The sequence below is a fragment of the Pleurodeles waltl genome, chromosome 5 (genome assembly GCF_031143425.1).
Source record: "Pleurodeles waltl isolate 20211129_DDA chromosome 5, aPleWal1.hap1.20221129, whole genome shotgun sequence".
NCBI classification, from domain to species: domain Eukaryota; kingdom Metazoa; phylum Chordata; class Amphibia; order Caudata; family Salamandridae; genus Pleurodeles; species Pleurodeles waltl.
The window spans coordinates 1321638759-1321710847 of NC_090444.1; positions in this window are offsets into that span (position 1 = coordinate 1321638759).

The window sequence follows — 72089 nt, forward strand, 5'->3', positions numbered from 1 at the left end:
TCTACAAATTTCAGAGCTAGCAGCTCATCATTCTGCAAGGCACAGCACTGTCCCTTCTCAAGTTTTTTACAGACAAGCTCTGTTGGATAGCCTTTCCAATTAGAGCGGATTGTGCAACAAGCAACAGTATCCTCTCTGAACGACTCCTTGAACATCTGAACTCCAGTGCAGAAGTTATCTTCATATAAATGGTGACCTTTGATACACAGTCGTCTACCAAGTTCCCACACAATGTTCTCACTAACTCCAAAAGTGGGTGGACAACCAGGGGAGTCAATATTGGAATCCCTACCAGTGTAGACCTGGAAATTGTAAACATATCCTGTACTACTTTCAGACAGCATAGACATCTTAATTCCATACTGTGCCCTCTTGCTAGGAATGTACTGTCTAAAAACGAAATGACCCTTGAACAGGACCAAAGGCTCATCTACAGATATTTATTTGCCTGGAACATAGATCTCTGAAAACCGATCTACCAAATGATCAAGGACAGGTCTAATCTTAAAAAGGCAGTCAGAATCAGGGTGATCTCGTGGCAAGGCTAAAGCATTACCTACAAAACGCAACATCCGAAGAAGAAGCACATACCGGTTACGACTCATGATTGCAGGAAATATAGCAATTGTCATCAAGGGACTAGTAGACTAATATGAAGACAGTGATGGCTTTCTTATCAGCCCCATCAAAAAAGTTAAACACAAGCACTTTTTCAACTCTTCCAGATTTGTGGGAATCCACTGGTTAGCTCTAGAGTGTGGCCTAAGTCTGGCAGCGTTGTCCCTCAAATACTGCTCTGCATACAAATTAGTCTGCTCAACAATCTGTTCCCCAAAAATATTTTCCATAAACAACTCAAAAAAGTTGACAGGCAAAATGTTTTCCATATTAACTCAACACCCTGGGAAACCAGTAAACACAGGCAACTGTGGCTGCTGCATGCTTGGTGCAACCCACGTGTCAGGTCTTCCAATGGGAAGCCTTTCAGCCGTTGGCAGCTGCACCATTGGCACATCAGTATCCTCCTCTAAAATTGGCCCTCCATCAGCACTGAGAGTGGCTTCATCATCAGACGATTTCTCTCTGACACAAAATTCAATTCCAGAATCTTGTACTTCCTCCTCTGCCTCAAATGCAGAGTCAGACTCATAATCATGGTCAGACGACTACTCTAAAAGCACACCAACAACCTGCTGAGGGGTCATCCTACGGCTAGTCATGATCATTCCTACAAAAATTAACTGGACAAATGCACCACCAACAACCAGCACTGTGTAAGATAAGTAACAAACAAAGTGTAGCTTTATCACTAAGTTATAAACTCAAAAACGATACCGCTCACTTGACTGAAAAAGCTTGACTCACCAGCAACTACATTGCACAGCCACAGCAATCACCAATGATATCCCATTAAAAAGACAAAAAAAGCAAATTAGAAATAAGACAACACAATAATCATTGTGCATAAATCTAAGGACAATTTCACACACAATCCTAAATTCTGTACACCGCCTACAAACATCTCATTCATGCATGGCAACAATACTCCTTTCGAGTAAATTTATTTACTTATCTAAAACATGCAACTACGCAAACCGCAGGACAACCACTGCCAAAACTGCACAAGCCACAGCAAAGAAAGCAAAAGCTTTGTACTAGAACAAAAAGGAGAAATAATCTGTTATTATCAGAAATGCAAATACTTTGCCAGTTGACAAACACCCCGCCACCAACCATTTTAAAATTTTCCCTTGTGTCTAGTGTTCTCTGCTTGGGGGCAGATGTGGCTGAAAAAATTAGGCCAATCTGCCCCCAAGGGATGCAGAAATGCCATAGAATCTATTGCCCCCGTTGGGGAGCGAAACCCTTGCCCAAGGGGCCACCACCCCACACAAAGCACACACATGATCCCTGGCCCTAAGTGTATTCTGCCCCCCTTGGGAGCAGAGAGGCCTAAAAAAACTGCCCATCAGTGCTTTTTGGCCCATGGGGGCGACCCTTGACCAAGGGGGTGCCCCCCAAAACAAAACAAAAACAAAAGAAAGAAAAAGGAAAAAATCCCTAGCGTCAGAAGGGCCTAAAAAAATATCAGAAATGGCATAGATTATACTGCCCCCTTTGGGGGGCGATCCTTGCCCAAGGGGACGCCCCCACTACACAAAGCACACACACACAGACATGATCCCTGGCACTAAGTGGATTCTGCCCAATTTGGGGGCAGATGGGCCTAAAAAAAAAATAGGCTGTTTTGCCCCCAAGGGGGGCAGAACTGCCCAATAGTGCTTTTTGGCCCTTGGGGGCGACCCGTGCCCAAGGAGGCACCCCGCCAAACACAGAAAAAAACAAAAGAAAGAAAACAAACAAAAAAAATCCCTAACATCTTTATGATTTCTGTCACCCCGGGGGCAGAAGGGCCTAAAAAAATATAGGCCAATCTGCCCTCAAAGTGGGCAAAATTCCATAGAATATATTGCCCCCTTTGGGGGGTGACCCTTGCCCAAGGGGCCACCCCCCACACAAAGCAAGGGGGGCAGAACTGCCAAATAGTGCTTTTTGCCCCTTGGGGGTGACCCTTTCCCAAGGGGGAGCCCCCAACACAAAAGAAAATGAGAGAAAAAAATCCCTGGCGTCTTCATGGTTGGGGGAAGGAAGGCCTAACAAAATAGCCCAAGTTGCCCCCACGGGGGCAGAAATGGCCTAGATTACATTGCCCCCTTTGGGGGACGACCCTTCACACAAAGCACACACACATAATCCCTGGGGCTAAGTGGATTCTGCCTCCCTTGGGGGCAGATGGGTGTAAAAGAAATTTGCCGATCGAACAGCCCAATAGTGCTTTTTGCCCCTTGGGTGCGACCCTTGCCCAAGGGGCCGCCCCCAACACAAAAAAATGAGCAAAAAAAATCAATCCCTGGGCAAATCTGCCCCCAAGGGGGTAGAAATGGCAAAAAATACATTGCTCCCAAAAGGAGAGCGACCCTTGCCCAAGTGGTCGCTCTTCCACGCAATAATAACACACATGCACACACACACACACACTAATTCCCTGGTGTCTAGTAGGCATTCCTGCGGCCCGATCGCATCACGATCGGCTGCAGGAATGCTCAAAGAGACATTGAGGGAAAGGAAAACCCTTTCCTTTACCTCGATGCCTCTTTCAGAGGGATCCCCCCCCCTGCCTGGAGGTAAAACTCACCTCCTTCCTGGTCGACGTGCTGGAAGTAAATGGTTTCCAGCGCGTCTTTCCAACCTTTCATGATGTCAGCGCACGATTGCGTGCTGACATCATGGGGGTGGACCAACCCTGACCTGGGGGGGCGGCCCTCGAGGGGAGCACTAGCGCTTCCCCCGACGGCCTATACATGGATGTAATGGTTACGTCCGTGGCACCTGAGAGGCGCCGCCACAGACGCAACCATTACGTCTGTGGCATAGAAGGGGTTAAACGGCACCTACATTGTGAGAAAACCATCCTTAAAATGTCCCAATCAAGACTCCTTGATTAAATCATAAATAATGTATATCAGAAAAAATAGAAACATGTATCTCTGCACATCCAAATAACACCCCTTCAGTCATGATTTTAGAATCTTTAACTTATAAGGTAGTTGCAATTGCACGTTTGTAGTATCAGTTCTATGACTGACAGTGCACCCTTTTGTCACTATGGATGAACGTCACAATTCTCAATTATAGGAAGCCAGAATATTAAACTGTGGCTGAGAGATGAATCACGTATATGTGAGGTGGGGTGAGCTCCAAATGTTCAAAACAATCTAGCGTCCAAAAGCCAAAGCAGGTCTTTGTGAGGAACCCTGTTGGGCATGGCCCTTTCTGCAGTGTCATCCCCAGACTTTTTGCCTTCTTTCTCTTGTTGTTGCTAATTTGTTTTCATTGGCTTTAGGAGTAGAGTGCTTGTGCTCCCTCTTTAAAACATGCTAGATTGGCTTATACCTGATTGGCATATTTAATTTACTTGTAAGCCCCCAGTAAAGTGGCACTACCTGTACCTAGGGCCTGTATATTAAATGCAACTAGTGGACTTGCAACACTGATTGTGCCACCCACTTAAGTAGCCCATTAAGCTTGTTTCATACTTGCCATTGCTGATCCTGTGTGTACAGTTTTAAAGTGCCATGTCGGCTTGGCAAAATAAACCTCTTGCCAGGCCAAAACCTTCCTTTTTAATACATATGAGTCACTCCTAGGGTAGGCCCTGGACAGCCCAGAGGGTAGGGTGCAATGTTTTTAAAAAGTAGAACATGTACTTTTAATTTTTAGATGTCCTGGTAGTGAAATACTCTTACATTTGTTTTCACTACCACAAGATCTATCTCTCCCATAGGAAACCATTGGAATTACCTTATTATATTTTATAAATGGGACAAGCAAACCCTTTCATGGTTGGTTTCTCTGGAATCACTATTTACAAACCTAACTTATGGTGAACTCAGATTTTAAATTGCAGTTCTGAAAATGCCACATTTAGAAAGGTGGCATTTTTTTGCCTTAGCCATTTGGTGCCTACAGCCTGTCTCTGAGTCACATAACTGGGTGTAATTGGCACTTGGGTTTTGTGTATTTTTACTAGAGAGCCACACACAATTGCGAGCTTAGGTATGACTGGATGGGCCGTCACTGGCAGGATGGAAGGGAGGAGCTGGGCACAGTCCACTTACACTTGAATAGTCTGTGCCCTGTCTCCGCACAAAGGGCTGCATACCTCCAGTAGTTAGCCTGGAGCCATGGCCAGGAAGGCAGAGCATATGGGCACTTCAAAGGCATGTCTTTAGACGCTTGTCCCCAATTCAAAGGCATAACTGTATATAAAAGAAGGATCTCAGACACCAACTCATCAGTAAACTTCTAGGCCTGTGGATACTATACCAGGAAGAAGGACTGCTGTGCTGCTGAAAAGACTGCCACTCTGCTAGAATGCTACTCTGAAGGAAATGCTGCCCTGCTGTGATGACCTGCTGCCTGAGGCGGAAGAATTGGACTTGCATCTTTGTCTTGAACCCAGGACCCTGGAGTGACTCCGAGGGCTAGTCAGCTGGCCTCCTGATCCGAGCCTCAGGGACATAAAAGGCTCCCCAACATCTTGCACCATCCCCTGGACCCAGCTGCAGCAAGTTCCTGACCCCCGAGTGGTGCTTCTCAGGTCTTGCACCATTGGTGTGGCTCAAGGATGCTGAACTCAAGCATTTAGACTTTTTGTGACTGCGAATAGGCCTGTACACACCAAGACCTCGCTGCTGAACTGAAAATCAGCGCAAAGCTCTGTTAGCTTGACCCTTCACACTGCAGCATCAACTGCTTGTGGGGACCACCACCACAAAGCTCCGGCAACACCTGCCAGCGATGCCAGCTGGTTCCCCGAGTTTTGCTGACAGCCTCCCGCAACTCTGTCCCTGATCCTCACTGTCCTTTTCAATGCGACAGGATCTTGTCACAAATTTGAGAGGTTAAACTGCAGCAGGCCTAACCTGGTGACAGTATCCAACCTGCACTCCATCGTGGCCAGCCTAAAAGTGTGACTTCGACCCAGCCCGGCATGACCAGATAACCCCAGTTGGTGATTTTTGCTTTTTAGTGTTATTTTTAAATTTAATCTTTACAAATTCAGAACTCCGGGTTGATTGATTGGATTTTTGTCATTTTTATCTTGTTTCATTTATTAAATGTTGCTCTTTTCCTAACTTGATGTGGGATCTTTTTTGTATGGTGTTTTCACCATTTTGCTGTTTGAAGTTTTGTACAAATTCTTTACACATAGCTTCTAAGTTAAGCCTGACTGATCTGGTCCAATATGCCAGAGGGTTGAGCACAGGCTAATTTGGGATTTGGTTCTACCTCACTCTAACATGGATTGTGGTTCCTGCTTGATCAGGATTCATACCCTAATCAACCAGTAACCCAATTTCTTACAAATTCCAAGCTTGTCCTTGATAGATTGAAATAAGCAGCAGGGCCTTCCTCCAAAAACATTATATGCATTGATAGAGAATCGACCCCATTATATCATTGCAACTACAAAATAAAATACAAATCCTAATTCAATGCTGTTAAAATACAATATTTCAATTAAGAGAATGACACAAAATAAGGTAAATTTGATGTTGAGATCACAAGGTATTGTAACATGAATTTGGATACGTTTTGTATCAAAAGGCAATTATATGGAAGTATCCTTTGAAACACACAAATGAGCTACATCTACATGTCAGAAAGGTAAACTATGTGTCAGTCCTTAGCTATGTTTTCCAAGAAATATTTTTTGAAAGAGAATAGGTCTTGGGAAAAAAAATTACTTTAAAAGCACAGTTTTACTTACTTGCATCAAAAGTATATTCAGAAAGCAGTCAATGGAAGTACATGTTACGACCTTCAGAACTTGTAGCAAAATTCTGTAGTGGTTCTAGTGTTTCCAACATTCCCATTCATTCATGTACCTTCAATGCCATGCCACAGATTCAAATTCGAAACTTGCTTTGATCTACTCCTATTAAGGATCACAGTCAAAAGTCTTGTTACTATTACACATGCTGGTTTTCTTCTGGAGAGATGTTGCTGTCTCTGTTTCTTGGATCTTTCACGCTTTTCTTTCCAAAATTGTATGGCTTTGCCGTAAGAGATTTTGGGCCAGATGTATCAAAGCTTTTTGCATTCGCAAACGGTGCAAATGCCCGTTTGCGAATGCAAAAAGCTATTTCAGAATGTATCAAAGGCATTCTGAATGCAATTTTAAGGAATCGCTAAAATGGCGATTCCTTAAAATTGCGGCCCTGTTTAGAGAGTCGCAAATTGCGACTCTCTAAATAAGAAATCGCAAATAAGGAATCCTTATTTGCGATTTCTAAAGCACATGTATGAAGCAATTCCTTAATGAGAATTGGGCATTGGAGAATCGCTATTACCACCAAGTTGAACTTGGTGGTAACCATGTGCAAATTTAAAAAATGCATTTATGATTCATTTTTGGGGTGCAGCAGAGGGGGCCTTAAGCCCCCAGCACCCTGGACTTTGCATTTCCCAAAATTGCGAATTCCAGTTAGGAATTCGCAATTTGGGACATGCAAAACATTCGCAAATATGGGCCGACAGGCCCATAGATGCGAATGGGGGCTGTATCGCAATTTGCGATTCGGTAATTGCATTTGCGATTTTTAAGAAATCGCTATTACCGAATCTCAAATATGATACATTGCATTTTGCGAATCAGAAATAGTAATTTCTTAAAAATCGCTATTTCCGATTCGCAAAATATTATTATTGTGTGTCTTCAAGATATCACCTCTCCTGCTCTCACTAACACTTATCAGAGTCAGAAATTCAGACTGAAACAGAAGTTACGCTACTTAGCTGTTCAGCAGACCGACAGTAATTCTTTCAAGACAATCTTCTAATGTTTTCTCAGTTTCAAGCAGCTTTTTCTGCCTTCTGCATCATGGGAGCAGTCTTTGAAAATGTTAACTCATCAGGATTGGCGGAAGCCCCTAATTGAATCATATCACGATTCCTGCACATTCTCCTTCTTACTTTTTCAGCACTATGTTCCAGGTCCTTGTTCCCAAGGTTGACCTATGGCCAAATTCAGCTAAGCCTTGCACACTATTTTCTCAAGATGAAAAAGAAAGCCTTATCAAACCAGTTAGCTGAGTTGTATAAAGCAGATGTGTCTTGAGTTCCTTCTTAAAGGAAAGGAGATAACCTTGTTCCTAAATCATAGTGGATGGACACTCCAGGCAAACAAAGCAAGGTGGGAAAAGAAACAATCCCTGGGTGTGGACTTTCAGAAGAGAAATTGAAGTAGGTTGAGCGTGTGTGACTATAAAGTTGTTCTAGCAGTTTAAGAATGAATACCGTAGGCTAGGAAATTGGGAGCACTTCCAAAAGCCATATAAGATTTTTGAATGTGTTCATAGCCTGAATGGGAACTTGATGATGCTCAGGAAAGAGAGCGGAGGGTCTGCAAAATTAAAACTGGAGGATATTGATTTGGAAGCCACCAAAGACAGTGAAATTCAATTGTTTTGATACTGAGGCATGCTTCCTTCCAGTGGTAAAGATGAATGTTAATAAGGACTGAAACAGCAGAGTAGTGTCCTTTGAAAGTCAGAGCAGGGAGCATTCTGCAAAGTTAGCACATCTAAAAAGTGCAGAACCTGAGCTGACTATTTAACTCCTGATAACTGGCACAGGATTGGGTTGTCAGAACAACAATAGTCCATAGGTCTACACTACCACCAAATACTGGAATTTCTGCTTTATCAATATGTAATTTGAGCCGGTTGTTTCCCACCCTCTTCCTAATATCTGGCATACCACATTGTAAGGAATAGTCTTTCACAGTCTGACAACAAAGGGGAAACATTAGCAGGGTGTCATCAGTGTGGGTGTAAAATTGAAAGCCATGTGATAAAGTAAATGAGGAATGAGATTTCTCTTAGATATTAAAATGATTGTCAATGGTGCAGACCCCTAAGGAGTCTTATGTGATTAAAGGTGTGATGGAGATAAAGGGGCTTAGACTCACCTTCCGAATATGGTCCTCTAAGAGTGATGGAAATACAGGTGAGAACCCACAGTCTTATCTACTTGAGTCTTTCAAGTACAAGGCAGTGGTGGACATTGTCCAAGTCCACTGAACCATTTACTAGGACCAGTGCACTGACCCTAAAGCAGTCAGTAGACAGACAGAAATGACAATGGTCATCAGCACTATGGCTTGGGCGAAAGCCAGTAGGAACATCAAAAGGAATAATACTAGCTTCACAAAATGAGCACAGCTGAATGGCCATGCGATGTCCAAGAATCTTTGCTACCCGAAGGAGGGAGAAGGGTCTATAGCTGTGGCCAGGTCCTGTGGCCAATCCCTACAACCACCAACCTTGTGCTACTTACAATGAGAAATGTACTGACAATTAGAAAAACAAGTATTTGACAAGTTTAAAGAGTGAGATAAACTTTCTGTATGTACCTTAAACATTTGAAGTTGAAAAGAATTTAAAGCTGAAATGACAACGGACACCTAAACTGGAACCCATAACCTTCTATTGGAGAGTCTCAGACCTTAACCCCTAGGTCACAGATGATTCCTTAGTGTGCAGTGTTCAGACATTTCTATGACATTTAACCCAAATGCGGTGATGGGGAAAAAGACAGAAATGTTCCATCACTAGGAATGTTTAACATTCTAAACAAGAGTAAATAAACAGACACACTGCCATGAGATACCAGGATTTGAACCTTCATCCTACTGTCCAAGAGTTTTACCAGTAGGCCAGATGTGACTCTGTTCTGCTCTGCATCAAAATGTAACTATCACATTCATACGAAACATCTTGCTTGTGTGCCACTTTGAAGTCATTCTATGGAGCGACTATTGTTATTGTTATTGCAATGGTCTCTCCATAGAATGACTTCAAAGCGGCACACAAGCAGGATGCCTGCTCACAGCACAGGACCACGGGGGTCCGAAGGCACCCACGGTCCTGGCCGCTCCTCGCAACCTGTGGGAGCCGGCATTACTCCCGCAAGCAGGAAGCTGCTTGAAATAGCAGCTCCCTGCATGAGGGATTACTTTTTTCAATCTCTTTCGCTGCACGCATGTTTGAGTGCAGGGAAAGAGATGAAAACTCTGTTTTCAGCAAGTGTGAGCTATTTGACATCTGCCGCTTGCTGAAGGTGGAGTTATGTTTGCTTTTGCACGGTGCGAGCTGTCAGCTCCCGCCAAGCAAATGCAAGCAGCTAACTCTAAGGGAGGGTACCTCGGGAGGTAGCAAGAGCCAGCTCTGGGGTTCCCCAGGGCCATGCATGGCTCCATGAGGGTGGGGCGTGCAGCCTCCCATCTTGTTTTAAATTGTGCCCTGGCGAGGTGGTGGTCCCTGGGGCTGGGGCTCTGCAACAGACCCCCTTCTTATATCTTTTTGTAGCCCCATGGAGGTGGCAGTCTCCAGGGCTCTGGGGGTTCTGTAGTACCCCCCCTGTTACTTAATCTGTATGTTGCCCCGGGGAGGTGGTGGACCCCATGGTGCTGGGACCTGTGCACCCCTTTGCATATTTATAAATTGTAGCCCCAAGTAGGTAGCAGGGCCCGGGGCCAGGAAGGGTCCTTAGAATCCCCCTATTAAATATAGATGTGGTTGTAGGGAGGTGGTGGTCACTGAGGTGCGGGGGCACATGCCCCCCCACTCACTATATTAACAATGCCCTAGGGAGGTGGTGGTCCCTGGGGCCAGGAGAGGTTGGCAGGACCCCCCCCCCATTATATATACATGTGGTTCTGATGTAAACAAAGTCTTTCTTCAGTGGTTACTGTATTTCACATAGTTAATGAAACCGGTATTAGTTTAAAAGGAAAGATGCATAGAATCTTGTTAGAATATTGCTCACACCTCGCAGTGATCTGAGTGTGCGCCGCTCCATATTCACAATACTTAAAGAACATTTCCAGTGTAAACTTTAAATAATAAATGAAAATAACGGTGGCAGTCTCTCCCCCCCCCCCATCTGTACTGGGACTATCTCGCTAGGAGTTGAGGTAACTCCTGCAGGACTTCCGCATCTGCCTTGAGTCCCTTTGATTGAAGGTAAGGCACTAATCTTTCCCAAATAAGGGCACAGATGTAGTGACAAACAGCCTAGTAAGTGGAGTTTGGGGCATCTTGCTGCATGCTGCAGTTCCAGATTGTGGTAATGATGTCAGGGAGGTCCAGGAAGTATAGGGGGTGCAGGTGAAAGATGCAGGCCGCAGACTGTGAAGTAAACCCGGACTCCCCCATGGCAGACCTGTATCTGGGCCCAGGGTTTGAAATGGGGAGTTACTTCTGCTCTGATGGGGCACAATGATTAGATAAGGAGGCCTAGGCAGTGGAGTGGGTGCCAGGGGAGAGCTTCTAGCTGCAGATTGTGAGATAAAACTGGGATCTCGGGTTCTCCCGGCATCACTCACCAGGGGCCATGGACAGACCTTAGTCAGTGACCAGGAGGGGGGTAGCAGGCCACTGGACAGAGGAAATCTACAGAGAGAGGGCAGCAAGAGACGATTCTCACCATGAGTGTTCCTCCACCTTATAGGAATGAACGGCCCTCGGGGTTGCCATCCGTTCTTGAGATGTTCACTTTTCCCATCTTGGATAATGTACATCTCACACAGCATCTCTTTTCAATGTTGTACCACTGTGTTTTACTCTGAGCCGCTACTAGGGAAGACACCATACAGCAATGTTTCAGAAATGTGGTGGATGTTTGTGATACATTTTACATGGCAATATATAAAATTGCATAAGATTATATAATTTTATATGTGGCCCCTGCATATTTTTATCATATTGCCCTTGGTAGGTGGTGGTCCCCAGGGCTTCTCCAAGCCCTTGAAGGGGAACCCCATGCTCCCTTCTCTTATTTTGCCCCTTCCTGGTTGAAGTGTTGGCAGCTGCTCAGAACTCTGCCCGGTATGCAAAGCCTTCGCATCTCTAGATATAGAAATTTGTTTTTCCTCTAATTTCTGAATGGATTTACACCAAATTACAAAAAGTGCTATCTGTGTATTGAAAGCTACCTTTCTGCCAAATTTAGTGTAATTCCGTACAGTGGTTCGGCTGTAGTCGTGTTCAAAACTCCTATGGGAATTATCATGGGAAATGCTGAATTTCTATGGTTTTGTGTGAGTAAATTCAGAACCTAACTATAACATCATTGTTACCTTTGTTTTTTTAAGTGCATGGCGGGGGCTGGCCGCTGGGCTAACCACTCAACCCCACACTGCGCACAGCATTTGGCCATGTTGCAGCGGGAATTGACCACAGTGCCTGTCTCTCTGGGTGTGTGAATAGATGTGAAAGGTGTCTCTGGGTGTTATAATGGCTGTGAGGGTGTCTGTCTGGGTGTAAGAGTGGGTGTGAGAGGGTCTATGTGGGTGTGACAGTGGGTGTAAGAGGGGGCACTTTCTACTATTTAGTTAGTAACTGCTACCTCAATGGGTGAATGGCAAGTGTGGGGGAGGTGGACCCAGGTGGGCCCAGGTGGCCCTCTTCCCCAGGCTGATCTCAGCCCCAGGGACCCCATCCCCTGTGGCCTGGCCTTTATTAAATAGAGGAGGGGGGCTGCACGGTCTCCCCCGGGCTGATTTTGCCCCTGGGACACCATCACCCAGAGCCTGGCCATCTGTCCTGGGTGCTTTCCAGGGCACCTAGTGTGCAATGGGACCGTGGGGGCAGCCTAAAGGCCCAGCGGTCCCAGTCCAGTCTCCCCACCCACTGCAGGATCCAGCAGTGCTGTCATAGAGAGGGAGCTGCTAAATATGCAGCTCCCTCTCTGTGAGAGTAATTGTTTCCTCTGTTTCCTTGCCTGCATGTCTGCAGGCAGGAAACAGAGGAAACCTCTGCACCCAGCAAGTAAGAGCATAAAATTCAACCTTAGGGCAAGGGAGGTGGCGGTCCCCAGGCTTGCAGGGGGACTGTGTGGCACTCCCGCATTAAATGAAGTATTTGCCCTGGGGAGGTGGCGGTCCCTAGGGCTGCAGGCGTCCGCAGGACCTCCCCCTATTTCAATTCAAACATTAAGCCCTGGGGAGCTGGTAGACCCTGTGACAATGGGGTTGCAGGCCCCCCCCCCCACATCATAATAATATGCCCCAGGGAGGTGGTTTTCCTCAGGGCATGAAAATGCCCTTGAAAGGGGGCCCTGTGCACCCACTCCTTTATTTTATCATGCTGGGACCTGGCCCACCCGGGGGCTTTATTAAAACAAGCATGGAAGCCCGTACTTCCATTTTTTTAAACTTTTGCAGGCCTGAATTTGTGACAACATTTGTTTTTTTTAATGCTTTTTTACCCTGGGGAGTCACCAGTACCAGAGCTAAGGGATCAGGGTTTCCCTATTCTGGCACCTTTTCTCATTTTTTACCCTTTTTCAGGGACTCGCTGAAGCTGAATCCCAAGAAGGCTGCCAACACTTCCTTGTTGAAGTGCTGACAGTTAATCACATCTCAGCACCAGATCGGAAGGGTTTGCAGACCCTCCTCTTACCTGTATATACAAAATTGTTTTTTCTTTAATGTTTCGAAAATTACTGAACAGATTTACACCAAATTACGAAAAAAAAGGGCGCTTTCTGGCCCAAGAGATAGCTTTCTGTCAATTTTGGTGTAAATCCGTCCAGTGGTTCGGGCACTATTCCTCTTCAAAATCACTATGGAAATTAACATGAAGAAAACACATTTTGGGACACCTGTTTTTCTCGGCCCTTGCTTGACGGATCACGCTGAAACTTTCCAAACAGGCACAGATGTGAGCGTCAATTTAAAAAAAAAACAAATTGTGAAGCTCTGTCATCTGGCACCATAGGTATAGTAAAAAAACACTTTTTCTACGGAAACTAGGTCCTAGCTATAACTACCTAGTTGCAACCACCACCACTATATATATATATATATATACATACACATATATATATATAGAGAGAGAGAGAGATGTATATATATATATATAGATAGATATAGATATATATATATATTCACTGGAAAAAAACAAGGTTACAGTGACGTTTTAGTTAAGCTCACATTTTAAATGTACAAAGCCATAGAAATTCACTGCTATAGTTAAAGTTATCTCAAGTATTTATAACTTGTCTCCTAACGTAACTATAACTCACGCCCCTGCCATGTACAGTTTTTCGTAATTTTTATTACTGGAAATATTACATTGATGTTATCAAAGATGTCATTAGTGCTGTAATTTGTGGGGTAATTAGCAGTGAATAGCGAGGGTGCTAGTTATAGTTACCTTGGGGCACTATTTATAGTTACTTTCTATAATTCTATGAATTTCTATAATTTTGTACGTTTAAAATGTGAGCCTAACTATAACGCCCCTGTAACTTTTGTTTTTTTCAGTGAATTTCCATGTTTTTTAATATCTACTTCCTAACCATAAAGTCCCTGTAACCTTTGTTTTTTTCAGTCCATTTCTATGTTTTCATTACTATACATGAATTCATCCACCGCCGCACATTGCCTTTGGCCATGGGTGGCAGCGGTTGGCCCCAGGCCAGGCACAGAGGCCAACCCTCTATAAGCACCAAAGCTTGTGCCGTGCATGGCCTTCATCCATGCGCTGCAAGAGTTGCCTACAAGGCCTGGCCTGCAGCCATATCCTGCAGCCAACCCCCTTAACCACCCAACCCCACGCTGCACATGGCCCTCTGGCTGTGTGCGCAGCAGGAGTTGGCCACAGCCTGTCTCTCTGGCTTTAAGAATAGGTGTGACAAGGTTGTATCTGGATTGAGAGTGGCTGTGAGAGTCTCTGTCTGGGTGTGAGAGTGTGTGCATCAATGCCTTAGTAGATGTATCAGTGTTTGAACAGGTCTGTGAGTGGGTGCAAGAGGGTTCCAGTAGGTTTGTGAGTGGGTGTCTGAGAGTCTAAGTGGGTCTGTGCATAGGTGCATGAGTGTCTGAGTGGGTTTGTGAGTGGGTACGTGAGTGTCTGAGTGTGGCTGTGAGTGGGTGCGTAAGGGTCTGAGTGGGTGTGTGAGTGGGAGAAAAAGATTGAAAAAGTGAGAGATGGAAAGAGAGGGAGAGGAAGAGAAATAGATTTTTTGAGGCTTTGGTGGATGATATACTTAGATATTTCAGGACAAATTGAAAAGAACAATGCATTTTTCAATTAAAAAGAGTGAGATCACCATTTAGTTTGAACCTTAAACTTTTGAATTTTAAAATAAATTAAAGAAGGAAAATGACCACCGGCACACCTGCAGCAGAATCCTCAACATTCAGTGCAAGGGTCTGTAACTGGTACCTTTAGACGATAGGTGATTCCTTACTGTAATGCTTCCAGACATACCTATGACAGTCAAACCCATGCATGTGATTGGAAAGAAATGTGAATGCTCCATCACTAGCAAGGTTTGACAGTCAAAACACCAGCAAATAAACAAATACACTGCCAAGCTATTCTAGATTTGAACCTTCAGTCTACTGAGTGATAGCACAAGATCTTGACCATTAGCCCATAAGTGATTAAATTATGCTCTGCATCCAAACTTAACTACAGTATAACATTCCCACACATCTTGCTAGTCTTACTCTTTAAAGTCATTGTATGGAGAGACTATGGCCCTCATTACAACATTGGCGGTAAAAGCCGCTTACTGCCGTGCAGAAGACCGCCAACACACCGCCGCGGCAGCGGAATTCCTCCACGGTCATTATGACCCACAGCTCAGAATCCGCCAAAATTGAGACACCCACACAAGTCAGCCACACCAAAGATCAGTGATAAACTGGCGATAACAAAACCTCCACCATCACGCCAACAGAAATACGCCCACACTATCACAACCCACGAATCCACGCGGCGGTCTTCCAACCGCGGAATTCCATTGGCGGTACACACCACTGCACGCAAAATACACACACATATACAAAACACTACCACATTGGACAATTCCAAATACACACACCTGATACACATACACACACCACAGCCACACACCAAATACAATATAAAACACACACCCACATCACCCTCAAACCCCTACGACCACAATTGCGACAGAAGGCCAGAAAGAGACACTACAATCTACAACCAAGCATCCACAGGCACACAATACCATCACCCATATAACATCCACGCACCTCACACAACACACCACTAAATATCACCCCACATATCACAACACACACCACCCCACACCACCCCATGGCACGGCAAAGACACCCCAGGTTCTCTGAGGAGGAGCTTAGGGTCATGGTGGAGGAAATCATCTGGGTAGAGCCACAGCTATTCGGATCACAGGTGCAGCACACCTCCATAGCTAGGAAGATGGAGCTATGGCGAAGAATAGTGGACAGGGTTAACGCAGTGGGAAAGCACCCAAGAAATAGGGATGACATCAGGAAGAGGTGGAACGACCTACGGGGGAAGGTGCGTTCCGTGGTCTCAAGACACCACATTGCGGTTCAGAGGACTGGCGGCGGACCTCCACCTCCTCCCCCACAACTAACAACATGGGAGGAGAAAGTCTTGGCTATTCTGCATCCTGAGGGCCTCGAAGGAGTAGCTGGAGGAATGGACTCTGGTAAGTCAAACCTTAACTACTATATCCCCCATCCTACCTGTGTGCCATCACATACCCCCACCCTCGCCCTGACCCCCATCACTCCTACTCCTCACAAATGTCCCAACATCACAAACCACACATCCCAACATCAAGCCCTGCATGCAACAACAAAGCATGGACACCCTTCACCAATGCATGGCCACTGCACATACCCATAGACCCCCCTAAACCATCATCACACAAGGTCCCACACAGGAATGCAAGTACTGGACTACAGGGTCACCCACCCATTGCACACCATGGTACACCCAGATGCAATAATCATGCTTTTACACCCCTGCAGGCCCCCTACCCAACGTCACCGCACAGGAGGGTCCACACATGTCCACACCACCAACAGAAGAGGCCCACAGTGATGACAGCAGCTCTGTCCAACTGGATCTAGACGACCAGCCCGGCCCATCTGGAACCTCTGGACAGTCGGTTCCCCTCACAATGGCACAGGCCACTACAGAGCTTGCCCCCTCTGGAAACACCAGCACAGCACCCACCCAGTGGGCCCATACCTCTGTCCCAGGGACACGTCAATCAGCAGTGTGTCCACCACTACAGGTAACCCAGGCTAACCCACCACCCCAACAACAACAGGGACCTGGGGGCAGTGGCAGTGGGCACACTGTTCAGGGGACAGAGGCCCAGGGAAACAGGGGAACTGGGAGGGCTGCTGTGCGACAAGGGGAGGACAGGCCAAGGGAACCCACTCTCCACGAGGCCCTCTCCAACATCATGGGAGCGTACCATCATTCCCAGGAGACAATGGCAACAGTACTGGCCAAGTTTCAGGAGACCCAGCAGCTGCAGGAGGAACAGTATTTGAGCTTCAGGGAGGAACTCAGATCCATCAATTCCACCCAGGGCACCATCGTAGGGGTGCTGAAGGAAGTCCTCAACACCAGAGGGACACTGTGGCACAACAAGGGCCAGGACAAAGACAGAGAACTATGCCAAGACCCCCGCCAAGAAATGAGACCGCCCTGAATGTCATCCTTTTGTCCCACCTTGTCACGCTGTCCATCCTCAAACTGCCCCAGCTCCACTTCCTATTCCCCTTTGGACAATGCACCTATGAGACTAATACCATGGACATTCCTCCACCATCACCCCTCACCATTTTACAACCCTCTCCAATATTGAGCACTTAAATAACCACCCTTATAGCACAAAACAATCTGGAGTCTGTCTGTGATTTCGAAATAGTGTATTAGCAATTACAGTGACAAAATGCTCTTTCAATTGTAATGTCAACATACCTATGTCACACAGCTCTAGTCCATGAGGAAACAAAGCAGATGTCACACAGTGGGACCCACATCTGTGAAATCGTAAGGGAAAGTGACAACTCAGTGACCATACACTGGGTGAAAAGGACAGACAGTAGAGAGGTAGTAGTGTTAAAGTACATGTAGTAGGCAGGTTTGTCTTCTTACCTGTGTCTCACTGGAAGTATTGCAGGATCACACAGCTCCTGTGGTCGATGTCCTCTTCTTCTACTTCCTTGTCTTCGCTGTCCACAGGCTCCACAGCTGCCACAACACCTCCATCTGGAAAATCCTCCTGCAGAAAGGGCACCTGTCGTCGCAAAGCTAAGTTGTGAAGCATGCAGCAGGCCACAATGATCTGGCACACCTTCTTTGGTGAGTAGAATAGGGAACCACCTGTCATATGGAGGCACCGGAACCTGGCCTTCAGGAGGCCGAAGGTCCGCTCTATAATCCTCCTAGTTTGCCCATGGGCTTCATTGTAGCGTTCCTCTGCCCTTGTCCTAGGATTCCTCACTGGGGTCAGTAGCCATGAGAGGTTGCGATAGCCAGAGTCACCTGCAAATGGCGAGGGACAAGTGTTAGACACAAGCAAATCTGTAGGGATATCCCCAGACAACTATTCCCACTGATTTGGTTCCAGGTGCTCACCTAATAGCCACACGCAGTGCCTCTGGAGTTGCCCCATCACATAAGGGATGCTGCTATTCCGCAGGATGTAAGCGGCATGCACTGAGCCAGGGAATTTGGCATTAACATGGGAAATGTACTGGTCTACCAAACACACCATCTGCACATTCATCGAATGGTAACTCTTTCGGTTTCTGTACACCTGTTCACTCCTGCGGGGGGGACCAAGGCCACATGTGTCCCATCAATGGCACCTATGATGTTGGGGATCTGTCCCAGGGCAGCTTAGAAGTCACCTTTCACTGTAGGCAAATCCTCCACCTGAGGGAAAACAATGTAGCTCCGCATGTGTTTCAGCAAGGCAGACAACACTCTGGACAACACGTTGGAAAACATAGGCTGGGACATCCCTGATGCTATGGCCACTGTAGTTTGAAAAGACCCACTTGCAAGGAAATGGAGTACAAACAGCACCTGCACTTGAGGGGGGATTCCTGTGGGATGGCAGATAGCTGACATCAGGTCTGGCTCCAACTGGGCACACAGTTCCAGGATTGTGGCACGATCAACCCTGTAGTTGATGATTACATGTCTTTCCTCCATTGTCGACAGGTCCACCAGCGGTCAGTACACCGGAGGATGCCGCCATCTCCTCACATGTCCCAGCAGATGGTGCCTATGAAGGACAACAACGAGCACAGAGTCAACCAACTCAGAGGTACGTAAACACAGCTTACTCAGAAAACTATTCATAACCCAATTTTGCCTGGATGAGTGTTGAGGCAAGGCCTAGGTATGTGTGACGCAGTTACAAATAAAGCCATGTGGGCCCCTGAAATGGCGGCTGCCTGACCTGTAAAGTGGGACAATGGGATGTGAGGTAACTGCTCTGGCGTTGTACACCGTTGCGGTAGGCGGTCGAAGACCGCAGCGCAATTCTGCATTGGTTAACACTGGACCCTATGGGTCCCAGGAGCCAATGACGATGTACGCCGGCAGTGACGGTACGCACTGCCACGGACGTGACCACCATTTTCTATCTGTTCAATCACTCGATACCTGATCTTCGACAGGAGAGGACCTACACTGCAAGTGCTGCTGTGATCTCTGGAAGAGACAATGGCTTGTGCGTCTGGGGAAAGGGACCCTGCCTTCAGCACGGAAGAGTTGGAGAAACTCGTGGATGGGGTCCTCCCCCAGTACACGCTACTCTACAGTCCTCCAGGCAAACAGTTAAGTACACTGTGAGCATGCTGTATGGGCAATGCCCGTGTGGAGTGGTGTGGGTGAAAGATAGGGGGGGGAGAATGATGCGTGCATCAAACGACGGTGAGTGCATGTGCCACATGGCAAGGATAGGGATGCGGGCCAATGACTGTGACGGTGCAGTTGGTAATAACTTCCCTTTTTCCCCTGTACAATTCATGTAGGTCAGCGCCCACCAGAAGAAGGATATTTGGCATGCCATCGCCAAGGACGTCTGGACCCTGGGGGTCTATCACAGACGGAGCACCCACTGCCGGAAAAGATGGGAGGACATTCGCCGCTGGTGCAAGAAGGCGGCGGAGGCCCAGCTGGGTTGGCCTCCCAACGTGGGAGGGGTGCCCGTCACACCATGACCCCCCCTGATGTTCAGGATCCTGGCGTGGCGTACCCGGAGCTGGATGGGCGCTTGAGGGCATCACAGCAGCAACAAGGGTGGGAGTACACTCTCATTCTGCTGATTCAGCGCGCAGTGGAGGTGTCTGGGTGGGGGAGGTGGGCTATGGGTTTCCCTAGGCCAGGGCGAGTGTGCTAGTTAAGTCCCCTTTTTCAGGCAGACCCTGTGGCACCCCACCCCACCTGGGTACAGTGCCAACTACACCTAGTCAGGCTCCTGTGACATCCATGTGTGCAGATATCGGCCATAGCCTTGTAGGCCATGTCCCAGGGATTGAATAGTGGACCCCAAGTGCGCAGCGTAGTGCAGGGGGCTTCTGTGTCTGTCGTGTCCACCAAGGGTAGCGGTAATGCATGCACTCAACATGTCTTTCTTCTGTCTTCCCCACCCCCTTTTTGTGGTCTCCCTGTACATGTGTGCATTAGCATCATCAGGCGGAGGAGCAGTGGCACCGGAGCAGGAGGGAGCTGCATCCCACATGGCCCTGGAGGGCGACACTACGGAGTCTGATTTTCACCAGTGGGACGGAGGGCGAGGGGAGCTCCACGGCGGGGACAGGAGCTGACATCAGTGATATGGACTCGTCCTCTGATGGGAGCTCCCTTGTGGTTGCGGCCCCATCTGTGCCCCCCGCATCTACAGGTACAGCCGCCACCCCCCTCCAGCACCGCCCTCTCAGCAGCCCCTCAGCCTTTGCCCCGTGCCCGCTCACCCAGGAGGGTGGGCATCTCCTTTGCCCCAGGCACCTCAGCCCCTGCCCCAGTCACCCCTACTGCCCTCAGTGAGGAGGCCATTGACCTCCTCAGGTCCCTCACTGTTGGGCAGTCTACCATTTTGAATGCCATCCAGGGTGTAGAGAGGCAGTTGCAACAAACCAATGCATTCCTGGAGGGCATTCATTCTGGTCAGGCAGCCCTTCAGCTAGCTTTTCAGACTCTGGCCTCCGCACTGATGGCAGCCATTGTCCCTGTCTCTAGCCTCCCCCTCCAACTTCCTCCACCCATACCTAATCCCCTGTACCTCAGCCTACCCCAAGCACACCATCAGACCATCATGCACACACCTCAAAACACAAAGGAAGCTCAGGCAAACATAAGCACCACACATCCCACAGGCACTCACGCAAGCATCACACACATACAGACATAGCAACATCCACTGACTCCACTGTGTCCCTCTCCTCCTCGTCTCCCTCCTCCCTCCCAGGCTCGTCTCCACTCACACCTGCATGCACTACATCTACAGCCACTACTTCCATCACCAGCACACCCACCACCATACCTCGCTCACGTGCAGTCACCACCCCCACTACCATTCACACATCCCCTGTGTCCTCTCCCAGTGGGTCTGTGACGCCACCTCCCAAGGTACACAAACGCAGGCACACACCCATCCAACAGCCATCCACCTCACTACAGCCTCCAGCGCATGCACCTTCACCCAAAGTCACTAAAAGTACACCTCCTACAACCACAACCTCTTCCTCCACCCCCAAACCCCCTCCAGCTACCCGTCCCAGTGTTCCTACAAACTTTTCCTGTCCACCCTTGATCTCTTTCCCTCACCTCCCCGTCAGTCTCCTAGGGCCCGACTCTCCGGGTCCCAACCTAGCACCTCAGCCACACCATCGGCGGGACCAGTGGTGCCAGTAGTCACCGGATTCTGGAGTGCACAAGGCAGCTCGGCAGCCAGTGTGGCAAGGAGCCACAGCACGGACAGTCCCCCACCTGTCAAGCATCAAAATTTGGCCAGGGGCCGGCGGGATAGGGGGAAGACAACAGCCACCAAAGCCGCTCCCAGGGGTACAGGTGGGAGTGTGGAGTCAGCTGCGACACCTTCCAAGGTGGGGAAGGGGCACAAGAAACCCGGCAAGTCTGGGAAGATCAGCACGGCGGAGAAGACCGCCATCAGCCCCACTGCCCAGGAGGCGACCGCCAGCAGCAGCCCCATTGGCCCAGACAGGACCGCCAGCATCAACCCCGCTGCCTAGGATGCGACCACCAGCAGCAGCCCTGCTGCCCCAGACAGGACCGCCAGCAGCAGCCCCGCTGGCCCAGACAGGACCGCCAGCATCAGCCCCGCTGCCCAGGAGGCGACCGCCAGCAGCCCCGCTGCCCCAGACAGGACTGCCAGCAGCAGCCCCGCTGCCCAGGAAGCGACGGCCAGCAGCCCCACTGCCCCAGACTGGACCGCCAGCAGCAGCCCCACTGGCCCAGACAGGACCACCAGCATCAGCCCCGCTGCCCAGGAGGCGACCGCCAGCAGCAGCCCCGCTGGCCCAGACAGGACTGCCAGCATCAGCCCCGCTGCCCCAGACAGGACCGCCAGCATCAGCCCCGCTGCCCAGGAGGCGACCGCCAGCAGCAGCCCCACTGGCCCAGACAGGACCACCAGCATCAGCCCCGCTACCCCAGACAGGACCGCCAGCATCAGCCCCGCTGCCCAGGAGGTGACCGCCAGCAGCCCCGCTGCCCCAGACAGGACCACCAGCAGCTGAAGCGCTGCCAAGGACACCGCCGCCACAATCACAGCTGCCAAGGACACCGCCGCCACAAGCACCGCTGCCAAGGACACCGCCGCCACAAGCACCGCTGCCAAGGACACTGCCGCCACAAGCACCGCTGCCAAAGACACTGCCGCCACAAGCACCGCTGCCAAAGACACCGCCGCCACAAGCACCGCTGGCAAAGACACCGCCGCCACAAGCACCACAGGCCCATGAGCGCCAAAAGCACTGACGCTACTGAGGCTGCCACGAGCAGGATGAAGCACTATGGGCACCAAGCCCCCTCCAGAACCAGTGGAGATTTACATCCATTACCTCTGTCCTTGGCAGGATGAAGCACTCTGGGCACAAAGCCCCCTCCAGAACCAGTGGAGAAAGGCATCCACTACCTCTGTCCTTGGCAGGATGAAGCACTTGGGGCATAAAGCCCCCTCCAGAACCAGTGGAGATTTACATCCACTACCTCGGTCCTTGGCAGGATGAAGCACTCTGGGCACCAAGCCCCCTCCAGAACCAGTGGAGAAAGGCATCCACTACCTCTGTCCTTGGCAGGATGAAGCACTATAGGCACAAAGCCCCCTCCAGAACCAGTGGAGATTTACATCCACTACCTCTGTCCTTGGCAGGATGAAGCACTCTGGGCACCAAGCCCCCTCCAGAACCAGTGGAGATTTACATCCACTACCTCTGTCCTTGGCAGGATGAAGCAATCTGGGCGCAAAGCCCCCTCCAGAACCAGTGGAGAAAGGCATCCACTACCTCTGTCCTTGGCAGGATGAAGCACTCTGGGCACAAAGCCCCCTCCAGAACCAGTGGAGACTGTTATCCACTTCAGAGACTGTGGCTTTGCACTCCCCCGGATTGAACAGTGGGCAACCCACCCACTGTAGAGACTTGAGAGACTGTGGCTTTGCACTTCCCAGGATATAGCAGTGGGCAACCCACCCACTGTAGAGACTTGTGAGACTCTGGCTTTGCACTCCCCAGGATTGAACAGTGGGCAAACCACCCACTGTAGAGACTTGTGAGACTGTGGCTTTGCACTCCCCAGGATTGAACAGTGGGCAACCCACCCACCGTAGAGACTTGAGAGACTGTGGCTTTGCGCTCCCCAGGATATAGCAGTGTGCAACCCACCCACTATAGAGACTTGTGAGACTGTGGCTTTGCACTCCCCAGGACTGAACAGTGGCCATGGGGCCCCCTCATGGATTTGGCGTTGTGCACTCAACCGGCTGAGGTGCCCACCCTTTCCCTTCTCCCTGAGGTGCCTGTTTTATTTCTATCTGATGCCCCTGCAGTGTTCTCTCCGTCATGTTCGGGTATCTTGTGTGGGCCTCGTCCATGCAGTGTGGGCCCAGTGGTCCACGGACTTTGAGGGTGGAATACCTTGGACTAATATTCTTGGTGTATATGTTTGTAAATAGTGTATGTATATTATTTGACTACTGAATTTTAATATATTACAATCGTTCACCTCATTTCCTTTTGTCTTTGCATTCTTCCGGGGGGGTTGAGGGGTGTAACTGTAATGTATCATGCTGTATTAGTGTGTGTGTTGTCGTGGGTAAGGGTGGGGATGGGGGTGTTGCGTGTTGCGTGTGTGTGTCACTGTTTTTTTCCTCCCCCTCCCCTGTGTCGTAGGTGCAGTACTCACTGTGGTCTTCGCCGCCGGCGTTCGTGCTCCTGGTAGAGGAGCAAGAAGATAAAGGCTGGTAAAATGTGGAGCTCTGGTCCCATGGCGTCCTGGTTCCTCGTGGGGGTGTGCAGAGGTGAGCGTTTTCCCTTCGAAGTCCTGTTTCCCTGTTTCCGCCGTGTTTTTGTTTGCGGTGAATCCGCTCCAGAAAAGTTGGTGGATTGGTGGCTTGTAATAATGTGAGCGGTACATTGTCCTCCGCCTGTCTGTTGGCAGTTACCACCGCGGTGTTTGTTTGTACCACCGCGGCGGTCGTAGTGTTAAAGTGGCTGTCTTTGTTGGCGGTTTCCACCACGGTCGTAATTCCATTTTTTTTTTTCACCGGCCTGTTGGCGGTCTTACCGCCGCTTTAACACCGACCGCCAGGGTTGTAATGACCACCTATATAATGAAAATCTCTCTCTCTCTCTCTTCTATCCAATTATGGGATGGAAGAGAGAGAGGGAGAGTGACAGAAGTGCAGGGGGAGCCTGAAGAACCGTGAGGTTCTAGCCAGGTACCTGCATCCTGCGGGAGCCAGCATTGCTCCTCCAAGCAAGGAAAAACTTTTAATAGCAACTTCCTGTTTGTGTCTTCCCCGCATGCATATTTAGTATGCAGAGAAGACAGACGAAAACTATGCTTTTTTGTAAGTGAGATCTGTTTGTCCAACGTGTATTGCCCTGGGGAGGTGGTGGTCCCCAGAGTTGCGGGGGTCCAAAACAGACCCCCTTTCTTTTTTCATGTTTCCCCAAGGAGGTGGTGATCCCTGGAGCTGCAGTGGGGCCATGCACCCCCGCATTCATATAAAACAAGCCCCGGGGAGGTGGTGGTCCCTGGGGCTGTGTGGGCATCCGTGTGGCACTCTGCATTAGATTTAACTAGAGCCTGGAAACGTGGCGGTCCCCAGGGCTGCAAAGCAAGACTCTGGGAGGTGGTGGTCCCTGGAGCTGTGGGGGGCAGTGTATTCCCCATGCATTTGATTAAACTAGAGCCCCACGGAAGTGGAGGATCCTGGGTTTGCAGGGGGGGCGCACAGCCCCCGCATTAAATATAAAAAATAAGCCACGGGTAGGTGGCAGTTCCCAGGGCACTGAAAAGTACAGGAAGGGGCCGCATGTGCCCCCTCTTTACTCTTTATTTTTTACTTTGCCCCTGGGTGCTGGCCCACCTGGGGGCTTTAGAAAAAGCAAGTGCAGTGCTTTTGTGCTCTGGCGGGGTCACTATGGGACCCCAACACCAGAGCTAAGGGATCAGGGTGTCTGTGCCCGGACCCCTTTTCCTTTTTTTTTTGCATGTTTTGTTAGAAGGCTGCTTACACTTCCTGGTTGAAGTGTTGGCAGCCCTTCAGAGCTCTGCATTTCCCTGCACGAGCTCATTATTCGGTGTGAGTGGGTGCATGAGTGTCTGAGTGGGTAAGTGAGTGGGTGCATGAGTCTCTGAGTGCATGTATGAGTGAATGAATTAGTGTATAAATGTGGTTTTGCCTTAAGATCTTTCCATATTTGCGAATAATTTGAGAAAATTCACGATTTTTTGTGAATATCACGCATGGTGATGTCTAATTATTTTAAACCCATAAGTTGCCCCTAAAACGCACCTGTATCACACCCCTGGGGTCAGAGTATCTTCACCCTGACCCCTTATCCACCTTTCAATTCGGATTTTCACCCCCAGGGACGGTGTCCCGTGAAATAAAATGTCAGCTACAACTTTCTAGTCAGGTTGCGGTCAGCCAATTGTAATGTTTCTTTTTGTATACATATTTGTGAAAAAATTGGGAATTTTGTGAATTATTTGCAAAATATTCTCAAAATCATCGCAGCCAGAGAAATTCTAATTTGTTTTCCCCTAATATCTCAAAAACTTCTGAATGGATTTACACCAAATAAGTGAAAGTGTAATCTGAAAAGCAAAAGATAGCTTTATGCCAAATTTGTTGTAATTCCATCCAGCGGTCCAGGCTGTAGACATGTCTAAAGGTCTTAAGGGAATCCACATGGGAAACACAACTTTTTTCACCCCCCCCCCCTTCTTCTCTGCCCCCACTTGACAGATCACTCCAAACCTTTCTGTGTACAACAAGAATCAATGCAACACTTGTTTTGGAAAAGTTTGTGGTGATTCGTTAAATATATAGGTAAGTCAAAAAATACCTTTAGGTAATATATGTTTATTTACTATATATGGATATATATATATATATATATATACATATATATATATATATGTATATATATATATATATATAGATATGTGTGTATATATATATATGCATATTTGAGGATTTAGGGTGGGTATGAGTTTTGGGGTGTCAAGGGCGTATTTTGGCCTTAGGTTGGGTTTATTTTAAGGTTAAGGGTGAGTATGGGTTTTGGAGTAGCAAGGTTTTTTTTAGGATTTAGGGTGGGCATGAGTTTTTGGGTGGCAAGGCCGTTTTAAGGTTTAGGGTGGGTATGGGTTTTTGTGTGGCAAGGGTATTTTTAGGAGTTAGGGTTGGGAATGGGATTTTCGTGTGACAAGGTCATTTTTAGGGTTTAGGGTGGGCATGGGTTTTTTGGGTGGCAAGGGTGTTTTAGGTTTAAGAGTGCACATTAGTGTTTGGGTGGCAAATGCATTTATATGTTTTAGGGTGGGCATGAGTTTTTGGGAGGCAAGGTCATTTTTAGGGCTCATGTTGGGTTTTTGTGTGGCAAGGGTATTTTTAGCATTCATGGTGGGCATGGGTTTTTGGATGGCAAGGGCATTTTTGAGGTTTTAGAGTTGGAATAGGTGTTTGAGTGGCAAGGGTGTTTTTGTGTTTCAGGGTGAGTATGGGTTTTTAGATGCTCAGGTTTTTTTCTAGGGTTTAGGGTGAGTATTGTTTTTTGGGTGACAAGGTCGTTTTTGGGTTTTAGGGTCAGTATGGGTTTTTTGGTGACAAGGGCCTTTTTAGAGTTCGGGGTGGGTATGGGTTTTTAGGTGGCAAGAGTATTTTTAGAGTATAGGGTGGGTATACGTTTTTGGGTGGCAAATAATTTTTAGGTTTCAGGGTGGGTATGGGTTTCTTTGCATCTAAGGCGTTTTTGTGGTCTAGGTTGGGTATGGGTTTTTGGGCGGCAATGGCATTTTTAGGTTCTAGGGTGGGTATGAGTGTTTGGATGACAAGGTCATTTAAGGGTTTAGGGTGGGTATGGCTTTTTGGGTAGCAAGGACGTTTTAGGGCTTAGGGTGGGTATGGTGTGAGAAGACAGTTCTTCCTATCTGGTCCCCCCCAATTTTTCACATTTGGATCACCTGGTTTTTGACCTTTTACTGTGAGGGAGCCTCATAATTTCAGACTCACCCACAAGTAAATGTATGATAAAATGGACTGTACATGTTTATCACAGGTGCCGCCTTATTAAGCCAAGGCTGCTGTGGGGCAGCAAGGGTAGAAGGCCCAGGGCTGGTTACATGTGATCACAGGTGCACATGTGTGTGTGCACCTATGTAAGGGTTGCGCAGGGAGGATTCTTGACATGAGCAGCCCAAGAACTGCGCTTAGGTAGCCTGGTGCAGAAGGGACTGTGCAGAGTGGGTGGTGACCTGGAGTAGGCCTCATGAGATGCTGTTAACATGTGAGAGATAGATAGTCAATGAGTTTAATGTCTTTTCATCGTAGTGACACTCCATGAAATGTCAATGGGAAAGGATGGCGTATGGTGCAACTCCATTTCCCAAGGTACACAGACTCAAAAGTTGCACCAATGTACACTCTAACCTATATGAAAAGAATAATGTAGTAGGTTACAAAAGCATATTTGCACAGCTTGGGTCATCCTGGAATGTCATTTTTCTCTGACTCAGCTCAAGATAAGCGCCCAGTGTCGCTCTGTCCAGCTGCCCGAGCAGGGCCTTGCATAAATCAGCCAGTTGTTCTTCTGTGCCAGGAACCGGGCCTGAAAGGCCCTGGAAGGAATGTCAGGGAGGAGGAGCTGAGTCTCTCAGAGCACATGTGGCAACTAACTCCTGGACAATGTCATTTTGAGCTATCCCAGAAGACTGTGCAGGAAGGTTGGAAAAGGGGCGGAGAAGTGATGTGGCACATCTGGATAGGCCAGAGGTGTAGTGCTGCTGGACACTTCTGCCCCCTCTTAAAAGGTCTTAGACGGGAGGTCTCTCTCTTGGCTGTGCTCCCCTGCAGGACACTGAGACTGGAGATAGACTTCATGGACAACTGGAAAGAAGAACCCCCTGACTGCCCACTGGGGCAAGGACTCTGTCCCTGAGTGATTACAGACCCAACGAGGTGCATGCCAGGGCCAGGTAAGCTGGCCCCCTTATGCCCCCAGAGGATCAGTTTGGGAAAAACACTGAGAACTGGTGCAAGAAGAGTGTTCAGCCCCAAAGAAAAGGATGCCCCCAAATGAAAGGCTGGCACAGGGAATCAGTGTGACTCGTTCCCTACTGAGTTGAGAATCTTCTGGGCCAGGAGGCCTAAAGAAAGTGCTCCTGGTGTCAAGAGCTTGCCACCAGGAGGGAAATGACACCAAGATCATGAAAAATGGTCCTGAGGGGCCCGAAATATCACAATGAGAAGGTCAGTGATCTTTGACCTTTCAGGAGTGAGCAGTGAAGTGCGTGGTGCTCCACTGCTATGCCAGACTGTGCCCCAGGGTGGGCCAGGGAGTTACCCTAAGAAGAAGAGGAGTGCAGAAGAGTGCCTTTGTGCTCCCCCATTGCAAACGGAGGGGCCCCTCGACCTCATCCTTTAGCCCAATGGAGACTGGTTTGTGCATGAGAAAGGGGGATACCATCGCACCCACCCGCTGCAATGGTGAAGGGGCCCTGGACCCCATCTGGGGCCTCGTGCGGCAGAAGCAAAGTCAGGGAGTGCAATTGTGCTCCCCATGAATGTGGAAGAGAACCAGGGGGGCGCCACTGTGCGCCCCACAAAGATGTCAGCCGGGCCAGCAGCCCAAGATGAAAGAAGGGACTGCCATCACCCTCCCCATGAAGGTGAAGAAGGGGGGCCCCACGCAGAGGACCGGTACAGCCGCGGTCAGAAACGGAAAACCGGCGGTGTACCGCCGGTTTTCCGCTGCCCTGGGGAATCCTCCATGGCGGCGCAGCTTGCTGCTCCGCCATGGGGATTCCGACCCCCATACCGCCATCCTGTTCCTGGCGGCTTTGGCCGCCAGGAACAGGATGGCGGTATGGGGTGTCGTGGGACCCCGGGGGGCCCCTGCAGTGCCCATGCCAATGGCATGGGCACTGCAGGGGCCCCCGTAAGAGGGCCCCACCATGATTTTCAGTGTCTGCCATGCAGACACTGAAAATTGCGACGGGTGCAACTGCACCCGTCGCACCCCTTCCACTCCGCCGGCTCCATTCGGAGCCGGCATCCTTGTGGAAGGGTGTTTCCCACTGGGCTGGCGGGCGGCCTTCTGGCGGTCGCCCGCCAGCCCAGCGGGAAACCCAGAATAACCGCGGCGGTCTTCTGACCGCGCAGCGGTATTCTGTCGGCTCCCGCCGGCACCACGGATACCGCGGCTGGCGGGAGTCAGAATGACCCCCAGAGTGTCTTGAGTTTTTTGTGTTGCTAAAGTTGCCCTAAGTGGGAGGGGTATGCCCAGACATGGATCCCTTGCTCACTGTGCCACTGGATTCAAGCTTGCCTGGCTGATGAAGGGTAATACCCTGAAACTGGTCCCAGGATGTTTGTTTCTGATCCAGGGAGGGCCTGGCTTGGCAGTTTGGGCTGAACTGTTCCCATGAGGAACAGGGTCAAGACTGATTTGCATATGGCTGGGTCCAAACTGGGGTGGCATGGTGAGCAAAAGAACGATGGGTTAAACCCAGATCTGTGACTGGGGGTGAGTGTTTGCATTGTTCTGCACTCCGTCCATCATCCTTTTGTGTCACTGAAAGTCACACCAGCACAAAATTGCACAGTTCTGTACAACTCAAACCCTCAGATATATGTAACAGACATGTCTGTGCCCCCCAACAGGCACCACCACCCATGCAACCCTAAAGGAGGGGACAAGGAGTGCCACAGCACTTCAGGCAGACAGAGGCACATCACAAGACCTTGGCGAAGGAGCCCTGGACACTGATGAGCAGGCAGGCCCCTCACACAGCCCTGGATGCTCACCATGCAGCAGCCCCACCCAGGTAACCACTGTCACCCGTAACACCCAGTCAAGACAAACCGGCCAGGGGAGGCGTACCCACACCAGTGTTACCCAGGGCACAGACTGGTGGAACACAGCTACAGAGGCCACAGTCTCCCACTCCCAACATGCAGGAAGGCGAGGGCCCCAGTACAAGTGGCACGTCAAGACCTGCGCAGAGGACACAGGCACAGGGGGCTAGGGTAAGTTCAAGTGCCCCAGTTGGTCCGGGGGTAGGGCACCGGATGGATGCTGCAGCCCAGGACGTCATTGCAGAGGTATTGGGGGCCTACCAACATACCTAAGTCAGGTTGGCACAGATTGTGTCCATCCTGGAGCAAAGTCAGAGGATGCAGCAGCAACAACACCAACAGGCCACGGAGTAGTGGAAAGAGCACAATGCCACAATGGCCACCGTTGCTGGAGCACTGCTGCAGTTGGTCAACGAACAGTCAGACACTCACACCGGACAAGAGGCACCAACAACAGCCCTGGACAACCAGCAACAGATGACCCAAGCAGCAGAAACAGCACAGGAAATCCACTCCCAGGAATCACAAGGGCCAACCATGCCACCCCAAGAAGCTCCACAGCAGGCACCCAAACGTAATCTCAGGCCAAGATATGGCACTGGAAACCCAGCTAAGAACAAACCCCACACCAGCAATTGACACTGCTACTACTGCAAAGCAACAATCCCACCCATTCACCAACAACACTTATCTGAGGGCAAATTGAAGTACTATACCACAAATAGGACCCACCTCTGACAACCAACAGGGCTGCGCCCAAGTTGGTTTTGAGGACACCCAACCCTTACTACTCCCATCACTGTACATAGCACAACTCACTGTATTCGACCAATAAAACACATTTCTCACCTGTAACACTGTCCCCTGTCTTCAATGTTGAACGAAGTGGAGTATGGATGCAACTGGCAGAGAACAACTTTATTGTCAATTTGTGCTTGGTGGTGGTAATATGTGTTTCAAATTAGGCAAGGAGGGAATGCATATATTGTCTGTCAGTACCATGCAGAAGAGGTCCATGTCTCGCCTATCATGACCAATCCCCCCTCTATGACATGGCACACTAACAGTATCAAAGCAAAATACAAACGCTGTGGGATAGCGTAACTGGATAGACGGAATGCGGAACCAATCAAACATTCACCCCCAGTCACAGATCTGGGTTTAATCCCTCCATTATTTTGCTCACCATGCCACCCCAGTTTGAACCCAGCCATATGCAAATCAGTCTTGACCCTGTTCCACATGGGAACAGTCCAGCCCGAACTGCCAGGCCAGGTTCTCCCTGGACCGGAAACAAGCATCCTGGGACCGGTTTCGGGGTTTCACCCCTCCTCAGCCAGGCTAGCTTGAATCCAGTGGCACAGTGTGCCCGGGACCCACGTCTGGGCATACCCGGCGCACTTAGGGCGGCAAAAGCAAAGCAAAATACAAACGCTGTGGGATAGCATAACTGGATGGACGGAATGCGGAACCAATCAAACATTCACCCCCAGTCACAGATCTGGGTTTAATCCATCCATTATTTTGATCACCATGCCACCCCAGTTTGAACCCAGCCATATGTAAATCAGTCTTGACCCTGTTCCACATGGGAACAGTCCAGCCCGAACTGCCAGACCAGGTTCTCCCTGGACCGGAAACAAGCATCCTGGGACCGGTTTCGGGGTTTCACCCCTCCTCAGCCAGCCTAGCTTGAATCCAGTGGCACCGTGAGCCCGGGACCCACGTCTGGGCATACCAGGCGCACTTAGGGCGGCAAAAGCAAAGCAAAATACAAGCGCTGTGGGATAGCGTAACTGGATGGACGGAATGCGGAACCAATCAAACATTCACCCCCAGTCACAGATCTGGGTGTAATCCATCCATTATTTTGCTCACCATTCCACCCCAGTTTGAACCCAGCCATATGCAAATCAGTCTTGACCCTGTTCCACATGGGAACAGTCCAGCCTGAACTGCCAGGCCAGGTTCTCCCTGGACTGGAAACAAGCATCCTGGGACCGGTTTCAGGGTTTCACCCCTCCTCAGCCAGGCTAGCTTGAATCCAGTGGCACAGTGAGCCCGGGACCCACGTCTGGGCATACCCGGCGCAATTAGGGCGGCAAAAGCAAAGCAAAATACAAACGCTGTGGGATAGCGTAACTGGATGGACGGAATGCGGAACCAATCAAATATTCACCCCCAGTCACAGATCTGGGTTTAATCCATCCATTATTTTGCTCACCATGCCACCCCAGTTTGAACCCAGCCATTTGCAAATCAGTCTTGACCCTGTTCCACATGGGAACAGTCCAGTCCGAACTGCCAGGCCAGGTTCTAGCCTGGCTGATGAGGGGTGAAACCCTGAAACCGGTCCCAAGATGCTTGTTTCCGGTCCAGTGAGGACCTGGCTTGGCAGTTCGGGCTGGACTGTTCCCATGAGGAACAGGGTCAAGACTGATTTGCATATGGCTGGGTCCAAACTGGGGTGGCATGGTGAGCAAAAGAACGATGGATTAAACCCAGATCTGTGACTGGGGGTGAGTGTTTGACAATGTTCAGCATTCCGTCCATCACTTGTTGTTTTTGCTTTGTCGCCCTAAGTGGGAAGGGTATGCCCAGACGTGGGTCCCGTGCTTCCCATGCCACTGGATTCAAGCTAGCCTGGCTGATGAGGGGTGAAACCCTGAAACCGGTCCCAGGATGCTTGTTTCTGGTCCAGTAAGGACCTGGCTTGGCAGTTCGGGCTGGACTGTTCCCATGAGGAACAGGGTCAAGACTGATTTGCATATGGCTGGGTCCAAACTGGGGTAGCATGGTGAGCAAAAGAACGATGGATTAAACCCAGATCTGTGACTGGGGGTGAGTGTTTGACAATGTTCAGCATTCCGTCCATCACTTGTTGTTTTTGCTTTGTCGCCCTAAGTGGGAAGGGTGTGCCCAGACGTGGGTCCCGTGCTTCCCATGCCACTGGATTCAAGCTAGCCTGGCTGATGAGGGGTGAAACCCTGAAACCGGTCCCAGGATGCTTGTTTCCGGTCCAGTGAGAACCTGGCTTGGCAGTTCGGGCTGGACTGTTCTCATGAGGAACAGGGTCAAGACTGATTTGCATATGGCTGGGTCCAAACTGGGGTGGCATGGTGAGCAAAAGAACGATGGATTAAACCCAGATCTGTGACTGGGGGTGAGTGTTTGACAATGTTCAGCATTCCGTCCATCACTTGTTGTTTTTGCTTTGTCGCCCTAAGTGGAAAGAGTATGCCCAGACGTGGGTCCCGTGCTTCCCATGCCACTGGATTCAAGCTAGCCTGGCTGATGAGGGGTGAAACCCTGAAACCGGTCCCAGGATGCTTGTTTCTGGTCCAGTGAGGACCTGGCTTGGCAGTTCGGGCTGGACTGTTCCCATGAGGAACAGGGTCAAGACTGGTTTGCATATGGCTGGGTCCAAACTGGGGTGGCATGGTGAGCAAAAGAACGATGGATTAAACCCAGATCTGTGACTGGGGGTGAGTGTTTGACAATGTTCAGCATTCCGTCCATCACTTGTTGTTTTTGCTTTGTCGCCCTAAGCGGGAAGGGTATGCCCAGACGTGGGTCCCGTGCTTCCCATGCCACTGGATTCAAGCTAGCCTGGCTGATGAGGGGTGAAACCCTGAAACCGGTCCCAGGATGCTTGTTTCCGGTCCAGTGAAGACCTGGCTTGGCAGTTCGGGCTGGACTGTTCCCATGAGGAACAGGGTCAAGACTGATTTGCATATGGCTGGGTCCAAACTGGGGTGGCATGGTGAGCAAAAGAACGATGGATTAAACCCAGATCTGTGAATGGGGGTGAGTGTTTGACAATATTCATCATTCCGTCCATCACTTGTTGTTTTTGCTTTGTCGCCCTAAGTGGGAAGGGTATGCCCAGACGTGGGTCCCGTGCTTCCCATGCCACTGGATTCAAGCTAGCCCGGCTGATGAGGGGTGAAACCCTGAAACCGGTCCCAGGATGCTTGTTTCTGGTCCAGTGAGGACCTGGCTTGGCAGTTCGGGCTGGACTGTTCCCATGAGGAACAGGGTCAAGACTGATTTGCATATGGCTGGTCCAAACTGGGGTGGCATGGTGAGCAAAAGAACGATGGATTAAACCCAGATCTGTGACTGGGGGTGAGTGTTTGACAATGTTCAGCATTCCGTCCATCACTTGTTGTTTTTGCTTTGTCGCCCTAAGTGGGAAGGGTATGCCCAGACGTGGGTCCAGTGCTTCCCATGCCACTGGATTCAAGCTAGCCTGGCTGATGAGGGGTGAAACCCTGAAACCGGTCCCAGGATGCTTGTTTCCGGTCCAGTGAGGACCTGGCTTGGCAGTTCGGGCTGGACTGTTCCCATGAGGAACAGGGTCAAGACTGATTTGCATATGGCTGGGTCCAAACTGGGGTGGCATGGTGAGCAAAAGAACGATGGATTAAACCCAGATCTGTGACTGGGGGTGAGTGTTTGACAATGTTCAGCATTCCGTCCATCACTTGTTGTTTTTGCTTTGTCGCCCTAAGTGGGAAGGGTATGCCCAGACGTGGGTCCCGTGCTTCCCATGCCACGGGATTCAAGCTAGCCTGGCTGATGAGGGGTGAAACCCTGAATCCAGTCCCAGGATGCTTGTTTCCGGTCCAGTGAGGACCTGGCTTGGCAGTTCAGGCTGGACTGTTCCCATGAGGAACAGGGTCAAGACTGATTTGCATATGGCTGGGTCCAAACTGGGGTGGCATGGTGAGCAAAAGAACGATGGATTAAACCCAGATCTGTGACTGGGGGTGAGTGTTTGACAATGTTCAGCATTCCGTCCATCAGTTGTTGTTTTTACACTGACAGTATCAGTCACTAACCACAATTACAGGCTTAAGTACCATACTGTTATTGGAAGTAGAGTTGGATCAGTTGGTTCCTTGAATGGACATCTTCCCCTTCCTCATCCTCACCATCACTCTCCTCACCTCTCTGAGGTAACTGATCAGGACCTATAGCACCCTCCACCTCCAAAAGGGGGATAGAATGTCTCACAGCCACGTTGTGCAGCATGCAGCAGGCCACCACTATTCTACACACCTTATCAGGCCGATAGGCCAGGGAGTCCCCAGAGATATGTAGACACCGGAATCTAGCCTTCAGGAGACCTATAGTACTCTCTATCACCCTCCTAGTACGTCCATTGGCCTCATTATATTTCCTCTCTGCATCCGTCCTGGGATTCCTCACTGGCGTCAGGAGCCAACGCAAGTTTGGATAGCCAGAATCACCTAGAAAAAGGGTCAATACAGAGTCGTCATTGTAATATCCCTTAGTCAGACTGGCAGGTTTTCTGCAATGTGTCAGTTAGTAACAGGCAAACTTACCTATGATCCACCCTCTGTCCTCTTGTAGTTGTTCCATCTTCTGTGGCACACTACTGTTCCTCGAAACAAATGAATCATAGACTGAACCTGGAAACATGGCATTCACATGGGAAATGTACTGGTCTGCAGTACATACCCATTGGATGTTCATGGAGTGAAAGTTCTTCCTGTACACCTGTTCACTCACTCTTGGGGGGATGATAGCTATGTGGGTGCCATCGATGGCACCTATGCCATGGGGAATGTTTGCAAAGCCATAGAAGTCAGACTTGTTGGCAGGGAGGTCAGCACTTTGGGGGAATCGCCCATAGGATTGCAGATGTTGTACAAATGCATTCAGAAATCTTGTCAGTACCTGGCTGAACATTGGCTGTGAGAAACCAGAACCCATGCCCAATGTCACTTGAAATGAGCCTGTGGCCAGGAAATGGAGTGTGGAGAGCACCTCCACCTCAGTTGGAATGGCATGCTGATTACGATTTCCGGGAGTCAGTGCAGGATCCAGTAATGCACATAGGTCCTGAAAAGTTGCACATGTGAGTCTGTAAGTGATAATTATCTGACGATCCACCATGGTCCCCATATCCACAAGTGGTCTGTACAACAATGGTGCCCTTCCTCGCCACAATGGTCGGTACCTATGAGGGGTTACAAAAAGGAGTGATGTGCACACATACATTGGCATATTTGCTAAATACATGCAGTGCATTGTTCATAGTAGTGTTTGTACAATAACTGCAACCTGACAGATGTACATGTACATCACTAGGAGGGAACAGAGTAAATCATGTGTGCTACTATACGCAATGGATAGAGGCCTAGGTGCTTCATGTGGCTAGTAGGCTCTGCATTGGGAGTAGTATGAATTTCAAGATGCGTAGGTGATGGAAAAATGACTGCCCACTGTAGTTCTGCCCCTTCGTTGTGGAGGTGACCTAATACCGCTAGCAGTTGACCTCACAGCATACAGCGGTGTTGACCGCTGTTCGCACCCTCATTGGCTAACATGGATGCCAATGAGGAATCCTGCCGTATCATGATCGGCGCCGGCGGTGACAGTGCATACCGCCATGGAACGTACGCGCGTTCGTCATCGTTTGATCACTTGACTCCCTGATCTCGTGCCGACAGGTACTCCACTCTGTGTACTGCTGTCGCCTGCCTCTGGCTATGGATGTTCCACGTGGTGCAAGTTAAGGGCCCCGGCCTTCACCCAGGAAGAACTGGAGAAGCTAGTGGAAGGGGTCCTGTCCATGTACGACAGACTCTACGGACGGCCAGAGGTACAGGTGAGTCCAGGTTTGGGGGGCACTGTGTGAGTAATGGATGAGTGGATTGCACATATGTGTGCTCCTCTAAGCCAGGATGGGCCATGTTGCATGGAATGCTGCGTGCCACTGTCGTGCATGTCTGAGAGTACTGTCAGTCCTATGTTTGACAAATTGCCAGCTGTTCCAATCGTGCAAGTGCCTGACCTCTGTGTTCCATTTCTGTGTCACCCTACTAGGTCAGCACCCACCATACGAGGTCACATTGGCATGCCATCGCCAAGGAGGTACGGACCCTAGGGGTCTACAACCGGCAGAGCACCCACTGTCGAAAGAGGTGGGAGGACCTGCGGCAATGGGCGCGAAAAATCACTGAGGGCCAGCTGGGGAAGTCCTCCCAATGTGGAAGGGGTGCCCGTCGGGCACTGACCATCCTCATGCGTTGGATCCTGGCGGTGGCGTACCCAGATCTGGATGAGCGCTTGAAGGCTGCACAGCAGTCACAATGGGATGAGTACTCACAGACCATACTTCAGTCTGGAAGGATGAGTGCGTGTGCGATAGGGCTCATGCTGCTTAGAGCAGGGAATTTGACTGGTGTCCATCTACTGTATGTTCCCCAAAGAGTGTAGGGGTGTCCCTGTCAGGTTTCACCTATCTCAGCTCCAATACTATTTCAGGGGATGGGTGTAGGTCGTTATTCTGCTCAGAAGTCAGGGGTATGGCCATGGGCATAGTGCACGGTGCTGCCTGTTGGGTGTCTCTGCTGGGTGGGTATATGTCTGGCCATTGTGTATCAGCATTCAGCTATTTACAAGTGTCTCTCCTGTTTTTGCCTCCCCATCCCTGTTCTCTTGTGTTGGTTTGGGACAGCATCAACATCAGGCGAGGGAGCTGAGGCATCAGTAAGTGGGGAGGCAGCGGCCCACGGATCCTCCGAGGCAGAGACAACAGACGCCCAGGGGACCAGTGGGTGGGAGGGCGAGGGGACTTCTACGGGGGAGGCTACTACCACAGGAGGTAGTGACTCTGAGGCCTCCTCCGATGGGGGTCCTCTGGCGGTGGCGGACCCTAGTGGACACACCACTACCGTGTGATCTTCTGCCACCCCCATACCATCACCGCCTTCCCTTCTGCTCCACACCGAGTTGCCCATGCCCGCCCACCCAGAAAGGTGGGCATCTCCTTCGCCCCAGGTACCTCCTCCCCTGCCCCAGTCAGCCCTGCTGCCCTCACAGAGGAGGCTAGAAACCTCCTGAGAACCATCTCTGTAGGGCAGACAACCATCGTCAATGCCATCCAGGGTCTGGCATCAGAGGTGCAGCAGACCAATACCTATCTGGATGACATTCACAGTGCTGTGTCTGCCCTACAGAGATCTTTTCAGGCTCTGGCCTCCTCTTGGACGGCAACCAGTTTCCCTGGCCATTCCGTCCCCCCTCCAACCTCCTCTATCCCTTCCAGCACCACACTCCCTTCACCCGTCCAAAGCACACAATCAGACCAGCTTACAGGCTCATCAACACACAAGAAGCACACTTCAAAACACAAGCATCTCACCTCCCACCACAAGCATTCACACAGCCAACAGACACCTGCACACACAACAACGTCCACTTCCCCCAGTGTGCCCACCTCTTCCGCCTCCCTGTCTGTCCCCTCTACATCCACACCCTCCTGCACTGCACCTTCACTCACTGTTACTGCTCCTCTTCTTGCACTCACCACAATAGCAGACAGCCATACATGCACCCCATACACCACACCTGCACTCACCACCTCTACTGTAGTTGGCACATGCAGCACACTCACCAGACTTTCAGACACTTACCCAACATACAACCACACTAGCTGTCTGTCTTCTCCCACTGTGACTACCCCCACTTCCCAAAACACACAAACGCACCAAGACACCCACTCATCAGACATCCACCACACCACAGCATGCTGAGCAGTCATATGCACCCACTACACGCACACCTACATGCCATACATCAACTCCCTCTGCCTCCACTCCCACGCCCTCGTCCAAGGCCACCCCAATTGCTTCCAAGAAACTTTTCCTCTCCCGTGCAGACCTGTTCCAACCCACTGGCCCACCCCATCTTGTCCCCAAATGTGCTCACCTCCTTGCTCTTTCCGCACCTTCCACATCACAGCCCACCCTGGTCCAGCCTTCCCATTCCTGTGCCCCTTCCCTGGTGAAGAAGAAGGCCCGCTCAGAGCCTAGGCCATCCAGCTCCACCCGAGCCAAACAGCCCCCAGCCCCTTCAAAGGAGAAGCCCACCCCCCTCCACCCTCCTCACGCAAGTCAAAGTCTCACCCCGTTGGAAATCCCCACCCCTCTTCTGTGAGGTGCCTGGATCCCCATATGGTGCCCCGTTCTGTGGAGTGCCCAGCACTTGTGGGAGTCAGGTGTGGCCAGTTGTGGCCAAGGAAAAAGTGTGTTTTATGGACTGGCCATTGGCCCTGTTGCCACTGTTTAGCTCAGTGAGCTACTAATTAAAGTTTCTGTGTGGCCTGTGTTTGGGCTGCACGCAGTTCCACTCTGGTGTTTGTTTTAATTTTTTATGGGTGTGGGGCTATTGTATGTACTATGGTCAAGTTGCAGTGGCCTTCGGTCAGGTATGTACCTCTTGGTGTGGGGTGTATGACTTGTGCTGCTGGGAAGGGTTGGGGGGTGTTGCAGAGTGTGTGGAGTGAGTGGGTATGCAACTGTGCCTTTTCCTCCCTTGTGTCTTAGATTGCGGTACTTACCGTTGTTGTCTTCGTCGGCGGTCTCGGTCGTGTAGGTATATGGCAAGGAGCAAGGCTGGCATGATCAGCAGCTCTCTGTCCATGGCTGCCGCTGCACATTTTGTGGAACTCCGGTGAGTCTTTCCTTCTATTTGTTTCATTTCCGCCTGGCTTTGTGTGACGGGGTTCACGCCCCAGAACTGGTGGCGGAATGGTGGTTCATAATTTGATGGGTTGGTTGGGCCTTTCCGACGTCCTGTGGGCGGACTCTGCCATCGTCAGCGGGACTCCTTTCCTGGCGGTGGGTGGTGCGTGGGATGTGTGTGTTTCGTTTGGATCATTATTTGGCGGTCCGGCCCGCTCCTCTGTTGGCGGTTTCTACCGCCACCGCCGGCGGAGCGGAACGGACCACCATGTTCATAATGAGGGCCCTTGTTCCTTCGGTTGCGGCCTGTTGTTTCCACAGTCATTGATTCAGACCAAACGTGTGCCATTCCTGGGCATAAGATTTCTGACAATTTATGTTTAGTTAGGGATGTGCTCTCGTGTGTGAAAGACTGTGGGTTATCTGTGTGTTTGCTGAACTTGGATCAGGAAAAGGCTTTTGATAGGTAAAACTACTCTTTTATGTTGAAGGTTTTAGAACATATGAATTTTGGTCCAAATTTTAGGTCCTGGATTACTTTATTGTATTCCCATTGTTACAGCAAAGTCATGGTCAATGGCACGTTGACTGCCTCTTTTCCTGTTTTGTCAGGAGTACGGCAGGGATGTCCTTTGTCTCCCCTCTTGTTCCTTTTGGCTATCGAAAATTTTCTTGCTACACTGAGGGCTGATAAGTTGATTAAAGGGATCTTTGTCCGTGGAGGTAGGGGGGGTTCTGCCACTGCCTCTGCTTATATGGACGATGTCTGTTTTTTGTTTGGATAATATTTCCATGAGCCAGATTTTATGGTATTCCAGTATGTTTTCCTTTGCTTCCTCATCAAGGATTAACCTGGCAAAGAGTGAGTGTACGTGAACTGGAAGGAAGATAAGATGGATTGGGGCCTTAAAGTAGTACGAGATCGCGTGAAAGTTCTTGGTATATTCTTTGGTGAGGGTGGTAGTTTACAGAGCTGGTCAGAATGCATGTCCAAGGTGAAGCAGAAGATTGCACTTTGGGGTCTGCGGTCGCTTACTATGACCGGTAAAATTCTTGTCACAAAGGCAGAGTTTCTATCGAGCCTTCTGTATATTGCAGTGTTTTACCCCATCCCCCAACACTGCCTTACAGTCCTACAAAGGTGGGTTTTTAAAGTTAATTTGGGGAGGAAAGCAAGAACGAGTGGCTCGTGTGACCATGTTTAAACCTGTGGTTTTGGGTGGCAAGAGTACTCCAAACATTGGTCTCGCTTTGCAATCTTTGTTTATTTGCAACATGATCAAAGGGAGTATTTGTCTGGATAAGGAAGAAAGGAAGTGGTCTTTTTTACCAGTTTTTGGTTGAATTTTCTAGTATGCAGAACATGGGGCATGGTTGTATCTAACAGCATGCCTCATTCAGAATCCTGCCCGTTTGCTTACTTTTATGCCAGGAAATTCATTAGGACTCACAATTTATACAGGATTCCATTGGGCCTGATCTCACCTAGGCTCATTCGCAAATCTGTTACTGGGGACCAGCAGCAGGTACCAGTTAGCGGATTTTCAGATCTGACTTCTAAGGCAATTTGTGATAATGTTTCTGTACGGTACCTGCATAATATCCATTGTGACCTGTCATGGTCCACAGTACACGGTTGCCTGCCTCTCTGCCTTTTCTTGTTTAAGAGAAGATGTTCTAGGGCCCCCTTTTGTGTCAGGAAGGGTTGTCTGGCAGAAAAATCAGGTGAACACCTTTTTTGGTACTGCCCCATGGCACAAAAGGTGTGGGCTTCAGCGGAAGTATGGATTTCTTCCCTAAATTCTGATGTGGTTTTGTCTAGACAGGGTGTCATCTTTGGTCTGTTTGTTTCCTGCTCCCTTTGTCAGAAATATTGAATTGTGGTGAATTGCTTGAAGGATGCTTTGTGGAGGGCTAGAAATCTTCTTCTTTTTAAAGGTGTTGATCTCTCCCCAAAGGTGATCCATGCTCTAGGTCGTCCTTTGGTCCATGATTATATGTGTAAAGACATATTCCAGAAGGGCAAGGTGCCTACATACTTGGAATGGTGTTGGAGTGATGATGGGTGATGTATGGTGTTTATGTTTTTTTTTTTTCAATCACAGGAGTTGCTGTGTTCATCGGGAATGATCTTTATGTTTGGCATCTTTCTTTTATCCCCTTGATTTTAAATTGTCATGCTTTTAGTTTCTTTTAACTCTTAATGCATCACTATCTAGACGTTAACCTGGCGTTGGCCTTGGCACTGTGTGCGGTTGTTCACCTGGTCAAATGTCGTGCCACCTGAACCATGGATTGGCTACCACGTATTCTGTCCTCTTATAGTTGAATAAAGGTTTTTAAACTTAAAAAAAAAAAAAGGACCTGCATCCTCTAGGGGTGAATGGCTGTAAAGACAGGTGTTTTTCCAGCAATGACTTGTGAAGGGTCAAATGATAAGTCACTCTCTAGGGGTGAAGGATGTTATTACACATCTTTAACAAGAGTAATCTGAGAAAAATCATAACAGTACAAATCATTCCAACATGCTTATACATGTTTTTTAGTATATGCTTATTTGAGTACTGAGACTGCCAGCTACCAGTGATTGATGTAGATGTCCTTTTTTGCTAAAATTAGGTGCTCTTGCTCTGAGTTACAGTCAAATGTTGCATTGGGATACAAGTAAATGTTTTGCCATGAGGGTTGTTGGATTATATCTCCCCTCGGAAGAGACGAATGATTACATAATGCCATCCAATTGTAATTCCATCAACTTGTGTATATTCATAAATTTTTACGGAGTAGTGTGTGTGTGTAATAAATGTACTTTTGCTTTATCAAAAGAAAAAGCTCAGACTGGACAATCTTTTATTGTGTGTTATTTTTGTGGTTGAATGCAAACCCATTACTTGTGCCGGTGACATAACTAATAACACACCCTCCAACACTTGGTGTCAAGCGGAGAGACTCAAAGGCCCATATTTATACTTTTTGACGCTAAACTGCGCTAACGCAGTTTAGCGTCAAAAAATTTAGCGCCGTCTAACGCCATTCTGAAGCGCCATGCGGGCGCCGTATTTATGGAATGGCGTTAGCCGGCGCAAGCAGACCGGCGCTGCCTGGTTTGCGTGGAAAAAAACCACGTACACCAGACAGCGCCGGCGTAGGGGGAAAATGGCGTATGGGCGTCTTAAAATGGGGCAAGTCAGGTTACGTCGAAAAAATCGTCGTAACCCGACTTGCGCCATTTTTTTTCGACGCCCATCCCCCATCAACATGACTCCTATCATTGTAAAGATAGGAGTCATGCCCCCTTGCCCAATGGCCATGCCCAGGGGACTTCTGTCCCCTGGGCATGGTCATTGGGCATAGTGGCATGTAGGGGGGCACAAATCAGGCCCCCCTATGCCACAAAATTTTTTAAAAAAAATACTTACCTGAACTTACCTTAATGTCCATGGGATGGGTCCCTCCGTCCTTGGGTGTCCTCCTGGGGTGGGCAAGGGTGGCAGGGGGGGGTCCCTGGGGGCAGAGGAGGGCACTCTGGGCTTATTTTGAGCCCACTTGTCCCTTAACGCCATCCCTGACCCAGACGTTAAAAAGCGGCGCAAATGCGCCGTTTTTGGCCACGCCCACTCCCGGGCGTCTCTTTTGCCCGGGAGTATAAATACCACGTAAAGGCCTGGGAGTCATTTTTTAAGACGGGAACGCCTCCCTTGCATATCATTAACGCAAGGAAGGGGTTCACGCTAAAAAATGACGCACACTCCGGGCACTTTGGCGCCCGAAGCGTCTAACGCCAGAGTATAAATATGGCGTTAGTTGGCGTTAGTTCTGCGTCGAATTTGCGTCGAAAAAAACGACGCAAATTCGGCGCAACCAGAGTATAAATATGGCCCAAAGTATCCCATTCTAGTCTGCATTTATGACACTTGATAAGTCCAGTTTTGCCACACGTTACTTATGCAGTAATGAGCAAATATGATAGCGTAAGGCTCTGAGAAGGGTTCAAAGGTTTGGTCATGGGAACTAAAAACATGCGAAAGGAAAGCCCCCACGCACACATATGTCATGTGAGGAAATGTAGGGTCAATGTTTTAACTGTGTTGGTATGACTAGTTTACCGTCACAAAGGAAAGGATGGCAGGGGGAGGGAGCTTTCCAAGAAATGTTCACAGTGTTTAAGGCCATAACATATACATTTTGAACTCTAACACTACACACACTATGCCTGCATGAGGAGGGGTTCTTCTCTAAAAGTTTAGGGACAACAACTGATACCCACACCCCAGATTGGGGTGTAGGGGTGGACCTGACTTTGTGGGTTAGGAGGTGGTTTGGGGGCCCCAGGAAATTCTTGCACTTGTTGAGAGCAGGACAGGTTTCCAAAGGGATGGGGCCCCAGTTAATCATTCTCCCCGCTGATAATTTGATTTGCCTTTGGCACAGGCCAGAACATCTGGAGGGGTGGGGGCAGGAGATTTTGTAGTGACACCCCTCAGGAGTTACCGTGGTGAGGAACCCTGAAAAATGTTCCCTTGGTGGTGGGAGGTTGCAAGGAAGTTGTGATTCCCTTGATCCCCATAGGTTATTTGGTGGGGAGGGTGAGCAACCCTGGGGGTGGTCTATGGTGGTGGGTGGCCCTAAAGGAGGGTGGTTCCCTAAGTAATAAGAGAAATAAGGTGTAATGATATTTTCTAGGGTTCCTAGGTGAGCTAAGTGACTGACCCCGAGGTGTCAGGGTAGGGTAAGTGATTACCCAAATGAAGCAAAGGGATGTCATCTTGGATGGAAAATTGGTTTGAACCTGAGGTGGTGGTTGGGGCTGTGCCTGGCTGTTGGAAAATGGGTTATTGGTAAGTGCAGGTAAGTACCTACAGTTAGCAATAGGCCACTAACCTCCACTTAGGTCCAGTTAGGTCTCAGTAAATTAAACCCAGCTCAATCCTTGGTAGCTTGGCAACGAGCGACAAGGCTTAACTTAGGAGACAGAGTGTAAAGCATTCAAATATCACAAAACAGTAATTAAATAAAACACAGGAACAGTTTAAAAATCCAAAACCAATTTATAAAAATAGATTATATTGTTATCTTTAAAATGACACCAAAATGAATAAAATCGGATAAGGGGAACCAGAGATATGAATTTTTAAAGAATTATTGTTTTCTAGCGCATAGAAACAAAAAGCGCCAATCTGGTCATATGGTCGCACCTCGACCGGGGCAAAGTCAAAGTTTAAGGCCGACCGCGATGGAGCCCGGCTCGGCTACAGGCCACTGGAGGCCTCGTCAAAAGTTTACCTTAGGACTCAGTTGTTTTTCTGAAGATTTTCTTCAGCGGGATGAACCTCCAGTCCAATCCGACCTCCTGGAACTCTTCCTCGGATACGCGCCGCGGGAGCCCTCGGTGGAGATTTTTACCTTCGGACTAAGTCGTTATTTCGAGGTGAAAATCCTTCGACCAGGGCAAACCTGGATCTTGATACGACGTCCTTGGAGCCCTCCTCGGATACGCTGGCTGGGAGGTCCCGGTCAACTTCTTACGTTCGGACGTATTCTTTTTTTTTTAGATTTTCTTCACCGGGATGAACATGCAAGTCAGGCCGGGTCGCGGTTGAGGCAAGCCGGCTAGAGTTGCTGCGGCGGGTCGGTCCCTCTATGGAGCTTTTTTCCAAAAGTCCTCCAAAGTTCTCCAAACTTCTGGATCTTTTTCAAGATGTTCTTTTAAGGTTCTTTTGGGATCCACAGCTCACCCCAAGGTTCCAGAAGCTCTGAGATGATCCTTGGTGGTGTGGACTACAACTCCCAGAATGCACCTGGCGCAAACTCCTTTTTGGCCACTGGGCAGTGGTCAGCTGGTTGGTTTCTTCAGTAGTTGGCACAGGGGACTCTGGTTAGCACATTTTCACCTGTAGCAAACAGGGAGCCCCTCCTTGAAGCAGTTGAAGCCAGGCAAAGTCCTTCTTGTGGTGAAGCCCAAGTGTGCAGCTGGTGCAGTCCTTCAGAGTGCAGGGTCCAGGTGCAGGCCAGGGGTCCAGCAGGGCAGTCCTTCTTCTTCTGTAGTTCTTCCTGTTAGGGATCTAGTAGGGAACTGAGGTGTGGGTGCAGGTCTGCCAGTTTTATCCTTGCTCCTGGGTGAAAAACAGGGGGGTCCTGGTTCTCCAATCAGGGCAGGGTCCTTCCCCCTGTGATGACCACTTCCTGGGAAGTGTGGCAAAAATCAATCCCAGGGAGTAAAATTCCTCAAAAATCCATCATGGTTGAAAGTGATTTTTGGAGGTTACATCTGGCTGAGCCCACCCACTGGTATGGGTAAAAATCCTAAACACACCCCTCTCCTGCCCTCTCCTAATCTAATCAAGGGGGCACCTAATTGTCTGGGTTTGCAGGATGTGGGGGTGTTGCTGGGCTGCTCCAAATGTCCTTCTCTGCCTTTGAAGACCAGTTTGGCAGTCCTGCCTCACCATCTGCCGAGTGGGGAGATCTCCTCCCACAGGCACAACTCTTTGTGTGAAGCCAGGCCACTTCACACCTCATCAAGGCAGCCTGGCCAGGTTGCCAGAGGCTGGCCAATCAGAGCACAGCAGCAAAAACACTGCAGGGCTGAAATTGGCAACTTTTCAGCTAAAGTTTAAAACTCTTTACCTGAACAAGTTATATTAAACCAACAAATGGAAGTTGCGGGATTTATTATAACAATTAATTTGATACCAAACTCTTGGTATCTGTTACTTAAGGGGGCTTTAAAAATTAAAATAAAGTCTCCCCATTCTAGCCTATGGAGGCCCTTCAGTACAATGAGGGAAAAACGAATTTGGCTGTTTTGCCTCACCAGGGCTTATAAAACTATTTTTATAGGGTCCCTGCTTATAGTTACATGGCACCCAGCCCTAGGGACACATAGGGTACACCTTAGGGGTGACTAATATGTAAAAATAAGGTAGTTTAAGACTTTGGAACTACTTTTAATTCAAAAGTCGAATTTGCATGTAACTTTAATTTAAAAGCAGCCAGCAAGGCAGGCCTGATTTTAAAATGACGCTGGGCACCTCAGCAGTGCACCTATGGGTGCACTACCTGTGCTGGGGTCCCTAAACCTACATGCCCTACCATATACTAGGTACTTATAGGTAGGTTGACTTAGCCAATTATAATTACTTTACTGATTTTACACAGAGCACAGACCCTGGGACTGGTTAGCACCATCAGAGTCAGGAAAACACCAGCACAAAGTGGAAAATGGGGGCAAAAAGTTAGGGGGGCTCTGCAATCAGCCCTGTTCTCTCACACTGGCCAACTGACCAGTCAGGTAGGTCCTGTGGGGTCAAACACCAGGCCAATTAAAGGGTGCAGGGAGCCATTTCAGTAAGGAGGTGCTCTGGGCCATCAATTAGTAGTGGGTTGCAGAAGTTTTTTGTTTGGCAGGCCCCTTCTTGGGGCACCGTGGGGGTCCCAGCCCCAGGGTGAGCCCTGGGGCCCTGTACAGTGGCAATGGCTGGGGGGAAGAGGTCCCCTCAGCAAGGTGCCAAAGGCAGGTCTGCCCACTGTGGCACAGTTAGCAGTCACCTGGAGCCAGGTGGATCTATCTTAAGTGAAGGGACATCACTATCTAGTTAGGGATCTGTAGGGTTCCTGGAAGGTCTCCCTCAGTGCTGCAGGGAGATCGAGGAGGACCCAAGGAAGTGGGCCCGGGTGAAGCTGACCTAGGGCTTGAGGGTCCTCCAGTGGTGTTCTGGGGGTAGAGCTCATCCCCTGGAGAAGACAGAGTCACAGGCCCTGTTCTTGCAATTCAGAACAAGGATAAGGTCTAGGTTCCTGGGGTGGGTTCAATATGGAGCTACAAGAAATCGGGGAGGGGGTAGTTGCAGGCTGTCTGATGAGGCACTCTCAGTGCTCTTTCTCCAGCACTGCAGGTGTGGTTGTGAGGCTAGACTGGTGTCCTTCCTGGGAGCCAAGCCAGTGTCAATTGTGCTTCTCCGTGAGGCAGAGGTACCAAGAGTAAAGCAGCGGCAAAGAATGGTGCTAGTCAAGTTAGAGTAAAAAAAAATGACTCTAACCTGACTAGCGTAACTTTTTTTAACGCACAACCCCATGGACATGACTCCTGTTTTAGTAGAGACAGGAGTCATGTCCCCCAGCCCAATGGCCATGCCCAGGGGACTTATGTCCCCTGGGCATGGCCATTGGGCACAGTGCCATGTAGGGGGGCCCAAGTTAGGCCCCCCCATGGCACTTAAAAAAAAAAGTTAATTACTTACCTGGACTTACCTGTGATGGGTTCCCCCATCCTTAGGTGTCCTCCAGGTGTGGGTGCAGGTGGGTGAGGTGTTCCTGCGGGTGGGGAAGGGCACCTGTGGGCTATTTCCATGGTCTCTGACCATGGAAAAAGGCCCACAGCTCCCCTAACGCCTGCCCATACTGAGTCGTTAAATAATGACGCTAAGCTGGCTTAGCCTCATTATTTAAGGCCCTCCTCCACTCGTGCGTGATTTTTGCATGGGAGGATAAATAAGGCGGTAGGGCTTTAGAGTATTTTTTGTCCGGGATCGCCTACCTTGCATCTCATTGACGAAAGGTAGTTTTCCGAAGGCAATAAATAATTTTAACTTAAATTTTTTTGCACTAGACATGTCTAGTACCAAAATATAAATATGGAGTTATGTTTGCACTGAATTTGCGTAATAGAAATTACACAAGTCCCGCGCAGAGTATAAATATGCCCATAGATCTCTTAGGAGCAAGCAGCAAAGTGTGTGGGGCTCTGCTACTCCTCCAGACTGTGTCCCCGGGTCGGTCCAGGGCCCGGGTGCTGCCCACAAGAAAAACAGAAGTGCGGAAGAGTACAATACCATTGCCAAGCAGCGGAGACTGGCTGACTCATGAGAAAGGGGGGGCACTGCGCCCCCTGTCGCAATGGAGAAGGGGCCCCCAATCCCATCCCAGGGCCTGATGTGTGGTAAGCAAAGTAGGGTAGCACAGTCGCGCTCCCTGTGAATGTGGAAGAGGGGCCTGGACTACATCACAGGGCCTCGCAAAGAAGAGAAGCCGAAGGCACCGTCGCACCCCTCATGAAAATGGTTACCAGCTGTGGGCCAGCAGCCGAAGATAAAGGCAGGGATCACTGTCACGCTCCCCATGAAGGTGAAGAAGGGGAGCCCGGACCCCATCCCGGGGCACCATGCAGAAGATGAAGTCAGGGGTGCCGTTACGCCCCCTCTGAAGATGGCCAAGAGGGGCCCTAGACCCAATCCGGGGCCCTGTACCCAAGTAAAGCCGGGAAGCACCATTATGCTTTCCATGAAGATCTGCCAAAGGAGGGAGCTCAGGACCCATCCCTGAGCCTGAGGGAGTGCCACCACACTCCCCGTTGTGGTCAGCCCCCTCCCAGTCCCAGTGCTTATCACTAGTGGTTGTGGGGAGAGTGTGGCTATTGCACAGTTCTGCCCAGTCCTGCAGCAGCCGGTGAGTGCTTCGCCCCCGGGGACCTGGCAAGAACAGCTGTGGGTGGGCTCCCTGAGCTGCCCTCCAATGAGGCAGCATTTCCGGGGGTGCCTGAAGATGGGGGCTGCCGGGGGTGGGCTTCCTGATAGGCCCTCCAATGAGTTACACCAGAACAACGAAGAGCGGTGCGTTAGGCCGCATAAGGATTAAAAACAGTGAAGCGGCTCTCCCCGGAACAACATGAGAGTGGCTAATTAAATATGAACGCTCCAAGAGAGCACCCCATAATGACGTCTTGTGACTTTTAACCTTCTTAGCTTGCTCTGTTTTATCACATTTTTTATAATTATTCCTTCCAAGACAGCTGCTATGTTCATAGTTAGGAAAATGTTTCAGTTTCAAGTTATCAGTGCCACTCTGTAAAGGTGTCACTATCAGCGCCAGAGTTAAATGCGATATGTAGGTATTCATTTCATGTAATTCCGCCCGGTAGTTTCTGCTCTATCGCTGTTCAAAATCCCTGTGGAAAAATGAATACGAAAAATGTGTTTTGAGAACCCCTCTTTTTCTCGGCCCCGTCTGGACAGATCACCCCAAAACTTTCTGCGATCAACAAAAATCACCGGGGCACTTTTGTTGGAAACTTTCATGAAGGTTCGTCAAACAGTGCCAAAGAAATAGGCAAGTTAAAAAATGCTTTTTCTATGGAAACATGGCACTAACTATAACTACCTAGTGGTGATTGCCGCTAGGTAATACACACACAGACATCTATACCTATATATATATATTTTTTTTTTTACTTGGCTATACGACTATGGTCCTCATTAGGACATTTGTGGTAAATCCCGCTTACTGCCACGCTGACGGCCGCCAACATACCGCCGCAGTGGCGGATATCCATTTTCCATGTTATGACACACAAACACCAAACCGACAGAATACAGCCACAAACACAAATCCGTCGGACCAAAGGTCAGTAAGAAAGTGGCAGACCCAACATCCATACCATTACGCCAACATAACAACGCCCATCACATTATGACCCACGAATCACCACGGCAGACATTCAATAGTGGTAAGCCATTGGCAGTACACACTGCCACGCTTAGAATGGACACCCACATACAAAACAACACTACAATTGGCCAATACCAAAAACACACACCTGACATCCATACACACACCACACCCACACCACTATAAAATACACACCCACATAACCCACAACCATTTACCAACAACAATTACTGCCAGGAGATTGACACGAGCAGCACAGAGACAACTAGACTCACTCACCACTCACACCCATACACCCTCAAGCACTCTACATCACACACCCCACCACATTACTCAACACACTCTCACCAACACATACCACACAACACCCATGGCACCACAAAGGCACCCCTGTTACACTGAGGAGGAGTTAAGGGTTATGGTGGAGGAAATTGTCAGAGTAGAGCCACAGATGTTTGGAGCACAGGTACAGCAAATATCCATTGCAAGGAAGATGGAGTTATGGCGGAGAATCGTCGACAGGGTGAACGCCATGGGACAGCACCCAAGAACAAGGGACGACATCAGGAAGAGGTGGAACGACCTATGGGGGAAGATACGTCCCATTGCAGCAAGGCACCAGCTCGCCATACAGAGGACTGGCGATGAACCCCCATCTCCTCCCCCACAGCTCACAGCATGGGAGCAGCAAGTTCTGGCATTACTGCATCCTGAGTGACTCGCTGGAGTAGCTGGATGACTGGACACTGGTAAGTCAACATTTAACACTTATCACCCCCACATCTGCATGCCATCATACCCCCTCACCATCACTCCACTCCATCTCACACACTGCACCTACACATATGACTAACCCCAAAGCCAAGCCCTGCATGCTATACCAATTCATGGACACTCTTTCCATCCCTACATGGACACCCATCACTAAAGCATGCACAGCATAGGGAAACTAACATTCCCACAAAACATCACCATGCACAAGCAAAAGGTGGCAGGGCAACACCAACGATAGAGGAGAAGCCAGTGATGTACAATATGTCAAACACATGAAGCATAATACATAATTTACATCCCCACAGGTTCCCAGGCCAATATCAGTGGAGAGGAGGTGCCACAACTACCCAGTCCCTCAACAGAAGATGCCCCCAGTGATGACAGTAACTCTGTACTTCTGGATCTGGAGGACCAACCTGGCCCATTAGGGACCACAGGACTGCCAGTCACCCAAGCACAATCACAGTCCACCACAGAGCCTCCCCCATTAGGATCCAACACCACAGCATCCATCCAGCATACCCACACCTCTGTCCCCAGGACATGTCAATCAGCAGTGTGCTCACCTGTACAGGGACCCCAGGCCACACCTTGCCCCCAAGACAATCAGGAACCTGGGGGTCAGTGGCAGTTGGCATATCGTTCAGGGGACAGGGGCACAGGCCAACAGGGACACTGGGAGGACTGTTATGCACCAGGGGGAGGACAGGCACAGGGAACCGACTCTCCAGGAGGCACTCTCTGAGATCCTGGGAGCCTACCAACATTCCCAGGATACGATGGCCCAGATCCTTGACAACGTGCAGGAGAACAGGTGGCTGCAGGAGGGACAGTATCAGGGGATCAGGGAGGACTTGCTGGCCATCAACACCAGCCTGATATCCATAGCAGGGGTGCTGGCAGACATGGCCAACATCACAAGGGAGGCAACAGCACATCAGCGGACCCCTACCACCAGCCAGTCAACTGAACAGTTCTCCACTTCCGCTGCCGCCACAGGACCCACAAGCCACCAGCATCCCTCCCCCTGCAGAAGGTAAACCACCCACAAACATTCCCTGAGACCCAGACAGAAGCCAGAGACAATTGCCAAGACCACCACCAGGAAATGAGACTCTCCTGATTGTCCCCCTTGTGTCCCACACTGTCACCTTGTCCACCTTGAACTGCCTTTGCTCCCCTTCCTATGGCTACTGGGACACTGTAGCTGTGCTACAAACAGATTGGAACAATACCCTGGACTTTCCTCCATCATCACCCCATTACATTGCACTTCCCCTCAATTTATTAGCACTACAATAAACACCCTTGAACACAACTCAAATACTTGTATGTCATGTGTTGAAACAGTGTATTAATGTAAACAGTTACATCCGTTGCAAATGAACTGTCAGTCTAAGAGCATAGAAATAATGACCTGTAGCTAGCTGTAGTCAGCACATCAGTACACAGTTGTCATTGCACCAACATCTGTAATATGATAATCCATAGGAGACAGTAAGTAGAGGTTAAAAGTGGGTAATGCCATCATGCCACAGCCACACAGAATAGACCAATAGGCATTGAAATGTGAAGTTGCACTGACTCACCTGTGTGTTATTGGAAGTATTGACAGATAACTGTGGTTCTGTTATCCTCATCTTCAGCCTCTTCATCCTCACTGTCATTAGGGTCTACTACAGCCACAGGGGCATCTCCAGTCTCCTCCTCATGCTGAAAAGGTACATGGCATCTGAAGGCCAGGTTGTGCAACATGCAGCTTGCCACAACTATCTGGCAGACCTTGTCGGGTGAGTAGCACAGAGATCCACCTGTCAGATGGAGGCACCTGAACCTGGCCTTCAGGAGGCCAAAGGTTCTATCGATGATCCTTCTGGTTCGCCCATCTGCATCATTATAATGTTCACCAGCCCTTGTCCTGGCATTCCTTGCATGGGTCAGCACCAACAATAGGTTCGGATAGCCAGAGTCACCTGCAGGTATTAAGGGACAACATTTAGCCACACTCTATCCTGTGAGGTGAACACCAGAGGCATACACTAACATACACTGGGTGGGGACCAAGGCTCACCTATTAGCCATAACCTGTGCCTCTGTAGTTGGGCCATCACATCTGGGATACTGCTAGTCCTCAGGACAAAGGCATCATGCACCGACCCAGGATACTTCGCATTGACATGGGAGATGTACTGGTTCGCCAAGCAAACCATCTGCACATTCATGGAGTGGAAACTCTTACTATTCCTGTACACCTGTTCATTCTGGCGGGAGGGACAAATGCAAAATGGTCCCGTCAATCGCCCCAATGATATTGGGGATATGTCCCATTGCATAGAATCCGGCCTTCACAGTGGCCAAATCTTCCACCTGGGGGAAAGCTATGTAGCTGCACATGTGTTTTACCAGGGCAGAAAACACTCTTGCCAGCACAATTGAGAACACTGGCTGTGACATTCCTGCTGCCAAGCCCACTGTCACTTGGACAGATGCAGCAATGCAATGCATTCCTGGAGGGCATTCACAGTGGATTGGCGGCTTAACATCTCTGATGGAAGCCATTGTCCCTGTTTATACCGTCCCCCCTCCAACTCCCACTTCCCAGTCCAATTCTCCTCAAGCCCAACCCACCGCATGCACACATACAGATGAGCATGCACATAAGACAACACCCAAGAGTGGCACAGGCAAACACAAGTACCACACTTCATCCCACAAGCACTCACACAAACACCATACAGTTGCAGACACGACACCATCCGCTGCCTCCACTGTCTCCCCCTCCTCCTCCTCCACCACCTCCCTCCCAGTCACGTCCACACTCACAACTGCATGCATTACATCAACATCCACTACCAACATCACCACACGAAGCAGAACACACACCTTATTGGCAGACACCTCCACAACAGCCATGAACGCATCCCCTCTGTCCTCTCCCACCCTGTCTGTCCCCCCTCCTAAAGGACACAAATGCAAGCATTCATACACCCAACAGCCATCCACCTCACATCAGCATACTTCCCATGCACCTACACCCAAGTCCAGTAGACATACACCTCCAACAACCACTCCCTCATCCTCCACTCCCATTACTCCACCCTCTTTCCGCCCCACTGTCACTAAAAAGCTTTTCCCTTCCCAGTTTGACCTCTTCCCTACCCCTCCCCCCATCCTGTCCATATGGGCAGGGTACCAAGGACACAGCCCAGCACCTCAACCAAGCAGTCCACAGGAACAGTGGTAACACGACCTACTCGTGGTGGTAAGGATACCACACCTCCATCGAAGAAGGGAAAGGAGCCAGCACCACCAGGGAAGAAGGGGAGGGGGCCTGCACCACCTGTAAAGAAGGGGAAGGAGCCTAACTACCAGGCAGAGAGGAGAAGAGCCCATCCACCTCCGCCAGGAAGGGTAAGGGATCCACGCCCCATGTACTGGAGGAGACAAAGCACTCTACGTCAGTGGAGGCTGTCAGGCAGACACCACCACAAACTGTCATGGGGTCCCCACCGCCAGCTGAGGAAGTGCAGCCATCAGACAGTGAAGAGGCCGGGCATGGAGTCCCCTCCTGAACCAGTGGGGAAGTCACCCACTCGAGAGACTGTGGCCTTGCACTCCTCAGGACAGAGCAATGGGCATGGAGCCTCCTCCAGAACCAGTGGGGAAGTTCCCGTATTCTGCTGAGGTGCCCCCCCATTCCATCCCCCTGAGGTATCTTCCCACTTGCAAAATGATGCTCCTGCAGTGTTCTCTCCTGATGTGTCAGGATACAGGTTGTGCCCTGGACTTTGCCCTGTGGCCTTGTGTGCCCTTATGACTTTGGACTGGGCATTGGCCCTTGTTGGACTTTTTGCTTTACGCAGAGTCATCCCCAGTCTTTTTGCCTCCTTCCTCATGGTTTTTCTGACCTCTCGCTGTTGGCTCTAGGACTCTGAGCACTTTATCACTGCTGACCAGTGCTAAAGTGCAGGTGCTCTCCCATCTAAAGTTGGTATGATTGGCTTATACCTAATTGGCATATTTAATTTACCTATAAGTCCCTTGTACAGTGGTATCTCTATACCCAGGGCCTGTAAATTAAATACTACTAGTGGGCCTGCAGTGCTGCTTGCGCCACCCACTGAAGTAGACTATCAAACCTGTCTCAGGCCTGCTAGCGCAGGGCCTGTGTGCACAGTTTTCTGCCACAGGGACCTGGCATCTAAATTTACTTGCCAGGCCCAGAACTCCCCTTTTACTACATGTAAGTCAACCCTAAGGTACGCCGTAGCTAGCCCTATGGGCAGGGTGCCATGTATATAGAAAGACAGGACATGTGCCATATTGCATGGCCTGTCCTAGTAGTGACAAACAGCCTAACTTGGTGTCTCACTGCTGTGAGTGCTGCCTTCTCATAGGATTGCATTAGGAATGCCCTGCCTTATGTGTAAGGGGTATTGTCTGATTTATGAGGGGTAGCGTAGGAGTGTTTGGTATGGTTGTGATGGTGATAATAAATGCTGCTTACTGGTGTGGGTGTATTTTTTATTACTATCACAGAAATGCCACTTCTAGAAAGTGCGCATTTATCTGTGCTTATGACTCTGGTGTTTTGCAGCTTGACTCCAATCCACGTCTGGGCAGAGTGACAGTTGGGGCTTTGTGCATCCTTTTCAGACAGCCCGTACACAGGGAGGGTGGAGGTGTCACAGAGGTGCATCTGCACACTGAATAGTCTTCCTGGGCTGAGAGAAGGGAGAGGGGGGGCACACCTGCATTTGTAAAGACTGTGCCCTGGCCTCACACAATAGGGTTGTTAACCCCCCACTGATGTTTGGAGCCTGTGCTGAAAGGAGAGAGGGGGCACTCCCAGAACCAGTTGTAACTGGCTGGAACCTCCTCTCCCTACCATTGTAAAACACTGTAAGAACTGACTATAAGTACAGGGGAATTTTCCCCACAATTTGGAGACTCTTGGAATCATTTTGGAACTGGACACCAAAGGCTGAAAGGACTCACCAGGAACCGCCATGGACTGCTGCTGCTGTGCTGACCTGTGACCTGCCTGGTCACTGTGAAGGACTTGCCACTTGCTGCCTTTCCCTTGTGCTGGCCTGTAGCTGGGCCCTCCACCTGAGGACCTTGTCTTAAGATTCTGCTCCCCAGGGGCAGGGTGCTGTGGCCCCTGACCCCTGCATCCATTTCTTCACGAGGGGTGCTTCTCCGTGGTTGCAGCTGCCATAGCGCTGATTGCAGCGCGCTTATGGAGCCTTGGGAGCTCGTAGGCTCCTTGCTGCATTGTGCCCCTTTAAATAAGATCACTGCAGCAGCCCGGGAAGCTGGAAGAAAACTCGCGCACCGCATCGGGTGCAGGCGAGTGTCTGCTCGGGCCCCAGGATGGGTCTGATCTTCTTGTGGCTTCACGGCAGGACCAGGGGAAGGCGCGGGGAGTGCCCCCTTCCCCCTGGCCGCTGCGTTAGGAGCAGGATGCTCCTTTTCTGCTGTTAGGTAAAACGGGCATTATTGTGCCCCCCCCCCAGATTGGTGGAAGGGCCAGTGGAGGCCCGGGGGGGCCCCCAGAGATCACGGGTCCCGGGAGGGGCCTGTCATTAAACCGGAGGGGGTGCGTGGTGCCCCCCTCCTGCCCTAAGTTGTTTTTGCTGGCTTTGGCCCCCCTCGTGAGGGCCGGTCGAGGCCATGGGAGGCCCCCAGTATTCACTGTCCCCGGAGGGGCCTGTCTATAAAAGAGAGGAGGTGCATGTCGCCCTCCTCTGACCCCAGAGTATAAGGGAGGCCCCCGTTTTGCGCAAGGAGCGTCGGGGGCCCTTTGTTCGCCTTCTAGGCACTGGAGGTGCCTTCATCCAACTAGGTACTGTTTAAAGGACCAATATAGTTGCAATCCAAAGTTCTTTCTACAGACTTTTGTTTGATTCATATATTACCTACCTGTGTTTGATGTTTTTACATATGTGTATGCAAATGTTCCTTTTATGGACATGCTTGCTAATATGTTTTTCTAACTTGCCATATGTTTTCTAATGTTCCTACTATGGGCATTTTATGATATTCTTATGACAAGTGCTGTGATGTAATAACGTGTTTTCCTGACTACTGCTTATGTTGCAGAATACTGAGTAACCTGTGTGTTATGTGTGACTACTGCTAGGTTGCAGAGTAACTAATGTGTAACGTTCTGACAATTGCTAAGGTAGAAGGATAGTACTGATATGTGATGTTTGGTCTGATAATAGCGTTGTGTACAATACAGTATATTTTCATATAATCTGGTGTTGTGTTTCCTTTGTGGTGGGGATATTGCGTCACATGTGCTGAGTGTGTTGTGCAAACGCTTTACACATTGCCTCCGGGTTAAGCCTGACTGCTCGTGCCAAGCTACCAAAGGGGGTGAGCAGGGGTTATCTTGGACGTGTAACTCCCTTGCCCTGACTAGAGTGGGTAAGTACTGCTTGGCTGAGGTGCATACCCTAGCCAACCAGAAACCCCATTTCTAACATTGGTGGCAGCGGTGGGATAGGACTTGCGCTTGCACAATACCATTGTGACTCATTATTTCACTACAAGGATTGCGTTTAGACCATCACATGTTTGGCTTCTCCTAACTTTCTCTCTTTGATAATTTTTCCTGTTTTCAGTTCTCACGCTTGGGTATTGTGGTTATCACATTTGAGTTATTTGTACCTTTTCAAGATGGGTCTTACCTTTGATTTAGAGGACCTGCCGTTTTACACGCAGGAGGAATTAGAGGGGTTCTGTAGAGAGAGAGGGCTGCCTCTAGAAGGGGACCTCAGGAGATCTCTGAATTTCTTTGAAAGGTTTGTGACATATACCCAGGGAGGAAGTGTGCTTAGGGGGTCCCCAGAGGATCCTGAGTGTAGCGAGGGTTCCGAATGGGAGGGCTCCCAGACCTCATCCCTAGAGAGTGGTAGAGAGACTGATCAGGAGGGTGAGAATGACCGGTTGGGGATGCCAGTTGACAGGGAAGGCCCCAGTGATAGGGAGTCCCTTGCTGGGTCCAGTGTAAGAAGCAGGGCTACCTCTCATTCCTTGACGCCTGATGAGCTAAGAGAAAGGCGGGAAGAGAGGGACCTGAAGTTGCAGTTAGCGCGCCTGGCTGTTGAGGAGAGAAGGGCTGAGGTAGAGAAGGCCTTAGTACAGGAGAGGATGGCAGAGGCAGAGAGGGCCTTTGCCAGAGAAAGACTCGCTCTAGAGCGCAGTCTGAAGGATCTGGACTCACCAGCGCTGCAGATGGAGTCCAGTGGTGGCAGCAATGTACAGTGCTGTAGCAAAGATGTTCCTCACATACCCATAGATCTGGTACCTAGGTTCCAAGAGGGGGGTGACATACGTCAGTGGTTAAAGGAATATGAGAGGGCTCTGGTAGAGCGCAGGATCCCTGAAAAGGATTGGGGAACTGGCCTAGGGAGCTTTATTCCTGAGGAGGGGAGGGATGCCCTACTGACTCTAGAAGAGAGTAACAGGGAGGGGTACTCCACTGTAAAAGATGCACTGATTGTGAAGTATGGTTTTTCCCCTGAGGAATACAGAAAAAGGTTTAGGGGTGGTAAGACACTGTCCCACCAGTCTTGGGAGGAGTTTGTGGAGGATTGCTGCATTGCACTAGATGGATGGGTGAAGGGTAGCACAGTAAACAATTTTGAAAGGCTGTTTAATCTGATTGTCAGAGAGCACCTGCTTCGTTGTTGTTTTTCAGAGTTACGCCAACACTTGTCAGAGTGTGAGCTCTCTGACCCCAGGGAGCTTGCAAAGGAGGCAGACTTCTGGTTGCGTACCAGAGGGTCTGGTGTGGCATTAGGGGGTGTTCTTAATGAGAGTGGTCTAGGTGTTTCCCAACCAGGTGTGGTGGGAAAGGCTTGTGTCCCAGGTAGGTCCCAGTGTATTAGGGCGGGTAAGGCACCCCATGTCCAGTCTCAGAGGAGAGGGAATGGGGTTGGGCTGAGGCCCAGGGTACCCGAGCTCCAGTCCCAGGTCCTGGAGGGTTCAATGAGTGAACGCCAGGAGGTGAGCCTAGCCTGTGCCGTAGGGCCAGCTGTTCAGAAGGATCCCATTTTGTCATTAGGACTTGGGCAGGTGGCTGGTGATAGCGTTCCACCGGTCCTGGTGTCTGGTAGTCTCGCTCTACAGCGGAGGAGGTAGAAATCCAGGCATAGGGTTGAGAGGAGGCTGCGGGCCCCAGTGGAGAACCTGAAGGGTAATGGGTCAGCTCTGAGAGCAGAGCCCCCCAGGAATGACCTTGGTGAGACCATTTCTGGGCTGGGGGGATCCAGACTCTGTCAGATGGGCAGAGGTCAGGAGACCTACGCCAGCCAGACTCATGTGTGGCCCTTGGGGAAGGTGTTTCCCTGGTGGGGGGCAGGTGTGCCCCCCAGGAAGTCCTGGTGCACCAGGCAATGATTCAACCGCAGGGTGGTGACTCTGGGTTGGATGATCAGGTTCAGAGGGTGAACTCTGACCTGATGGGGAGTAGGTGTGCTCCCAAGGAAGTCCTGGTGCGCCAGGCAGTGGTTCAACCGCAGGGTAGTGACTCTGGGTTGGATTGCCAGATTCAGGGGGTAAGCTCTGATCTGGTAGGGGGTAGGTGTGCTCCCAAGGAAGTCCTGGTTCGCTGGGCAATGGTCCAGTCTAAGGGTGTCGTCCCTGGACTTGATAGACAGGTTCAGGGGGTAAACTCTGACCTGGTTGGGGGGGCGGTTATTGTGCTCACCCCCCTGTGTGAAACTTCTGGTGGCTTCTCCCGAGGTGGGGAGACGCAGGACTCTGGAAGTGGGGTTCAAGGAGGGGGAAGCCCGCCCCGGACCCCGGTGCAACCCAAGGGTGTCATCCCTAGGTTGGGTGGTCAGTCGCCAGGTAGTGATCCTGGGCTGGCGAGAGAGTTGTGCAGGGCTGCTGTACCCACCACCCTGGCAAGTGTGGATTCTGGTGATACCCCTCCTAGGAGAGGAGGGCGGGATCCTAGAAGGAGGGGTAGAGGGAGGAGAGACTCGCCTCTAGCCCCTGTAGAACCTATGGGTGCGGACCCTAGGTTGGTGGATCAGTGGCAGGGTAGAGCCCCTGACCTGATTGGAAATGGAGTGGAGACAGGTTGCTTTGCACCTGGGGCTACCACCCCCCACTCGTTATGGTTTCAGAGACCAGAGGCTCCTAGATGGCCTGGGGCCTGGTTCTGGCCATTGGCAGCTAGAGAACCCCCGTGGGTTGGTCTAGGCTGCCTGGGAAGCATTGACAGAGAGATCCAAGTGGAGTCAGGAAGGTGTAGAACTAGAACATGCCCCTGCTGTTGTGGGCCTGGGTCCTTGGTCTATCGCCCCAATCAGGGAAGTACATCAAGGTATTGATTGTTCTCCCCTGGCTTTTGGCTGGTAGGGGGTTGTGTTGGACTTTTTTGCCTTACGCAGGGTCATCCCCAGTCTTTTTGCCTCCTTCCTCCTGGTTTTTCTGACCTCTCGCTGTTGGCTCTAGGACTCTGAGCACTTTATCACTGCTGACCAGTGCTAAAGTGCAGGTGCTCTCCCATCTAAAGTTGGTATGATTGTCTTATACCTAATTGGCATATTTAATTTACCTATAAGTCCCTTCTACAGTGGTATCTCTATACCCAGGGCCTGTAAATTAAATACTACTATTGGGCCTGCAGCGCTGCTTGCGCCACCCACTGAAGTAGACTTTCAAACCTGTCTCAGGCCTGCTAGCGCAGGGCCTGTGTACACAGTTTTCTGCCACAGGGACCTGGCATCTAAATTTACTTGCCAGGCCCAGAACTCCCCTTTTACTACATGTAAGTCACCCCTAAGGTACGCTGTAGCTAGCCCTATGGGCAGGGTGCCATGTATGTAGAAAGACAGGACACGTGCCATATTGCATGGCCTGTCCTAGTAGTGACAAACAGCCTAACTTGGTGTCTCACTGCTGTGAGTGCTGCCTTCTCATAGGATTGCATTAGAAATGCCCTGCCTTATGTGTAAGGGGTATTGTCTGATTTATGAGGGGTAGCGTAGGCGTGTTTGGTATGGTTGTGATGGTGATAATAAATGCTGCTTACTGGTGTGGGTGTATTTTTTATTACTATCACAGAAATGCCACTTCTAGAAAGTGCGCATTTATCTGTGCTTATGACTCTGGTGTTTTGCAGCTTGACTCCAATCCACGTCTGGGCAGAGTGACAGTTGGGGCTTTGTTCACCCTTTTCAGACAGCCTGTACACAGGGAGGGGGGAGGTGTCACAGAGGTGCATCTGCACACTGAATAGTCTTCCTGGGCTGAGAGAAGGGAGAAAGGGAGAGGCGGAGCACACCTGCATTTGTAAAGACTGTGCCCTGGCCTCACACAATAGGGTTGTTAACCCCCCACTGATGTTTGGAGCCTGTGCTGAAAGGAGAGAGGGGGTACTCCCAGAACCAGTTGTAACTGGCTGGAACCTCCTCTCCCTACCATTGTAAAACACTGTAAGAACTGACTATAAGTACAGGGGAATTTCCCCCACAATTTGGAGACTCTTGGAATCATCTTGGAACTGGACATCAAAGGCTGAAAGGACTCACCAGGAACCGCCATGGACTGCTGCTGCTGTGCTGACCTGTGACCTGCCTGGTCACTGTGAAGGACTTGCCACTTGCTGCCTTTCCCTTGTGCTGGCCTGTAGCTGGGCCCTCCACCTGAGGACCTTGTCTTAAGATTCTGCTCCCCAGGGGCAGGGTGCTGTGGCCCCTGACCCCTGCATCCATTTCTTCACGAGGGGTGCTTCTCCGTGGTTGCAGCTGCCATAGCGCTAATTGCAGCGCGCTTATGGAGCCTTGGGAGCTCGTAGGCTCCTTGCTGCATTGTGCCCCTTTAAATAAGATCACTGCAGCAGCCCGGGAAGCTAGAAGAACACTTGTGCACCGCATCGGGTGAAGGCGAGTGTCTGCTCGGGCCCCAGGATGGGTCTGATCTTCTTGTGGCTTCACGGCAGGACCAGGGGAAGGCGCGGGGAGTGCCCCCTTCCCCCTGGCCTCTGCGTTAGGAGCAGGACGCTCCTTTTCTGCTGTTAGGTAAAACGGGCATTATTGTGCCCCGCCCCAGCTTGGTGGAAGGGCCAGTGGAGGCCAGGGGGGGCCCCCAGAGATCATGGTTCCCGGGAGGGGCCTGTCATTAAACCGGAGGGGGTGCGTGGTGCCCCCCTCCTGCCCTAAGTTGTTTTTGCTGGCTTTGGCCCCCCTCGTGAGGGCCGGTCGAGGCCCTGGGAGGCCCCCAGTAATTACGGTCCCCAGAGGGGCCTGTCTATAAAAGAGAGGAGGTGCATGTCGCCCTCCTCTGACCCCAGAGTATAAGGGAGGCCCCCGTTTTGTGCATAGAAGCGTCGGGGCCCCATTGTTCGCCTTCTAGGCACTGGAGGTGCCTTCATCCAACCAGGTACTGTTTAAAGGACCAATATAGTTGCAATCCAAAGTTCTTTCTACAGACTTTTGTTTGATTTATATATTACCTACCTGCGTTTGATGTTTTTACATATGTGTATGCAAATGTTCCTTTTATGGACATGCTTGCTAATATGTTTTTCTAACTTGCCATATGTTTTCTAATGTTCCTACTATGGGCATTTTATGATATTCTTATGACAAGTGCTGTGATGTAATAACGTGTTTTCCTGACTACTGTTTATGTTGCTGAATACTGAGTAGCCTGTGTGTTATGTGTTACTTCTGCTAGGTTGCAGAGTAACTAATGTGTAACGTTCTGACAACTGCTAAGGTAGGAGGATGGTACTGATATGTGATGTTTGGTCTGATAATTGCGTTGTGTACAATACAGTATATTTTCATGTAATCTGGTGCTGTGTTTCCTTTGTGGTGGGGATATTGCATCACATGTGTTGTGTGTGTTGTGCAAACGCTTTACACATTGCCTCCGGGTTAAGCCTGACTGCTCGTGCCAAGCTACCAAGGGGGTGAGCAGGGGTTATCTTGGACGTGTAACTCCCTTGCCCTGACTAGAGTGGGTAAGTTCAGCCTGGCTGAGGTGCATACCCTAGCCAACGAGAAACCCCATTTCTAACAGCCCTTTACCTACATTTGTAAATATATTTGGTCCGTGTGGTGGGTTTTGCTATACTAATACATTGTCAGTACTTCAGCCATCTGGTCTGTGTTTTATTATGCTGTGTGTCATGTGCCATTGGTTTATGAGTGTGGCTGGTTGTGTGTATGGTTTGTGTGTGTTGGGTGTGTGTCATGTGTGTGTGTGTCACTCTCGTTATCCTCCCACCCTCCCTTGTGTGCTAGGTGGCTGTACTCACCGTTGTCGTCTTCGTCGTTGTTGGTGTTGCAGGTGGAGCATTACGTAGAAGATCATCTGGAAAACTTGCAGTTCGGGTTCCATGGCAGCGTACCTTTTCCCTGTGTCTCTAATGATGAGTCCTTTCACTTCTGATCTCTGTTTCCACCAGGCTTTTGATGTTGGTACCGCCCCGGAAAAGGTGGAGGTTTGCTGTGTCTTGATATGGTGGGCAGTACTTTGTCTTCCGCCTGGCTGTTGGCGGCTACTGCCGTGGTGTGTGTTGTTTCCACCCTGGCAGTTGTGTGGTACATTGGCTGTCTATGGGAGTTATCACCGCCATGGTCATAATTTGGAGGAACTTACCGCCAGCCTGTTGGCGGTATTACCGCCACTTTATCTCTCACCGCCAGGGTCATAATGAGGGCCTGTATCGTTGTTCGCACTGGACAAATCTTCACAAAATTCTCCAAAAAAAGTGCCTTTAAGGGTGTTGATGTGCATGGAAAGTTGTGGGTGATCTGTCAAGCAGGTGGCACAAAAAGGGGAGTCAAAAAATGTGTGCTTTCCATGTTAATTAAATAGACACTTTAGACACACCTGAAGCCCGAACTGCTGGATGGAATTACACCAAATTTGGTGGAAGGTTAGCTCTTGGTCTGCAGATCACATCTCTTTTTATTTGGTGAACATCCGTCAAGTAGTTGTTGAGATATTAAAGGAAAACCCAATTTGTCTATCTAGAGGTGCGAAAACTTTACAAATCCTCCTTCTCCAGTGCAGAGATTTGATTGGCTGTTAAAGCTTCAACCAGGAAGTGTTGGCAGCCATTTTGGGACTCAGTCAAACCCCCAAAAAATTGAAAAAAAAGAAGGGAGAATGGTAGGAATACCCTGACCTCCTAGTCCTGGTGGTGAGATAACCTAGGGAGCCCAACATAGCCAAAAAGCTTTTTATTTTTTTTAATGTTCCAATGAAAGTCATGGAGCATCCACAGATCTCTGGAACAAACATTAAAAAAAAAAAAACAAGTACAGTCTCTTGCTTTTGTTTAAAATTGAGCCCCTGGTTGGGCCAGGTCCTGGGGGCTAATTTAAAGATAAAGTTGGAGGAAGGGGCGCATGTGCCCCACCCCCCCATGGCTGTTAAACAACAGTAAACAATTCTTGGTTTTAGTGATTAATTTGGAATAAATTAATACATTCTGGGCCATAGAGTTTTCACTGCTGAATGCCCAAGGTTATCAATCCCAATGCTTCTTAGACTTGACATGAGGTGTTGTTCCTCCACTCTGCACTTCCTGTATCTCAGCGTTGGAGGTTCTTTTTCATCTCTACTTTCTTCACTTGTCATTGTTGTTTTTATATTTTTTTCTTCCTAGATTATTCTAATCTTTTCTCTTCCTTGCTTTTGGTCTGATGACAAATAAACCCTGGTCCCCTAAAATGAGTGCGAATGCAATAGCCTGCACAACTGGAACACTGAGTTCATTGCCTTGCAGTACAGATTTATTTTTTTTATATCTATTTGCTCCATATGTTACTTTAAAAACTTTATTCCCAGCCATAATTCCACACAGAGAAGGGTCATACAAGGATGCTTATCTTAAAATGTGTAACATATGCACATTTGGGCAATATTAGTATACTGTGAATTCATGCCGGTACGGTAGATGCTGCAGTCCTAATATAATTAACCAAAAAATACTTCCTAACAGCTAAGTTCTCGCATCAAGAAGTGCTGTCATCGTTTCCAGGCGCTTATGCTTTCATTCCAAACAGTGGCAGCACTTCCCTCCCCTGCAACTGCTTCTTGGTTCCTTTAGGGGGTTATTCTCTGCCTTCAGCTGAGGCCATAAGGGCCCTTCAACAGCATTTTGTTCCCTTTGAATGTGGTTCATAACTAACTATGAAAGAAAATGTAAATGTGTGTTAGCCCAGCCTAGAAAGTCGAACTTTCGGGCAGTGAATCCTTATATGAAAGTAAATCTTAAAGAAGGCTTATCAGAAACTCATCCCCCATCAGACGAATTAACAGAATGCTTTAAATATAATTACCACTACTCTAGGAGGCATCTAAATTGAGGCCCATATTTATAAAAATGGCACACAACTGTGCTAACGCAGTTGTGCATCATTTTTCTTAACGCCGGCTAACGCCATTCCTTAAAGCCATCTGTGCACCATATTTATGTAATGACACAAGATGACGCTAAGGAATGGCTAGCATAAAAAAAAGACAGGAGCACGGGGCGGATGGAGTTAGGGAGAATGGAGCTAGTGGGTCAGAAATGACGTAGGCTGGTTAGCATGATAAGTTTGCTGCTAATCAGCCTAGCGTCATTTACTGATGCACAAGCAGCCAAAAAATGACTTCTGACTACGTTTAGACAGGAGTCACGCCCACCACCCCAATGCCCACCACAGAGGACTAGTGTCACCTAGGCAAGCCTTACATACCCAGTGCCAGGCAGGTGGGCCCATGTAAGGGGCCCCCAATGGCACTTTAAAAAATATAAAATATACTCACCTAAACTTGCCTGGGATGGGTCCCCGCTCCTTTAGAGTCCCTGTGTTTTGGGTGGTGGTGTTGCTGGGGCTTGGGGGTTGAACCCTTTCCATGGCGTTTCACTATGGAAATGGGCCTACCTGAACTCTAACACCTGGTCTGATCCAGGTGTTAAATAATGGTGCTAAGTGGGCTTAACGCCATTATTTGGGTTCGCCTCCCTCCTGCGCGTCGTTTCTGAGCCAGGAGGTAAATATGGTGCTGGGGGGCTAGTGTCATGTTTAGGACAGGAACGCCTACCTTGCATCTCATTTACGTTAGGTGGGTTCGCACATCCTAAACATGCTGCTAACTCCAACATTTTGAAGCTGGACGGGCCTAACGTCAAAATATAAATATGGAGTTAGGTGAGCTCCCTTTTACAATCAAAATAAATGGCGGTAAGACAATGCTAACCATTCATAAATATGGGCATAGGTATCTTGCAAGAATTACACAACCAAATGCAGGACACGTTTCGTCTCCACCCTTTTAAAAATGTACCTTTTTCAGTTGACGTTTTATATATGGTGGGCCACACCTCCGCCTACATCATGGACATTTACACACGTTGAGAGAATTTCCAAGCCTACATAGGCCAGAAAGGGAATTTACAACTGATGGTTGCTATGTATTTCCTGGATGAAGGGTAAAAAGAGTCTTTCATACAGATTTTCATCTATTTCTCAACCACGGTGTATGAGTGAGTGTGTTGTTGTGAGTCCTCGGGGAATGCTAGAAATAACACACATGTTTCTTTCCCAACTTAAAAGGAGCTCCACACATCTATAAACACATAGCTGACCCCAGTTAAGTGTACTTTTCCCTTTAACAGACGGAGAGGGCATTTAACTGCTGGTGTAGTCTGAAGCAGAAGGGCTGTAGCACTAGTCGAACCTATGACCCTTCTGGGTCTTCAATATTCTAGAGTAAACAGGGAGAAGCACTTATACACGTATTGAAATGTTGGGCCAGAGGGCCTATAATAACCATTACTGCCCTCTGCTTGTTCAATCTCTAAAGAAACACTCACCAATCTCCTTATAACTATACAGTGTAAATTATAATAATCATCGCAATTATCACAATGACAAGGAGGTCATAGTGATAATATCAGAATGCTGTCTAGTTCAGGGCACTGGCAGATGTTGCACTATATAAACCCCATGTAAAATAAGGCCAAAGGCCATGCAGGGCGGGGCTTGTATTAATGTAAGGTAATTAAATATTGCTTCACCTTTAAAAACCCTAGAAAAACACTGAAAAAAACAAATGTTACAAGGACATTATAGTTAGCAAATAGAATTTAAAAAAACTTAGAAATTCACTAAGAAACCAAAGGTTAGAGGGAGGTTATAGTTAGGTTCATATTTTACTCCCGCAGATTTTACGTGCCCTTGCCATGCATTGCTATTTAACCCACATATTACATCAGTAATAACAACTTCTGATTCCCTCCTGAAACAAAAATAAGAGACCAGCAAATCATTCATGCACATTAGCCTCTCAGCACTTAAAGGTGGCCTTACATAGCTGCCCTCTGGATAAAATGTTAATTAAGTCTCTCCGTTTTCAATATAAACAGACTACTGCTGTTAGGAAGAAGACTGTCCAGGATGAGGCATGTCTAGGTTGGTTTTAGCCACTAAATCTAACAATAGTAAACTATTTTGGGATATAGTTAATGCCCCTTTTTTTAAAAACAATGCTATCCCAAGTTTAAATCCTTTGTCTTTTTCAAAGCATTACTGGATCACTTCTTAAAACTTTTCAACATAAACAAGAGGAATGTGGTATTGAGGCATGTGTGGAGACATATAGGCAAAACTCTCTTCCTCTAGATATGTCCATCAAGGAGCTGATCACAGCCCTGCATGACAGTGCAGGGGGAAGGGCTCCTGGGCCAGATGTGGTGCCAGTGGACGCATTTAAAGGACCCAAAGAATTAGGGGGATCTATTCTGACTAGGGTGTTCAATACTGCTGCTGTCTGTGGGATACCACCTTCTTGGGGCATTCCCATTGTAGTTCCAATTTTTAAGAGGGGCGATAGGTCAGATCCAAAAATTATCTCTCTATTTCGCTTTTGGATTCCTCAGTAAAAGTGATGAGTAGGATTTCATTGAAGAGGCTGGAGGAATGGGCCCAGGAAAATCCTGTCTTATGCCCAGCACAATTTGGTTTTAGAATGAGTCTAGGGACAATAGAGCAAGGCGTCAACTTAGATTTGCTGATTGAGAAATATACCTGAGCTAAATCTGGGTCCCTTTATCTTTGTTTTGTGGAACTAAGTAGTGCATTTGATTTAGTGGACCATACCATCCTTTTGTCAACTCTACTCTCATGTGGTGCTCCCAGATCAATTATTAGCTTTCTTGCGTGCCTGTAGGTGAACCTATTGAGTAAAATCTGTTATGGACCCCAGGAAGAATGCGTGCTCACTTTTAAAGTGGAGAGAGGCATTCAACAGGGCTGTGTTTTGGCCTGCTACTATTTTCACTTTTCATTAATGGGAATGATAAATTTCTTCAGGCCTTACAAGCTAATTCTCCTTGCATCACCGGGCATCCCATACCAGTATTTATATATGCTGATGGCGCTGCATTATTATCTAGGACCCCGGTTGGACTATAGAAAGTTAAGAGGGCTTTTGGAGAATTTATGGCTCAAAAGAATATGGTGATTAATAAATCCAAAACCTTCACATTGATCTGCAGGCATAAACCCAATTTTTGTAAAAAAAATGTATTGATAATATGTCTATTACTAGAGTGAACTCTTTTTGTTACCTGGGAGTTCTACTCACAAGCAATTGTTGCTGGGCTCAACATCTTCCTAATGCTAAACACAAATTGGCCAGAAATACCAATAATTTTTTTAGGTTTTCAACAAAACTGGGTATCCGGTTAATTTAAGAAATGGTGGTGATATAATAGGCCAAAGGGGTGGCCACTGCCTCCTATCGGCCGAGTTGTGGGGATACACCTTGAGTAAGCAATATAAACTTGAGGAAAACAGTTTTTTTAAATGTTTACTCTGTTTACCCGCCTCTGATTACATTTTTTATTGTCCATCAGGAGATTGGCTAACAATATCTGGAAAACTTGCTCCTGGTTAGAACTCGCTTCTTTGGTTTTCTATATGTTCAAAACAGGAAACTAGTTTCACCAAATTGATTATTTTTAATTGCTTAACTTTGGATAATGTATCTTGTATCCCTTGGTTGTTGTATATAAATTCCTCCTTCAACACTTTATTCAAATTGTTAGTGTGAGCTGACCCCTTAAGGTTTTGTCATTCACCAAGAAATCGATTAAAGACACTTTTTAAAGGCATCGGTCTGAATACCAAATAGGCTCTGAGCTAATGAAATCGACAGTTGGTCTGTATACGTCCATTTCCTTGCAGGAGAGTTACCAAAACTATTTACTTTCTGGAACCAATAATCAACACCGATATGTACTGAAAAGGTTCAGGCTTGGTATTGTGTACCATTTGGTAGCCTTTCCTATTATGAAGTTGAGTCCAGCTGAGTTGATTCCTTGCCAATGTGATGGTATCAGTAAGCAGAGCACATTAAATGTTATGCTATTCTGTAGCTTTCACTCGAACTATAGGCACTACTATCCTAAACCTATTTTTGTTGTTCAGAATATTAGAAACCACAAAGTTGCTTTAAAGTTTTCACTTGCTTTAAATGACCATTTAGTGTTTTAATGATCTTTTTATCTTGAAGGCTATTAATTTGAGGAAAAGTATTATGTATTTGATTTAGTTGGCCCTTGAAATTGGTAACTCCTATGTCAATGTCGGGCTATTGAATATGTGCGTTATTTGGTATATGTTTTTACCACTGTTTTTATTATTCTTATTGCTGATTTTAACACGCTGAATAAAGTTTTTTTGAACTGAACTGAGTTGAGATCTACTGTGACTTCATTTATAATAACTCTGATGCTTGCAATAATATTAATGAGAACACTGTGCATGGCGGGGGCGCAAGTTATAGTTACATTAGAGCACAAGTTATAGTAACTTGAGATAAGTATAACCATAACTGTTGAATTTGTATGTTTTTGTGTGTGTGAAATCTGAACTTAACTATAACGTCCCTCTAACCTTTGGTTTTTGAGTAAAAATGTATATATATGTTTGTGTGTGTACATATATACACACACACACACAAACACAGATAATACATAGTTGAGTTTTTACTGTGTAGGGACCACATTTGCATAGGAGATTTATTTTTTGGCACCGTTTGACAAATCTTCTCAAACATTCCACAAAAACAGCTCCGTCCTAAAAAGTTTTAGGGTGATTCATCAAGCGTGGGCTGAGTAAAAGTGGGGGTCCCCATACATATTTTCCCAAGGCAGTTTCCCGTAGGAACTTTGCTACAGTCAAAACAGCTTAGCAGAATTACACCAAATTGAGTAGAAAGCTAGATCTTTACCCAGAAAGCATGCTTTTTGTGATTTGGGAAATTTGTTCAGCTGTCGGAGGGAAAGTAAACTTCAAAATGCATAGATTTTTAGCAATACATCCTACGAAGGGAGTACTGAGGGAGTACCAAGGCATTAATTTGCAAATTAAGCATACTGATTGGCTGGATTCAAAAGACTGGACCATGGGCTGTGATTGGCTGGCTGTAACATGAAGAGAAATGTTGAGGTCTCCATTTTAGCTGCGGGGACCTCTCCACATGTCATGAAAATAAAAACAAAACAACATAGAATGGAGAAGGGTAGCAGTACTTTGACCCCATGGTCCTTGCGTGGGGGCCCCTGAGGGACCTACCCTGGGGTCAAAGTAAAAAGAAAATTCACTTTGCTGCAAACTTGCAATACTCAGTGCAAAAATTTGCAGAAGTACTGCTAAGTTATTGCGTGATTACCATAACCCAAAAACAGTTAGGTACATGTTTGTGGGTTGTTGCATGACCCTGGGGGGTTTGCCAGCAATGAGGGATGGCCACCTGCTGGGGTTCCATTTGCAACGCAGGATTGGCAGCCAATGGGGGGAGAGCCGAGGGCCTAACCACAGGCCAGGCCCTGTGGCTACCTCTTTGGCTGTGCAGGGGGTAGGCCTAATTAGGTATGGTAATAAAATATTAACAAAAACACCCAATAGTTCACTGAAAAAAATAAAGGTTAAAGTGATGTTATAGTTAGGCAAAAATGCTAGTCGCCATGTTACATTTTCAGCTCTATAAAACTGTAATTCAACAGTTATATTTAACTCAAGGAACTATAACTCACACAGTTGCCATGCACTGCTTATGATCTCACAAATTAAATCATTCATGACATGTTCTATCACATCATTAATAACCCCACTGATGACATCTGAAATTACATCATTCATGAAAACACTGTGCATAGTGGGGCACAAGTTATAGTTTAATTCCTTTTGTTAACTATAATTGCTGAATTTCAGTGTTTTTTTTAAAATGTAAAATGTGACAGTATAACTGCCTTATCCACATTACTAAAATGTCACTGTAACCTTTGTTTTTAGTGAATAGATAGATAGATAGATAGATAGATAGATAGATAGATAGATAAATAGATAGATAGATAGATAGATAACCATAACTTGTCAATCAAGGTTACCCCAAATGGGTACTGAACAAGGCAGTCCAAAAAGTGAATGTATGCTCTAGAAGTTAGATCCTTTTTGGACCCAAAAGGCAAGGCACAAACAATGATCCCACAAGAGAGGGGAGTGATACCAAAATCATTACCACATATAATGCAAGATCAGGAAACATACAGGTAATCCTAAATAAGAACTGGGATCTCTTACATTGTGACCCCATCATTGGAGAAGGACCTAAAATAACCAACCTCAGAACAAGATCTCTTAGAGACATGCTCGTAAAAACGGAGACCAAATGGCATGATATATTGGGTAAACAACTTTGTGGGTTTTATGCTTGCGGTAAATGCAGAGCATGTGAAAATTTATCTAATTGCAGTGAAATTAGGGTTCCCAAAAACAAGATTAAATATATCACCAAATGTATCATCTGCAGTACTCCCTTTATGATATACGTTGTGAAATATCCTTGAGGCCTAAGGTATGTAGGCAGTGCTATACATCCAGTGCAAAAGAAGATATTAGAGCATGCTAGAGCCATTGCTAAACAAGAAGAACACTACCCAGTGGCCAGTTACTTCGGAACACATCATTTCAGTGATAGGAATTTACTTAGATATATGGGTATTGACTACATTCCATTAAACCCTTGGGTTGGTGACCAGATTAGTACTTTGCTGAAACAGGAATCAAAATGGATTATAGAGCTCAACACTAGGGTTCCATATGGGTTGTATTTCCATGAGGAGTTACATGCCCATCTTCATTAATTTTGACAATGTTTACAGTAAGGTTACAGTATTTCAATCTCCAGTACTGTGCTTTGTGTTATATGTTGTAAATTGTATTTTATCCAGATACACCCCCTCACCAATGTGTGTAAGCTTTAATGTTTGTTTTAGCTTTTAGGAAGGAGAGAAAGGGACTCTCACCT